This window comes from Ixodes scapularis, unplaced genomic scaffold, assembly GCF_016920785.2.
Source record: "Ixodes scapularis isolate PalLabHiFi unplaced genomic scaffold, ASM1692078v2 PGA_scaffold0__279_contigs__length_252992795, whole genome shotgun sequence".
Lineage (NCBI taxonomy): Eukaryota > Metazoa > Arthropoda > Arachnida > Ixodida > Ixodidae > Ixodes > Ixodes scapularis.
In genome coordinates this window covers 173077532-173149620 of record NW_024609835.1, presented here as the reverse complement: position 1 = coordinate 173149620, position 72089 = coordinate 173077532, and the positions used below count along the sequence as shown (strand labels likewise).

The 72089-nt window shown below is 44.9% G+C and overlaps 1 protein-coding gene across 1 annotated transcript; it reads right to left on the bottom strand.

Moving 5' to 3' along the window:
• Positions 1-43292: 43292 nt before the first annotated feature.
• On the bottom strand, positions 43293-62519 carry LOC120835995 (acetylcholinesterase-1-like). Its single transcript, XM_042293498.1, has 3 exons — positions 62313-62519; positions 52235-52482; positions 43293-44485 (listed from the first exon to the last, which is right to left on the bottom strand). Exons 1-3 carry the CDS (start codon positions 62369-62371, stop codon positions 43293-43295), a joined length of 1500 nt encoding a protein of 499 aa, XP_042149432.1. The 5' UTR covers positions 62372-62519.
• Between the last annotated feature and the right edge of the window lie 9570 nt (positions 62520-72089).

The following is a 72089-nucleotide window of genomic DNA, read 5'->3' as shown; positions in this document are numbered from 1 at the left end:
GCAGTGCAGTGAAGAAAAAGCGCGAAACGAAGGGAAAAAAAAACAAGCTTCATATTGCTAGTTTCGTTTTGATCGCTGTGACGTAGTTGTGACGTGGCCCATACTCTCGTCAAGCTTCGGGATGTTTGTCGCTGGGAGCGGGTCGGGGATCCACTAACGATGACGTCACCCACAGGCTTTGCCTTCTTGGCGGTATTGGCAAGGGTGTGCAGTCGAGAGCGGGAGCGTAAGAATGCGGTCATGGTGCGGTGAGCAATGAACCTGGATCGATGAATACGGTTGAGCCCTTGACCCTTGAAGTCGGGTAGCGGGTTGCGACACCTAGCCAAAGTTTCTCGAGTAACGCGCGCCGTCTGGGGAGTTTTCTGCGAACTACAAATCAAAGGGCAGTCCACCATGCTTCCGCCCGTCTGAACACATTGGCATCGTGCCAGTGTATTGGTTTTCGTTCTTCTATATGCCACGCACTGCGGATAAAGGAATCGTCAAGACGAAATGCGCGAAAATATAGCTTCTGACATAGCTGGTCGTGAGGGATGGCACAGTTCCATTTGAAAATGGCGGAAGTACGTGGGCTACAAGACCAGGGCCGGTTTGCTCATCTTGCGACCGCGGACGCCACTGCGGCCAAGAGCAATTTTTATGTCACGTGACCAGCTCCATGGGGACAAGGAAGTACCTAGCGTCCCTGCCTAATGGCGGGGAAATCCGTATCGCTTCAAGCACAAAAGCCCAATTTCGCTCGCAGAAACTGACTGCATGTTCTTTCAACAGAGTCTAATTGACCGCCCCTTTATACTGTTGGAGTGGCAGGTAAAGTTACGGCCAGGGACGGTAAATATGAGCCAAAAAAAACGCGAGGTAAAAGCGATGGCAGTATATTTATACACCCCGCCAGGATTACGAGACGGAATGTCCAACGAGCCTGAATGTCCAACGAGACGAAAGATCCAATATTGGATATTGAGGCACGTTGGACATTCAGGCTCGTTGGACATTCCGTCTCGGTTGGATCTTCCGTCTCGTTGGACATTCAGGCTCCTTGGACATTCCGTCTCGGTTGGATCTTTCGTCTCGATGGACATTCAGGCTCGTTGGACATTTCGTCTTGGTTGGATATTTCGTCTCGTTGGACATTCAGGCACGTTGGACACGGCATCAGGAGGTCAGCGAGGGGCTGACCTCCTGATGCCGTGGTCATATGTGCACTTGTAATGTACGCATATGAATAAATAGCGGTCGCACTGTCGCAGCGGCTCTGTGACAGAGTTAGAACCTGTTGAAATCCGATCGCAGCCTTGGTATGCTACCTGGGCGCGTATCGGTGCGATTGCTGCATGCCACGTGACCAGGAAAGGCAGAAACGACGGAAGCCAACCTTAAAAAAGTATTGTAACAATTATTAATATTACCTACTTGTTGCTTAATACATGATTCACTGCGACAGCAATCGCTTTGGTGGCCGAAGCATGCGAAACTAATCGTCGCGATAAGCGTCAACGCACAATCACCGGACAAAAGCTCACCGATTGAGGAGATTAGCTCCACAAAGGCTTAATGGAAGGAACCTTGTATTCTATCACTGATTTTGATATGAGGATCGAATTTTTGTTTCTGGGGACCGAGAAGTTCAATCAGAAATGTCTAAAACTTTCACGTTCGTTCTGTAAAAAAGAAGAAAAAAAAAACTGCAATTTAGAGTAATTACACATACTACACCGACTTCACCTAATAATATGTATACTATTAAAATTCAATCAGGCGCTTTTCTCCCATGCGAGGGACATCATCTTTACGGGACTAGGGACACGAATAAGAAAAATACAGCAACTCGTACAATACGGAAAAACGGTGGCTGAGGACGCTCGTGGGTCCCACATTTGTTTCCGCTCCAGAGGTACGACCCTCTAAGATCAAACGCGTGACAGGTTGTCCATGGTCAACGAGTTCGGCCTTTGATCTTGTAGCATGTGTGACCTTTTAAACATTTTTTTTTTTAATTATAGATATCATCTTTATATTTCGATATATAAGACGAACAATAAATTAATTGTTTTTGGGATTTTATGAAGTCTACAAATTATACGAGCATAATTTTAATTTCATTTTGGGGACTTCACAGAGGCAACGTCAGTGGGACAAACTCAGCGGCATACCAAAATAGCCGTGCATCAAAAATCCCGGTACTGAAAAGCCCGGTGCCGAAGCGACCACATACCGAAATGATCGCGTACCGATATCTCCGCACCGAAATGTCCGGTTCCCCATTTCATCGAATGCATTTTTCACCGCCGTAACTATCAGTAGTCCTACAATTCAACAAAGAAATGTCTTCTAAATTCTTTGCAAGGTTCATTTTATATCCGTTGGATATTCAGGCACGTTGGACATTCAGGCTCGTTGGACATTCCGTCTCGGTTGGATCTTTCGTCTCGTTGGATATTCAGGCACTTTGGATTTTCCGTCTCGATTGGACCTTTCGTCTCGTTGGACATTCAGACTCCATGGACATTCCGTCTCGATTGGATCTTTCGTCTCGTTGGACATTCCGTCTCGCCTGTCACGTGACCGATTGGATATTCAGGCTCGTTGGACATTCAGTCTCGTTGGACATTCAGGCCATAAGCGCCCCGCCAGCGCCGGCATACCGCGCCTTCTATTGTGGTCGAGAGGTTAGAGCGCCGGTACTTGTCGCCGCGGCGTGAAAGTTCCGGGTTCAAATCGCGCCAGACACTTTTTTTTTGTATTTGACTACACTCTTATTAAGAATGTAGACAAGGCGCTGTAGTTTTGACTCACCAGTTCGTTGCTCATGACCTCGGAAGAGCGCATACAATTCTCTGGCTTTCTTTATCAACTTCCGCCACGCCTCCTGCATCTGCCGTACACTCCACGGAAAGTTGACAATATCTTGCCATGCCCTTCTCCTCGTTCGCCAGGTAACTGCGCTGCTGAATTTCTCTAGAATTTGTTGTTTCCGTTTTCCAACTGTTCTAATTAATTCCATCTGTTGATCCAAAGTCATTTTAGGTGTTTGCGTTAGAGAGATGGTTTGCGATGTCGACGCCTGATTCATTTTTGCATTCGGTTGTGATCGTCTGCTATTCTAACTCGAATTCAACAAGCAATGTGATAATATCACAAAACGATTGCCACAGCAAAATGTAAAGAGTATAAATATACCTTTTATCACATTCCGGGCAAGTAAAAGTATGATCTCTTTTATTTCAGTTTTACGACTTTCTCAGGACGTTTGACTTGGTGCCTTGCCTGTAGGATTTCGCTCAATCAATGCATCTACAGATGCTAGTCTTTTTTTTTTTTTTTTTGCTCATTTTGTAAAAGCTTTTTTTTTTTAACTGCCACAACTGCAGTCTTTATTAGTACTAAATAGGCGCCTCCTGTTATTGAAAAGAGCCCTAGCAAGAGCGTTGTATATTTAAGAACACATAAAATTGTACTTGCTGGGGAAAGGATGCTTGCTTCGGCTCCGTTTGTGTGAAATTCATACCGATGCTGTTATCTTAGTTTCCTGGTAATGAACATTATGAAACGATTGTATTAGCGATCTAAATTGCCTTGGTCTTCTTTTTTTCGTGCCGGTGTTTCAATTGAACAGGTGGAACTAACAGTAAAAACCGTGTAAGGCGCAGTAGTGCAAGTGGATGATTCGTAAAAAGGAACACCGTCAAAAAGTGAAACACGCACAAAATACACACAAAAAAAAAGAAAGAAGGTCCTAGAATGCGATTTGAACCCGGAACTTTCACACCACGACGACAAGCCGTGGTGTGAAACCTCTCAACCACAACAGAAACTTTTTTCTCTTTATTGCATGGTAGTTACAGCAACATTCATGTCATTTTAACAGCACTGCACAGCTCTTTTGCACAGCGTATCAAAAATCACGCATTTCGAGGAGTGATTTTAAAATACTAGTCCACTCCGGTTCAGGTTCACAGTTCAAATACACACTCTGTACTTGTTTAACAAATTTGAAGAAATATATCCGCACTTCTTTTGCGTCGAGGTCAGCATGTCGAACAGAAATACGTGATCTCCAAATGCTGCACAAAGCTAACAACATAATCATGTCATAAGGAACTTCATTATCATTATCCACACTAAGGAAACGTATCCCTGTTGGGGTTACAGGTAATTCTTTCTTTAAAGTGCGTTGGAGGACATCCCAGAAAAATACCGCGCCCCAACAAAAAATAAACACATGTTCAATAGTCTCAGGTTTTTTACATAGAAGGCAATTTACCGACCATGGCACATAGATCCCTCTTTCTTTAAGCCAAACCTTAACTGGCAAGGTATTCGTGTGTAATTTATAAAAGAAAGTCTTAACAGCCACGGGAACACATATCCTTTTTACACGTCTAAGCACATCGTGGCCATGTTGGGACACACCTCGATACAAGGGCATGGGGAAAACACTCACAACTAAATCGCGATAGAGCGCCTTTTTACTGACATCACAAAGGTAATACAAAAAAAAACGTGCTGTCAGAAACCCCATCGTGTCAACAACTTCTTTCAAAAAACCAGTGATTCTTGTTGGCTCGCCGCCATGAGAAGAAACAAGAAAAGATGGCAAATGTGGTGACACTTTTGTTTGAATCAGTGTGCGAATGAACGGGTGCTCTTGGTCTCTCAAAAAAAAGAAGCGTGACACAAGCTGCTTGACAAAAAGGTGGGAAAGCCCCACGCCACCGTTACAAACTCGATGAAAAAGATTGTCTCGTCTCATCGGCTCATACTTCGAGTTCCAAATAAACGTAGCGAAAATTCGATGAAATTTTTGAACATTAGTTCGCGCACAATGGATGACCTGAAGAACATACCAGAGCTTCGCAATCAGAAAAACGTTACAAACAGTCGCTCGGGCAAAAATGGACAGCTCGCGTTGCTTCCAACGAGAAGCACGCCTGTCCAGGTCGATAGCGACACCCGACCAGTACGTTTGGCTATTCCGGAAACTTTGCAATGGCACCCCGAGGTACTTGCACGGCACTGTATCCCAGCATACACCCTCAAATTCTGAGGGTGTAGTGGCCCAAGCACCATGCCAGAAACCACGGCACTTTTCCCAGTTTATAACAGCACCAGTAGCGTGGCAAAACCTTTTAGCCAAGGTTATGACTTCGGTAACGCTTTCTTTGTCCCTAAAAAAACAGCAATGTCATCGGCGTAACTCATTATTTTTACTTCTGCATTATAAAATTGGAAACCTCGGACACGTTACTATTTTTTACGCTTAAGCAGAAAAGCTCTAAATACAAATCAAACAAAAGGGGAGACATAGGGCAACCTTGTCGTACCGACTCTCGTACGTTAATAACAGAACTGAGCTCTTTGTTCACTATAAGCCTTGTGGTACAGTCCTTATAGGCCATCTTTACACCTTTTAGGATGGCGTCACCAACAATGACATGACTCAAAACGTCAAAAAGTACATCATGGCTAACACGCTCGAGTGCCTTATCTAGATCTATCTGTAGCACTGCAACCTGCGTGGTGCTGTCACTGCAGGCCTCCAGGACGCTACGAGCCACATGCACATTTGTCAAGATAGTCCTCCCCTGTATCCCACACGTTTGATGCTCGCTTATTATCTCACATGCGACACCTTGAAGGCGACACGCCAGAATTTTCGCGAAGATATTGTAATCGGTATTGCATAGCGTTATTGGGCGATAACCGGTGACGCTGCGCAGTGTCACGGGGTCATCAGATTTCGGTATCAGGACAGTGTAGGCACGAGAAAACGAAAAGGGCAAACATTCTCTTTCATAGGCAGTATGAATGACGTTCAAAAAAACACTAGCTATTAGGCTCTTAAAGTTCTTGTAAAAGTCTGCGCCCAACCCATCCGGTCCCGGCGTCTTTGAGTTCGGCAGGTCGTCGATTGCGCGCTCCACTTCTTGGATCGTAATTTCTTGCTCAAGCTCTTCGCGTTCATCATTCGATAGCCTTGGCAGTTTTTCTAAAAGCTGGGCATAAATGTCCGTATGACACTCTTGCGCTTTGTTAGCAAAGAGCTGTGTGTAATGCTCGAGGAAGGCCTGTGCTATTTTCTCGGGATCCGTAGTAGTCATTTGCTTGAATTCAATTTCGGCTATTTCGTTCCGAAGTGCGTAACGCTTCTCGTCTGCCAAGGCACGCTTAGTGGGCTGCTCGCCCATTGTGTATTTTTCTGCACGGGCGCGCACTACTGCACCACGATAGCGCTCGCGGTGGAGCTGATCTAATTTTTCTCTGACATACTGCACGTCTTTTACCCCATTACCGGGTCTTTCGCACTCTGCTTTACATAGCTCTATCAAGTCCTTATTTAAACTGCGTTCCTCACACCGGGCGTTGTACGAAAGAATTGATGACCTCTCAATGGCGATTGCCTTAATTTCTTGTTTTGCCAGTTCCCATTTCTCGAAAATGTCCCCTCCCGGCTCTTTAAAAGCATCTTTCAAAAACCGTTTTGCGTTTTTTAGAAAGACGTTGTCTTTCAGAAGCTTTATGTTTAGTTTCCATAGGTTCCAATTAAACTTTTTCTTTTAAGGTGCTCTGTCGCCTATCGTCGCGATAACCAGACTGTGGTCTGAGAAAAAGACTGGAGTGACACGGTACTTTCCTAAATGTTCTGCTAGAGGGGCAGAAACATACACCCTGTCCAAACGCGCACTGGACGACGCTTGAAAATGGGTAAAGCGCATTTCCTTCTTCGCGTTTTTTACAGTGCCCACATCAATCAGGTCATAATCCTCCAACATTTCGCCCAAAAGTAGTTCACTCTTATCAGCGTTCCGTCTTATTGGCGATCTATCCAACTGTCGTACAACACAATTAAAGTCACCCACAAGGACTAGAGCTTTATCGCAATCAAGATATCGACGTAAACCGCCAAAAAATAAAACGCGGTCAGTGGTCACATTTGGGGCATAAATGCAAATAAGCCTGAATTGATTTGACGTTAGCACAAAATCACACATAATGAAACGTCCTTCAGTGTCCGTAGTAACGCATAACTGCGACAACGGTACCGATTTCTTCAGAAGCAGGAAACACCCTGCCGAATGACCAACTGCATGCGTCGCACAGATTTCGTAGTTAGGCATGAAAGGTCTGACTGCTTCCTCTACCTGTTCCGCCTCAGCCAATTTAGTTTCTTGCAACGCCAAGAAATCGGGCTGCTCTTTCGACAATAATCGCTGTATTTGGTACTGCTTTTTCCTAGTGCATAAACCACGAATATTCAGAGTTGCAACTGTAATGGCTGATTGGGACTCACAAATCATGCGCTGTGTTTCGGTGCAGACACTAAAAACCTAAGCAGTCAGGGTCGAAGTTGTCTTGATGCAGCGATCATAAACACCAGGAAACCAGGCAAAGAACACCTTACTTGCTTTCCCTGCGCCGACGTTCCTCTTTAGGATCGTTGGGCGCGGGCTGGTACGCCCCTTCTTCGTGCGTTCCATCCAGGGGTGTAGTTGGCGTGCTCCGTTTCCTGCTGCCGTATCGTCATCGAAGGCTCGCTTAGTTGACTCGCTGGTATCGTCCATATCTGAAGGTCCGTTGGTGCTTGCGTCGTTCGATTCCTTGTCTGCTCCGGCATCAGAGGGTTTCACGTCGGCACCGCTGGGAGGTGCGCCTTCCGGTTGACCTCCGTTCTCTCTTGCTGCCTCCAAGGAGCTGTTTCCTTCACTGTTGCGTTCTTTGGCAGGGGTTGAAACTTCTGGCGCCAAGCCCTGGATAGTACGCTCCGCTTCCTCGGCATCCATGGCGTGGTCATTGGTCTCGGCCGTCCCGGCCCCGCTGGCCACCCTGGCGTACGACCTCACACACTCGGTGCCATAATGCCCGAAGCGAAAACACTCCGAGCACTTCGGCGCCCTGCATTCTCGTCGAATATGACCTGTGCGCTTACAGCGTAAGCACAACGGCGCCCGCCCAGGGATCACAACAAGCATGTTACCACCTTGGATCCGAAGCTGGTGTGGCATGGTATCGGCCGTGCCACCTTCGTTCAGTGTCATCCGTGCACACCTGGTCGTTGATTCGATCTCTTGGAAGCCTTCAACATTCCACTTCTCTCGGCTCACTTCCAGGACCTTGCCATACGGCTCCAATTCCTTACGCACAACGTCGTCCGGCACATCATACGGGATCCAGTGGAGACGAAGCCGTACCTCCGTAATGCTGGGATCCACGACGAGGCACCGAAGACCCTTCACCTGCAGTTCTTTGGCGTCCACGAGTCGTCTCTTTGCTTCTGCCGTTCGGAGGGTAGCCATCCAAACATGATTCATTTGGTACGCACCAAGTGCTGCGATGTCGCCGAGTACGCCGCACCTGGCCATCTCTTGTCGAAAATCCTGGATACGGTAGGGGCGCCCTTTCAAATCGCAATGCAGAAGCACCGATGTTTCACTCGTAATTCCTGTAGGCATCTGTGGTAAAACAATTTTATAGTCATCGTTCGTCGATTCACCGGAGTGATTAGAACCGCGGCCAGCAAGGGCCGTTGCAGACGCTTCCACGGAGCTCATGTTTCGAACGTCTTGCACGTTCGGCACGCGCGCTCCAACCACAACAGAAGCCGCGAGCCACCGGCGCTGACGGAGGTATATAAATATATTGCCACCGCTTTTATCTCGCGTGGTTGTCTCTTTATTTTGACTCCTGCTTACCCTCCCCGTCCGTAACTTTACCTGTCGATTCTACGGTATAAAGGGGCGGTCAATTGGACTCCAGTTGAACGCTCTTGCAGTCAGTTTCTGCCAGCGAAATTAGGCTTTTGTGCTTGAAGAGATACGGATTTCTCCGCCATTAGGCAGGGACGCTAGGTACTTCCTTGTCCCCGTGGAGCTGGTCACGTGACATAAAAATCCCTTTTGGCCGCAGCCGCGTCGGCGGCCGCAAGATGAGCAAACCGGCCCAGGGGAGAGGGCGTACGCATGCACAGAAACTTACAGGAAATCGGTCCATTCGGTCACCGCTATCTAATGAAAGATAATACTCTGCTTTTTATACTGAATCCCGGGATCACTCTCGCCCATTGGGAAAAGCGAGTGATAGTCGCACCCCTTTTAACCCATCATATTGTCACAGATGATGAGTGACCAAATGATAAAGAACTGAGGGAACTAAACATTTAATGCGGCGAATTTGTGCCAAAATTAAATGTGCGATAGTGGGCATCGAGTATGCAATGTCTGCGTGGCATCGATATAGAGCCCTAGCGGAAGTCTGACTGGATGCTGCATGCTACAGTTTCTTTATACACGGTCTGTATTCATTGTGGTACCTACCCAGAACATACTATAAACAATGAAACTGCACTGGAACTTTTTTTTAACCATCATTCGCTCTCACTAACAGCAAACCGAGGCGCTTCCACTTCCCTACCTAGTACAGTAAAGGGGAACTCCGCCGATTTTTTAAGCCACCTAATCCAAAGGCATCACCTGAATGCGGACTGCTTCCTGATTCCGAGATGCTATTTCGTTCGTACAGATTCACTCTGGATAAGAACAAAAGTAATCTTTTGTTCGCTGCCGATACCAATACATCGTTATCCCCATTTTCTCCTCAGTTCCCTAGATGTCCGAAAGTGACGTCACTTGTGTGCAGCGAGGCGCGCGGCCGGCAATCGGGTACGCTCGCGCCCGCCTCTCTCACGTGAGTCACAAAGGAAACAAGGGCGTTCGTGCTATCTGAAGTTGACTATAATCCCTAGTTGCACAAAGTATGACATTGGCCTACGTGCTGAGCTACGAGAAAGTAAAATGAACACGAAAGCAATCGAGTATTTAAGGAAACAGAGTTTGCAACTTGGTACGGTCAAGCCGCTGCTTGCTAGTTTCGTGAAATCGTTAGTAGAAGGTGACAGTTACGCTAGCAAAGTAAGGTAAAAAAATTCACTTAATACTCTTTTTGACAAATTACCAAAGCACTACGTAGAATGCTCAGAAAGTGGGCGCCGGTGTCCCAAACGTTCTTGTTGCCAGAAGGAACGTGCCATTTGTTTTAGATTTTCTTCAGAAAAGTAAATCTTACAGACGCCTGCACGGGTAACTGTTCTTGTAACATGCATAGGCTCCCTGCTGCTTAAGTAATTAAGCAAAAGATCTATAGACCATTCCAGAAAACATATTCTGGTCCGTGTCATTTTCAGCGTTCGTGCGCGTACTTTGCTCGCCTTCCAAAGCGGCGAACATGTGCGTGCTGGGCTGTGACCTAACAGATGTAAAGTGCGATTCTCGTAAATAATTAAATATATAAGATGGAATAAACTGCATTCGTGAAGGCCAGATGACGGGTTACTGCATGAAGGTCCTCCAATGAAATGCGCCTAAGATACAAAAATAAGCTATTTATCTTTAAATAAAAAATATTTGTTTGAAGATGCAATAGTGTGCAAGGTACAGATATGCAGCATACATATTTTAATTCAAACTATCTAAACAAAAGTTACTCAAAGGAAAATTTGTATCTGAACTTCACTTTCATTTTTACTTTCGGAGTAGAATGCAGCACATCCAAGCAATAATCCTCGAGTGCACATGAGAAGGGGGTAATTCTGTGTGAAAGTTTGTTTAATTAAGTTATGGCTTTTCACAGTTTCCGTAAGCTGCAAATTTACATGCCTCCCTTTAACCACATTAATATTTTCATTGTTTCAAAAGCTTCTCAGGGCTATATAACATTTCTCCGCAATATAATAAAATAAAGGCGCTTTCACCTTCTGCGAGAGTATATTACACGCCAACCATTTGAGAAACCAGGCAAGGCTATGTCGTTCATTAAGCGAGCTCAACACCTAACCCGAAAATAGCAATGTATCCGAAGTCATGCCTAAACTCAGATTTGAAATTTGTTGAGACGTTTCACTTCTCGTCTTCAACGGATCGGCCGTGTGAGTTGAACTCCGAGAGCAGCCCGAGCTCGATTCGATTTCCAAAACTGATATAGTGTGTATGAAAATAAAAATAAAATAACTGCAGTTCTGGACAACAAATGTGACTGCGACTAATGTCGACTATAGTGCTAGAATGTGCACTATATTTCTCGATGTTATTAGCGCTCCTCTTTGGACGGATGTCGTAGTGGTCGTAGCCGGCCTGAGTCTGCGCTTTCCGCTCTTGAAGCTGTTTCAGCGGCAGAAGGACACTCGACAAGCAGCACGCGGCTATGAAGTACTCCGAGCGTATGTAAAAATGTTTCCCGCGAAACTATTCTCTCCGCACAGAGCCCAATCAAAAAAGAACCTTGACGTGGCTGGCCTCAATCGCTGCCGGGAAGCGCTTTTTTTTTTTTTTTCTCCCATGAAAATTAGGGGAAAAATTTAATTCGGTTATCCTAATGGCGAATTCGCGTGGTTCTTTCTGCGCGAAATCGGGTGGTTGAAACTTGAAAGAGATTGCTGTGGCCTGATCGGCTGGTTCATTCCGAGGGCGCCTCTCTTTCTCAGAGCGCTGTCTGTAGCCGTCGAAATGCGGAGCGGCGCAGGCGTCACGAGGTACTTAGATGGGGATCACGTGGTTTTGTTGACGATGGCCGGCAGTGGTAGGCGGTGGTGTGCGGGGTACGGCCTGACGGCGATTGATATGTGGTTCTGCAAAGTGCTTGTGCATTCGACGGTGCGAGGATTACAACGGACGGGACGACATTCGTTTGCGACCGTAACAGGAAAAGTCGACGTGTGAAGTATTCCCAGTGCTTTCACGAGATCGTTCATCCCACGGCGGTGAATCCGCTAAGCCTAACCGACGAAAAAACAGCTCGCAGAGCTCGCCGCTGTTTTACCGGGTTATGTGGCCGCTTCAAGAAATTTTCAGGTTTGGGAAAAGTGCGTTCAAAGGTTTGTGTTGTAAAATAAAGGGAGAGCCGAATATAATGCACTGTGATTTGTGTCACATGGCGGTGCTCGCACGATATTTCGCCGTGAGAAAAATGCGGTTTATTAACCATTTTATATTTGCCTGCTCTGTCCTACGCATGACCGCTATCGCAGCGCGTTCACTGTCGAAAACGGGATGAGTTGACAACTCCTTCCATGCATCGGCTTTCGTTCCGTTCTGCGAAAATCAATTCGCACACTGCTGTTTTCCTTTTTTTTTTTACATGCCGATGCGTAAAACAATTTACGTCGCAACCGTTATTTCATCACGTCCCCAGCGTAAATTTTGCTCAATCGTCCACCGTACGCTGTAAGATCGTGTTGTTTCTAATGCATTACCACTGTCAAGAGATTTTAATTCCGTGACTGGTCTGAGAATGTCAGAGCGCTCTGAACCCAGCAGTTGTGATCGGCTGAAAAGGATCTCGAGTAGCTCTGGCGGCGAGAAGGGGGCGCTCTGTTGAATTGAGGTCAGAGAAAGACGACCACCTGAATTCACCATAAGTAACAAAGACACTTAAAACTGCACTAAACAAAAAACGATTGGTTTTAAGGGACTAACGGCAGCATTTGGTCCCCTGAACTCCCAGTTGCTCTTCGAAAGGACAACCTGGGTCAAACTAGATACCGTGCGCAAAAGCTGGGGACTAATACCCGTGCCACACGGGCAACTCGAATGCCATTTACAACGAATGACATTTGAACGATCGGCCAATCCGCGCGCGACACTCCGAGCGTGGGGCGTTCCACGCGCGACAGATCGCGACCCGATTCGTCGGTCACACGAATGTCATTCGTTGTAAATGGCATTCGAGTTGCCCGTGTGGCACGGGTATAACTGCGCTCGACTGGGACTAACCGACAGGCGTGCGCAGCAAAAGCAGTCATTAGTCCTCGTCAGACAGGGTGCATCTGTATGATTTAGTCCCCGAAGGCAAACGGTATGTTCGCCAGGAGGACAGCTGACATTTCGTTTGTCTTGGGGTCGGCGCCACTCAGCCCAGCACCGCTGAAAGTGTTGACTGAACTCGGACAAAACTGTCGAATTTTTTTAATATGCCCCGATCGTTCAGACATGATACGGTTGAGCTTCGCGCGTTGTGTGAATACGAGTTGACAAATGTGCTGACTCAACTTCACCCTACACTGTTAGCAAGTCCCGTTTATTTGGCGAATATTTGGGGTGAAAAACACGCTATTTACACAAATTACCATAAATTTACACGATGAGTAACGGATAATTCGTTCAGAAATCATGCGAGGTTGTAAAAAACGTGTTTTGGTTCGGTCATACACGCATGACCGTGTAGCCGACCTCGATAACACGCATCGCCCCCGGCGACGACCGCGGCATTGCCGGCTATTGAAGCACCGGAATGCTTGGGGACACACTTGGAAAGGACCGTCGAGACGAATGCCGCGGAAAGAAACATGTCTCGGAGACAGATATGCACCAAAAGCAATTGCGCCATGTCGCAGGACGTTGGCGAAACCCACGCTTACGACGCTTACGACGCTTATCGTGCTCGCCACCATCTTCTGGTCGATGGCAATGCGGCTTCCCTCATGTCGCCCATGTTTGTATTTAGTTTAGGGGTCCTGATAACAGTTTCTTAGACACCACAAATAAAGTTATGGGTCCAATTATTCGTTCCAAACAGTTAAAATGGATATAAAAAGCGTGTCCTCGATGTGAACACGTGACATTGCAGTTGGTTTCGTTTTTGCTTTAACCTTCAACTGCAAGCAATCTGGCCACGGCGCAAGCGCAACGCCGATGCACGCTGGAAGCAAGCGCCGGTTGGCTTTCGTTGTTTTTGTTTGACCGGAGAAAATCTGGCAAGTACGCATGGCGCCGCTACTGTTTTGGTTTGACGGGACGCGAGAAGCTTCGCATAGAGCTTCGGAGTTTGCGAGCACATAGTGAAGACGTGACCGGAGAAGTGCCCCTGTGATGTTCCTGGAAGACGGAAAGTCGCATTCGTAATCGGCGTGTGTGCTTTCAAAGCGAAGGGAGTCACAGGGTTCACGAGTTCGCGACCACAAGCCAAGGTTCACGACAGCGCGGCGTTGACTTCGGCGATCTCGTTCTGTTTGGTGCGACCCGGCGATGCGAAAAAGAGCTGAAACATTCGTCGTGTGTGGTGCGGTGCTTTGTATTCCGGGTCTGTTTGAACCTCGCTTTTAACACGGAGCGCAAATTGTTTGTTGCGTGGTGGAGGTTCAACGGGTACAGTCCCGTCGTCGTCAGCTGATCCGGTCCAGCTGGTCCGGGAGGACGCAGCGAGCGTTTTTAAAAGTAAATCTTCCTTCGTTCCGTTTCAAACTGTGGAAGTATCCCGACACATACCGTGAGTAAGAAGCAGCGGGCGTTTTCAACAAAATTACGTTGTTTTAATTGAATAATGGACTCCGGATTGTTGTCTTAAATCTGCCGTTTTTTATGCTTCGTGTTGGACTGCGTTTGCATAGCGACGCACACCGCTCGAGTAGATGATTCGGTCCTGCAACGAGTTTGTTGCGCCAATCATGCGGCGTGAATAAATTAGGGCAAGGTTTCCTACCTGCCCACAGATGCATGTACTGAGACCATTTTTTATGTTGTGAACGTAGTGCTCTTTCTTTATTTTGGAAGACGCGTTGGTGCATTTATTATGGTACTATCACTTGAGAGTTGAGAAATTGGAGAGCGAGCAAGCTTTCTCAACTTTGTCTCTTTCTCTCTGGCACTGCCCTGTTTCAATTTCAGTAGGCATATATACTAGCAGGTACAAACTGCTCTAAAGCAGGTAAAAAACGGAAAGCTTAGGACGGTGCGGACTCCGTGTTTCGCGCTTTTCGCAAGGTGACAGGGTAAATGCTTTTGTGAGATATGCGGAATATGCAAGCGATTTTGTTATGCCCGTCGTTTGCGTCTCTCCAGCAAAACAAATAAGATGATCTACTACAAAGGGGTAATCACAAGCCAAGATTTAAGATAGCAGTCGTTTGCTTCGGTGATCCGTGTAGCTGTATTTTACCCTGCTCTCTGCAACACCGTGTCTTGACGAAGAGCTGGAACGGTCACGGTTTGTGCTGGCCTCCCGGTTGACAGAAACCCGCGTCGCCCGCATCGGCACCGAGTGCGCTTGGGCTGTTGATGCTCAAGCCTTTCATCCGCGGCTTGTCGCCAGCTCATCATGCTGCTCAACGGTGAGGAAGCGGCGAGAGTAACCTCGGAAGTGAATGTAAATCCTCGTTCATTCAGTTATCCGGTGTCAAAGTGTGGAAGATGTCCAACGTGTACTGAGGGCGGGAACTACGAGCGTTTTGCCTTGCTTTTATAACCGAAACCAGACCAACGAGATAACTAACTGCCTTGCGTACTCTAAAATGACGGAAGCAATAAGTTTCAACAGGTCGAGTACGTCACCGGGGATGTAGGCGAGACGGTGCACACTGTTTAAACGCTTGCAGTATCCACAAGTGGTACCAGGAAAGCGACGTCAACAGAGAAGGAGCTCGCGATTCAGCATAATGCACTGCTACGGGCCCGTGTATCTTCAAAGTTCGGGGTGGTGGCAGTATAAAAAAAAAAAAGACGCATCAGCGCCCCACACCAGTGTTCACGAATAACACCGGTCACAAACTCCCAAGCCCCACCGCTCTTCTCGACACCGGCACGACATACGACAACAAACTGCATCAAAACGCCCCAAAAGTGAAGGCATCTGCTCCCGTACTGCAACTGCTGCAACTAGCGGAAGTGAAGTGTTGGGCGGATGTCCGGATGTCGTTCACAAAAATATATAAAAAAAGCTTTGCGAAAGTATCATTTTCATTTATTATTGTATACGCAATGACAAAATCCCAATAATTTGTTTTCCTATCTGATTCAAGCTAGTCGGACTGCTCATAACACTGGTCAAGCAAGAAAATAACAAAAATTTGAACTTTTTCATGACCGGTTTAAGATTTATTGTTAACATATCGTTATTTATTGCAACGGACTAACATTATAGATTTTGCCTCCATACTTTTTAAATGCAAACAGTTCTAACACACGGCTGCCCATTGCACCGTGTTTTGTGTATTCTTCTATAAATCTGTAATGGTCAGCGACCAAAGAGCTTACCCGCACATGTCAAGCTTATATGCGCCGCGGGGAGAAGCGGATATCGAGTAGGAAGCGTCGGGCGTAGTGTCGGTTGTTGTGTTTGTGGACATTTCGGTGCTGTGTAGCTGTGTGCTGTGTTGCCTGCGTTGTATGTAGGGTTGCTGTGTAGTCGTGGTCGTTAGCAGTGTTAACAGACTCGTCTTCTTTTTTTTAAACAGGCCGCTAGAAATCTCGATAGGTGGCGCAAGTTACCGCCCGATTCTAAATAGTTTGCTCAAGTTATTTATCCATGTAAGTTCGGCATTCTTTTTTTTTTTTTTGTCTAGCGGCTTGTTGAAGCTATTGACGCCGCCGACCGCCGACAACGCACGTACGTACTTTTGCAAGAAGCTACGTCCGCCGCTTGGAGACTTTACTGTGTATAAAAGACATCGAACGAGAACTAACGCGCCCTGTGTGCTTTCAATTCGGCTGAATTGAAAGCACACAGGGCGCCTGTTCTCTCGCCTGTTCTCGGCCGCTGGCCGCCATGTTTCATAAGGAACACGCTCGAAACGGTTTTGCGGAAGGCAGACACGGTGTAGCGTGTTAAGTTTACACAGCACCTCATGTGTAGACGAAAAACACAGATGGCCTCGTGTAAAACGAACACGTTTCGACGTGTCCGCTATGGGACAACGGTTTACACGTCTGGGCGTGTTATTTTTGCTAACAGTGTACTATCTCGTCAACAATGATATGTTGACAATTGACAAGTCCCATTCACGTAATTTGACCTCGCTTTAAAAATGAACATTTATCCAAAGGCGACACTTCCAAATACTAACACGATTTTTTTTTCTCAAATGCAATTTAAGAGTTTGAAGGAGACGTGCTTTTAACACCGGAGTCTCGCAGTCAGAGTAAATGGCCACCTCAATCGCTAAAACTGAGTTACTGAAAACAAGTCGAGACTCGTCTGTGCGTCCCCCCTGACTAACCTTACTGCGTTGTTCTATGTCGAACTCAAAATCCACAAGACACACTTGATGTACTGCACGTTCCACTCAAAAACCACATTAAGGGGCGATATCCAGACGCCTTCATGCAATCTTGGTCGCTGTTTCAGATAACATTCCAGATGAATAACGAAGAACGAACCGCGCCCTGAACGTCATCCATGCTTTCCTGATACAAAACGTATGCGAACCTATAAAAAAATATAAAAAAAGCATTCGAGAATATTGAAAAATGTTAAAAAAGAAAACAACCAAAAAAGAAAAACAAAACGCGTTTGCTCGTACGTCACTCGACAGGCGTGTTTAAAATGGAGACCTCCTCCCGTCCTTGGGGCAATGCTGTGTCCGTGTGTACTGTCTAGTGCGAAGAGGAAAAGGGCTTTTTTCGTGCATGTTCTTCTCCCTTCCCTGCCCTCCACCCGACCCCCCTCCCCCTATTCTTCCTTGTGCGTTGTGCAGATAGGTGGCGTCGGAAAAATGGGAAGGGGTCTCTTGTTCGTAAAGAGCCCTTTTTAGTAAGTTGAAATACAGCCTTCGCCAGAAGGAGGCTCCCAGCGCAAGACTTCGCTCCACGCTCCAACGCGTCTCAATTCGGAGCGTGGAGCGAAAGCTTGCGCTGCGAGCCTCCTGGGTTGATCCCCACCGCCCCCGCCCGTTTCGAACTGGATGAGTTTCGTACCGGTACGCCTTCGTGTAATCGCTGCTGGGTGATGCACGTTAAGGAATCCAGGTTAGCGGTTGTACTGCACTGGCTAAATTTCTCATCTACAGCTAAGCGACCAGTCACCCGTTGAGGCGTACTAATATGAAGGCTGTATAAACATATAAAGCAAGCCAACTTTTTGGCCGCCGTTTTTTCTCCCTGTGTCGTGTCCGATCATTGGGGGATCTGGTTTAAATTCGCGGTGCTGCAAGGCTGCAGTTAATCTGTTATGAAGTCGCAAGTCAAAATAAATCAATTAAGGTATGTCGAAGTACTTCTGTTCATGGTGTATCCATTAACTGCGGCTTTAGAAAGTGCTTTTAGTTTGAGTGCGTTCTCGAGCTTGCAAAGCGCGCGCCATGTTATATTCTTCTTGGCACCATGGTTGCTGATTTTGTTATGCAGCAAAGAGACCTGATGTTTAATAATATCGAGCGAGACGCCAATTTAACTGATGGCTTATTTTTTTGTGTTTTGCAGACCCTGGCAGGGGCCACTTGACCATAAAGGCCTGTTCATGCATGAAGCGGAGCGCTACAAGCACAGCACTGACCTCGCGGTAAGCGCGTGCTGACGGGAGCGTTCACCAGCTTTCTATTGCAGTGTCAAAATTGTTGCTCATGGCAGACGATAGTAGCTGACGACACGTGAGCAGCGCTACATCAGGCTTCGCTGCATGTGGAAATCGGCCTTTAAGAGACATTTACTCGATCGTACGCTAGACTCTCGCGTGCTCATGCCGTCACTTTGAAGCATAGATTGAGCACGCGCATGCTGGGTCTGTAATTCGCAGCCGACGGTCTATACTATAATCTAATATTGCGCTGTTCTGCTGCAAACAGATCGCATGTTACATGTGAACCATAGCAGCAATTACGCAGCCTATTCGGTATTTTATAATTCGTGAGTTATATCTCATACGTTTGTCACGTGATCGGGTATTTCACGCTGCCACTGTTGCTAATGGTGTATTCCCACGAAGGACTTCGTCCGCGGACAAGTTCCTACGAAAGGCGTGACGTCACCTTTTCCGGGGTATAAAATCGGCCATTCTTCTTGCGAAAACAGCAGGCAAAACCAAGGGACATGTCCACGGACCTGAAAAACGTGTCCTCGGACCTGATATATCTTGCGTATCACGTGGGTGAACGTCACAGAATATGTCCGCGGACCTGCCGGACCATGATTATAGGAGTATTGAAAGCGATCCAATTCTGCCTTTTTTCGAGTCCGCTGTGGACCTCGGACAAGCCCAGGAACCGATTGCGTGAAAGTGCTCGTGGTACACTTCGTTGCACGAGCGGGTTTCTTTTTCCTTTTTTTTTTTTTATATGACTCTCACGGTTCTCGTGCACGGATAGGCCTTTGCTCATTTTCCAGTACGATTAGTACGCACGAGCTACAGCTGTGGAAGAGGCTCGAGGATTCCTGCGCTTAGTGAAAAGAGGAGCCGAAAAGGAAAAGAAAGAAAACGACGGGAAATTGTTTTCGATTTGAACATGGAGGCCAACAAGGCTTCACGAGTTGTTGTGGCCTCATGATGGCGGATGAGGAAGTCGCGGAAGCACCTAATACCGACGCAGAAAAACCATGGGTTAAAACATGGATGTCCGAGAAGGAACTCGGTATACAGAATCTACTCTATCAAGAACTTCTGGAGACCGACCCCGTGGAGTACCGCCGCTTGCTGCGCGTTGACTCCAACCAGTTTCCTGACATTCTCTCGTCAATTGCATCGTGCATCCAAAAACTCGACACTGAAATGCGTCCAGCCATTTCAGCCAAAGACAAACTTCAACTGACGTTGCGGTTTCTTGCTTCAGGTGAGTGGTTATTCTTCCGACTTTTGTCCTTGTTTCAGCATATTTGAGAGCTACGCTCGACTTAGCCGTGTTTCTTGTTTTCTTGCGAATTTTCAGGCGAAAGTCGACATTCCTTAAGCAGGCAGTTCCGGATTAGCCACAGCGCCGTCAACGGGTTCCTCGTTGAAACTTGTGACGCCATTTACAAAATGCTGGGACCAAAATAACTGATGTCCCCGCGGACGAAAGATGAGTGGCTTGCAGTAATGAAGAACCTTTACGAAAGATGGCAGTTTCCGCAATGCATTGGAGCGCTGGACGGAAAACATGTCACAATTATCAAACCTCCGAACTCTGGATCTGTTTATTTTAATTACAAGAAGACCTTCAGTATCGTGCTTTTTGCTCTTGTGGACGCAGACAGCAGGTTTTTGTAGGTTGATGTTGGCGCACCTGGGTTTGATGGAGATGGAGACATTTGGAGGACGACACCACTGCAGAATGCCATCGAGAACGGAACAGCCGGGCTGCCGATCTCAGGACCTGGACCGGTTGGCGTCCCACCCGTCATCGTGGGAGACGACGCCTTCCCCTTGTCTGTAAACTTAATGAAGCCGTACACTGGTACAAATTTGGATAGAGAAAAGGTTATATTTAACTACAGGTGTGTTGCCTACATCATGGCATTTCTAAACACCGTATTTCTTATCGTTTTATTTTTTTTTTTTTTCAGATTAAGCCGAGCCAGACGGGTAGCAGAAAATACGTTTGGCATTCTGGCAAACCGTTTTAGGTTTTTGCACACGACTATCGATGCCGAACCAGGAAGGGTCACCTCATTCATCAAGGCGGCGTGTGTGCTGCACAACTATTTGCGAGCTGCTCCTGTGCTTTTTAAAGCGTCGAGGGAGGACCACCAGCGAAAAAGGGCAATCTACTTCGGGCTACGAAGTTGCAAAGGGCGCTCCGGGGCAAGAGCTCTAGATGTGCGTGAGCGTCTACGGAGATACTTTAATGACGACGGCGCCGTCGCGTGGCAGAGGGAACAGGCGGGCCTGAATCTGCGGATAAATAACAAAATGTAACCTTATCTGCATGTTCAGACAAGTGCAGTAGCAAATATACCATTTCATGAGCTGTATATTGCTACTTCCTTTACTTAACAACCGTTCATGCATGTGCTGGCACTTTGACCACCAAAAACGTTTTGTGTTATGCTCTAATTGTTCAATTTCATGTAAATAAACTTGAAAGAATCTTTAATGTTTTCTTATTTTTTATTTCATCATGCTATAATATTGGTTCGCAATCTAACACACCCGCCCCAGTCCAACAAAACCAGCCATCAGGTCCGAATGGAATAAGTACAAAAGGCAAAGGATACAAGCATTTGTTTGTTTTCAAGTATTCCCTTCACTGATAAATGCGAAATGCTAATTTTGGATTAACATTTTTTAGTTTAAATTGGGTTCGTTGAATTACATTTATTCTTGCTGTCGGTCTAGGTAACGCTTGACTAGTTCCATACCTCTATCTGACACCCAATAAAATTGGTTCCGTTTAGGTTTCTCATGTGGCCCGCCACTGCTCTTCCGAAATTATCACCGTTGTCGCAACTTTTTTCAGTTGCAAAACTTTCCGCAGTTTAAGTGAAAGCAACCGTGCGCTCTTTCCACCCAGAGATGGAGCAGTCATCTGTTTCTTTTTTTTTTTTTTTTCTTTTTCGTCATCGCACTTTGAGCGCTTCACAGGAGTGCCAGACGCTTCCACACTGGGACTTGTTGTTCCGCGCGGTGTATGTGTGGAAGGTGTGCCAAGGACAGGTTCCTTCATCTCGGACATAACAGACGCCAATTCTGTCTCACTGTCCATCTGGAAAGGTAAAAGAAATACGAATGCATTACTGTAGAAGAACTGTATGTAAAGCCCCCGCTTGCACGGCAGAATATCGCAAGTGTCTGCCATTTACTGTTCAGAGAAATGAGGGAGAGATAAAAAGAGAGAGAGATGGAGAGAGAGAAAGAGAGATAGTTTTGGTAGTGAAGAGAGGACGGCGATGGGTTACGTGACCAAGAGTAGATGTCACAACCGTAGTATTGTGGGAGAGGCGAGAGTTGTTTTTTTATAAAAACGCAGCAGGTTGGACCCATCGAAGGCTCACTGGCGGTTGGCAATTTCACTTGCAAAATTTAATTAAAAAAAAGTTTACTCAATAAATTTGAATGAAACTGCATTGATGCCAGGAGCCGGCCCGCGGGCCGCCGGTTGTCAAATCCTAAGATAGTGTCTCGCAGCTTCATCCAGAGACTACCAGCACTTCAAGAAGCCGTGATTAACACGAGTGAACGAAACAAAATGCTGAAGCCCGAACAAAACAAATTGCTGAAGCGTGTAGAGCAAAGCCAGAACTCGAACGTCAGCCAAGCTAATAGGATACAGTGACCTCCATCAACGAACGCTCGCCAACGTTTCGCTCGATACGTATAAATAATCAAGTTAAACGAATGGGTCAACCCGCCAAACGTTACTCACTCCACTGGGATCCTTGTGTTGGTAACATTCGTTGCACTCCCGGGAAAGGACAGGTTTGCTCCGATCCAAGAACAGGAGACTGCGGTAGAACCTCCATCTACCGTTGTAGGTGTACTCCGCAGCTTGGCCGCTCTTCGTCTTCGTAATTTTTTCCTTCTCCCGTCTGAAGATGCGTCGCTTATTTTTTTTTTAAAAAAGCCCCTCACTCTTTTTAAAGTATTAGAAAACAATAAGCGGTCAAATACAACACGGAATCGACACTAATTAGTCCGCCTTCAATGACCCCACTCTCCGTGTAAGGCCCATACTGGGAGTAACGCCGTTCCATTTCATTGACAATTTGTTTCTAGAGCTCTGATTTTATACCGTTGTTGCGGTACTGGTCGTTTTGAAGGCACCAAAGCTGTGGAAACTCTTCTACGAGTGCGATTAAGCACAGCGTCGCTTCATCGCTGAGATCCTTCATCGTTGTCGTCTTCAATGCCAGGTTCATCAGACGCTGGCGGGATTGGAATCGACCGTCACGTGCGTTGCGTGGCCGTTTTCTTGTAGCTTTGACCGCAGCGAAGCACCACCAAGGCTCTCGGCGCGAGGTGAGAGCGTTGGGAAATACCAATCCTGAACAGATATCTCGTGCAGCGAAGGCAGCGAGAAAGGTACGAGCTCGGACTAGCAGTTCTCGCCTTGGTTTACGCCAACCATGCAGTATTAATTCGTACGTCCTTGGACTTGCCCAAGTCCCTGGACTTGTCCGTTGTGACGTCGAAGCCACGTGATACCCATATTTAACAGGTCCGCGGACACCGTTCCCGAAATTTGTCCGCCGTGTGAATACACCTTAATAATCCAAATTCCTCGCGAACAGGCAAGAAGCTGCCGGTGCCCCAATAAACGGTGCTTGGACCACGACGTGTTTGGACAGGCGTCCCAGTGTCCAAACCATCGTCGACGCAAATGTACTCTTCAAAATTCGGCCCTATCGTGGATTCTACCACTCAGGAACTTCCATTTCAGTCATCCTTGAACGTGGCAATGAAGCACCGCTTAACCTGAACTGCGCAATATCGTTCCTGAGGTTGAAGTGCACTATAATCCATTGCAACTCAAGAAGGTACAGCGAGGGTAAGACGGGCCGGGGAGGAGAAAACAGACGGAACGCTAAAGAGAGAAGGATGTTTCCCCCTCTCTTCTCCAGCGTTCCGTCTGCTTCCTCCTCTATAACCCGTCTTACCCTCGCCCTGCATTCTTAAGTTGCAACGGACTATATGCAAAAAGTAGATTTGCGCAAAGCTTGTTTTTTTAACTTCTGCGCAACATTGAGTTGAAGGGGACCAACAGCAAGGGTTCAAACTTTTGTGGCTAAGGACCAAATGTAAAGGATTATCTTTTTTTGGTCCCAAGGGTCTAAATGCAAGGGGGCAACGTTTAGACCCACGGGTCTAAGTGCAAGGGCCTAGCAGTTGGTCCTCGGGGTTCATTTGAAACGGTGTAAGAGTTAGTCCCAGGGGTCCAAGTGCAAGGACCTAACAGTTGGTCCTCGGGGTTCAATTGAAACGGTGTAACAGCTGGTCCCAGGGGTCCAAGTGCAAGAACCTAACAGTTGGTCCTCGGGGTTCAATTGAAACGGTGTAACAGTTGGTCCCAGGGGTCCAAGTGCAAGGGCCTAACAGTTGGTCTTCGGGGTTCAATTTAAACGGTGTAATAGTTAGTCCCAACGGTGCGTGTGCGAGGGACTAACGGACGGGGCGCAACAGTTGCTCCTGTTACCGTTGCTCCCCTAGGGAAATAATGAAACGTGGCAGCGTATTTGCTCCCCGGAGGGAGCAAGTCACGCTCTTTTTTTCTCTTAGGGTGTGCTTACGTGTAGGAAGGCGAAAGCATTCGTACATGCAGCGCATTCCTTCCAGATGCAGGTCACGTCTTCCTATAGCACATGGCGCTCACGCGGTGACATCACGGTCCCCCACTGCACAGGCGTGGCGAACCCCGCCGGCATCACGACGGCTTCCCTGAAAAAGTATCTACGTTGGTGTGCTTTCCTTTGCGTTTTATTTCTGAGGGGCGCCTTTGATGACGTATTTTTATGACCCTATTTCGGGGACTACGCAGCAGCTTTTTTGCGTAATGGAGCAAGTAAAACTTTCGCCTTGAAAGGAACCTTTCCTGGCACTGTTCCTACAATCTACCGCGGAGCACAGGTTGCTACCCATTCAAAAAGAACTTTCAACCTTGAAGCTGTGACAAAATAATCTTAATCGCTGGCGCCTGGAAAGCCATTTTGCGGCTGCCCGGGCCGCTCGTCCACCTGCCCGTCGGTGGCGTACGCGAATAGGGAAAAGCAGGGATTTTTCCTTTTTGCCAGTAGACGGTCTACTCCTAGAACCTTAAAAAAAAAAACCTAAACCTTCACAGAAAATGTTTATTTTTATAGAATGTTTTAATTATCAGTTGAAAAAGGGGTATTACTGCGGTGTGCCGATTTTCAACCAAATCGAAGACTACCAAAAAATCGGCGGAGTTCCCCTTTAACGACTTCCTTATGGGCTGCGGACAAACTGGTCATACCATATCAGGATTTTTATGTGACCCTCTCTTCAGTGCGCAGCTGCAAACAACCTCCACCAAACAATGCAGTGGACGACGACACTGAAGTGGGTAAAGCTAAAAAAGTCGCATGAAGATGCCGCACTCTAAACCTCCCACTAAAACAAAGGGACAGAGTGATGTGCAGGCAAAAGAAGCAAAAACAAAAATACTAGATGGGGTTGGTAAGCCAAGGGACCTTCAAAAGATGACACGTACGAAATGGCTGGATGAGTGTACGGTTGAGATGAGGAAGGGGCGAACCTAGAGCTACTGTGCATCTGACAAACCCTATTTAGCATCGAGATAACAAACTTGTAGGACAGATCAACTGCAAGCTCGGTGGCCTCGGTCTCGGCCTTATTTAGATATAGTTTATCTTTCGAAGTATTGGTAGCAAACGATTGATTCCAAAGACCCGGTACATCTTTCCCTGTTTGTGATTCGTTTACTCCTTGGTAAGTATTGAGCCTGGGATGATAGGAACGTAGATACGAATTACAATAATGCTGCTTTTTCAACATTACGCGATGAGAAGGACTTAAGTATACAAAATGAGCCTTTCTTAACAGCCTAATTCTGCACATTTGCTCGCATAGTGTTCTGAATATCATATTCCTTAATACATATTTCGCCCAATTACCCAAGCACCAACAAGTATAGACCAATCTCACCAGCTTGTTTCAGTAAGCCACCGCTGTCGCCATGCATCGTGGGTTAACTGTCGTCTTCCTGCACCCGCGACAACCCCGCTGAAGGTCTGCGCCAGCAGAGCACGAGACAGGACGAGCTATCTCCTGCACGGGCGCCTACGTATAATAAACTACAGTTATTCCAGCGTCAGGCATGCGTAGGATCATAGCCTCCTATATACTGACAAAGCCTGGCAGATCTCCACGAGAAGCTGCCGCCGAAATGGAAATGTGGAGCGGCAGACAACGGATGAGAGAAGAGCCTAGACCCCCTCTGTCTTGGAAAAAGTGGCGCCATTCATTGTTGTAGAAATGCTCGAGACACGTGCCGCTCGCCACTTTTGGGAAAAACGTCCGTCCGAACTCTAGCTCACTTCTGCGCTGTGCCGCCATGACCTTCCCAAGGGCTGCACGTCGCGCGTGCCTCTTGCATCGACGCACCTTGCGCTACTTTTGAAACATGAAGGGCCTTTAGGAGAGCCACGTGACTGGCGCATCGCTGCGGCGAGACGCCGGAACACACTTCTCCCGAGCGAACAAGTGTGTTCCGGGTCCTCGCCGCTACAAAAGCTGTGCGCTGACGTCCAGGTTTCCCGAGAAATGGCTCTTTGATGCTCTGTGCTACCATATCCTCGCGCTGAAGATCTGCGTCCGGGCACTCCACACTCTTAGAAAAAAGGGTCAGTATAGTCCTCCCTAAATTGAGGAACGCTTTTGACACATATGTTCCTTCAGAAAGGGAGAAAGTTTCGTTCCTAAAGCAGGGGAGCAAAAGTTCCACCGTCGCCTGCATCTCATTATGGCGGCCACGAATCGAGCAAATAGAGCTCAATAAGGCTTAACGAGAACACTAAGTCTATTGTACGGAGCAAGAGGAGCAGCAAATAAAAACGTAGCACGAGCTTTCCGCGAACTGTATTTATTTCCGAAGCCGGCTTCCCCCTGCAGCTAAAGAAACTTACGCTTGGAAAGCATGCAGTCACTCAGTCTTCTCATCGCCAGCCCTGCGATGTTAAACCGAGACCACCGGTACCCAGTTCGCGCACTTTATGTCTTACCTGTGCTATTCCTCGAGCCACAATTCCTTCGTTAACCGTTGCGTCAACCGCACATCACGGAGGAGTGGTCAACCATTCGCCCGCAAAACCAAAAGCCGCTTTCAAAAAAAGCAAATCCGAAGCAGCCTCTTGGCTCATTTCAGCACGGTAACACGGAATTTTGGCCTAGCCGCGTAGAGTAAAAGGAGGTTAAATCGCTTGCCACCAGATGGTAGGGTTAAGCAGAGTAGTCGCAAGTACCTAGGCTAGGTGGCGCTAGTTACCGCCCAATTCATGTTCCACCAGAAAATTATTTTATTTTCTCTCACCACCCTTTCCTTTCGGGATCCTTTATCATACAACACATGTAGACACATACATTCTACAAGGATCAGGTGAATATTTATACACATCATACATGGGTAAATTACTTCCAAAAGGTAATTTAATTACAATACAATTACTTTGCTTCAAAAGTAGTTTAACTAGAATTACAATTACTGCTATGGGAAAAGTAAATTAATTACGATTACAAATTACTTTCCAAAAGTAATGCAATTACTTTACAATTACTTATTTCTGAGAGCCACCCAACTTGGGCCATATAACTTTGAACAAGTTGTATAGAATGCTACATATTTATTTGTTCAATCCTTGCACCAACAATGTTTGAAGAGGACTAAGCATCGCTGCATAAATGCCACGTATTGTAGTTCCCTTTCATGAATTTTGTTAAATTCATGATAGAACTTGACAGTTTGGGGCAATGAAGTACTATATTCTTTTTTTAAGAAATAAATAATAATAAATTAGTTGATATGCTGGAAGACGCCATATCGCTAAAGAAAAAAATTGAGCTGAAAGAATTTCGTTAGCCAGAAAAATAAAAACGCAACAATTAGTGATTTATGAAAATTTTACAAGTATTAATATAAAACTAAAATCCACACGCGTTAATACGACCGGATTCAAATACAAACATCATGGTACTGTAGGTTCTTCACATCGAGTTGAAATTATAATGGCCCAGAAATATATAAGAACCGAATCGGGGCTGCCGAATGATTGGTGACAATATTCCCAGGTGTGAGGTCAGTCTCGAAAATGCCTATGCAAATAATATCCGAAGTAAAACCAACATGAAAGAAACTTGAAAATAATACAAAGATACAAATATATGTTATTGTACTGGAAGAGGGACGCAATAAACTAGCAGAAGAGAAATAAATAAATCTTCATAGACAAATAAAATTCCCAACCTCGTCGGAAAGCTGAAGCTCAATTTTCTTCTTTCAATATTTTGGCATGTTTACGCTATTGCTTGCTGCTCGCACCGCGGAAAGGACTACCCGGGGCAGCTGAGGTAGACTCCAAGAAGGATTGTCTCTCAGCCCGCAATGTAAGCAACAAAACAACAAACAATACGACACTGTTTATGTTGTGCGTGTCTGTGTGCGAGTGTTTCACCGAAAACTAGGACGCTTGTGCGGGCACTGGGGCTTTCAGACACGTTCCGTCGATGCCGCGAAGTTTTGCAAAAGTAATTGTAACTGTGGCTAAAATTTTGCATTTACTATCGCTAGAAAGTAATTAAATTACAATTGCAATTCCTTTCAGCCGAAAGTAATTCATTGCAATTACAAATTACCAAGAAAAGTAATTAAATTGCCGTAATTCAATAACAGTAATTCAATTACTGTAATTAAATGACTACCCAAGTATGATACACATGCATCGTACATACAATCAATACAACAGCACACTAACCGGATCACTACTTCCGAGCTCTGCGTTTCCGTCTTTTATACTGGTCATTTTGAACGTACGGAATTTCTCGGTGACTCCCTAAGCAATAAAAATATTCCCAGCATGTTGATTTATTTTCACCAATGGAAATCATTACTGGAATATATCTGAGAGTATTTATAATGGCTCAGGGGATGAATCTCTTATTAAAAATAAAACGCTCGATCATGCCGTAATTATTTGGAAGCCAATAAATCGAGCCGCTCCAGTGCGGTTCCAAGCCATCAGTTTGTTTCCCCGCACGGTACTTCGTGGCCAGTATTTCTATTGTAGTGTTTTTTTTTGTTTTGTTTTTTTGTTCTATTTGTGCTTTTCGCGCACGGCTGCAATTGCCGTCTTGAATTAATCTCTGTAGAGCGGATATTCACTCAGCTGGAAGTGATGCTTGACGGGCTGAGAAATCGCTTTTCAATCAACTTGAATGCAGTCAAAGCCGGGACTTGTGGCAGGTGTTAAGTGTACGGAGCTACGCCGTGGCGAGCTCGAAAACATTATTGCGCTCATCCCAGCGCGCCACTTGGAGAGCAGTTTCTCCAGGAACCGTAGTATATTTAAACAGCAAAATAAAGGATAGCTTTTTTTCGATTTTACCTTTTGTTTTAATGCTAAAATTCAACTGTACATATACATACTTTGCGTCATAATTTCGTACTGTTCAGTCTTTTCCCCAGAGCGCAATCGCTCTTGGGGACCGACAGTCACACTGGCCAGTGGCCACTGTACGATAGGAGCTTACCGTTCGGACCAGCCTTCCAACATGACTATCCGCACGTCGATCGACTGCACTTAATTCCTCAAGTGGTCTTAAACTCTTTAATATAAAGGGGAATGTCAACCTGCGACACCCGCCTCCCCCGATCACGGCCCGACCAGCGGCATCAATGCCCGACAGTTTACGTAATCTCATCTTGTTGTTACACCACTGATACGCGAACACACGGTCACATCGGCAATAATTCCAGTCTTCTGTTCACTACGCACAACACTGCCATCACGATGTTGCTGCTATGTTGCTAACACGCAGAAATACAGAACCACGTTGAACGCCGGTTGGCGCTCGGCACGGGAAAACAGAACCGAACTCAGCACGGAAGGCACCCAGGCAGTCGGCAGGAAACCCTGCCTGCCTTGGACGCAGTTCCTGCGATTTTCATAACGTCAAAAACGTCGACACAGTTCCGCGTGGCTCCGCTACTGTGGTTCCGCTACTGTGGCTACTGTATGTTCCGCGTGTGTCCCGCCGCAATCTAGAAACGGCCATCTTACCCAGTGTACGTAGCGCTACTGGCATTGCTCCGGAACTTCGCTGTTTCTAGCGGCTTCGTTTGCTCGTTTGATAAAATTAATGGTAAAAACGTCAAGGCAACCGAAATGTTCTGCACGTTTGGACTAGAAGACGGAATTATATGCGGCCTTCGCTGCCGCTGAAGCTCAATCAATTCAATAATATTTATTAAACAACGTGCTCGACATGCTCGAAAAACGAAACCGAAAGAAGATTATTCGGGAGGGCGAAAGCTTTCTCCCGTCTGCCTGGAGAAGGAGGAAAACGTATCGTTCCTCCCTTCCTCTCGTGTCCGCTTGGAGGCGCGTCAGTAGAAGAAAGGAAGGAGCGCCGTTGCTACCTTTTTCCTCCATTTTTTCTTAGAGTGTATGGCTCCGTCGTCAAAAAGCCGGGCTTTGAGAGTGTAGAGGACGCTATGCTAGAACGCTTAGTGAGATTGGTGTATTCTAGAAAAGCACGTGCTCGCGATGCACGCGCTCGACTTGATTGTATAAAGGTTACATGTATAGAAGCAAAATGATTCGTCGAAGACGACTCACTAGGTTTAGACTTTCGCTTTAGCATGCATGGTTTCTTCTGCAGACGACCACACATGCAAGGTACGCAACTACACTCGTGACAGGCTTCTCGGTGCTTGAGTTATTTGGCAAATGATCGATTACAATATTGTTCACCACTTTGACGCGATGGAGTTGAGCCCTGGTAGACTGTAGGTGTAAAACGAATAAACACCATTTACTTTGAGAAAACTAAATGACAATTTATTACGTCCATTCATTGGGGAAAAAGTACCTTGCAAAGCCAGAACCTCTACCAGTACTGTACTTCAAGTGCTCAAGATTTAAAAAACAGCCAAGTTGAAAATTTTTCATCGTCCTTCACTGCCGCTATTCGTTTTTTGTTCTCTAGATATCGGCACTTCTTAGACACGTCCAGCGTGCAATCGCTCACACTATGCGTATCTCAAACTTCCTCCCGGCGAAAGATAAATTTGTTTTCTTTGCTCATTCCAGTTCTTCGGAAAACGTAATTTGAAAATTCAATGTTTGAGCACTTCGGACATTTCCTCACAGCTGAGTGCGGTATTGGCTCCAAAGCGCAAATTACTTATATCGCCTTTGCGAAGGAAGACAAAAAAGCAGCGCGGTATGTTCGTATACCCTCCTCTTCTTTTGCCTTTACCGAACGCGACGGAACCCGTATATCAATCAAACCCGGTATATTCCTAGTCAATCCGTCTTAGGCACCGCACGGGTGAAGTCTCCGAGGAATACGCCACGGAAACTCAACGAACTCCGTCAAACCTAAAACAAAAACAAATACCAAGCTACAAAAGGTGAACCTCGTTGGAAACTTTGCCGGAAAAAAAGTGTCAGAGGCGTCAGCATAACCGCTCTCACGCCTCAGCTGATCGGGCAGCGCCTGCAAAAGTCCGAGAAGGACGAAGAGTGGTAAACGAGAAACGCCCGCGGGGCCTAAAGCGCAGCAAAAGCCCAATATATATTTTCGGGAGGCAATCGGCAGCTTCCCAACGTCGGCGAGAATGAAAGTTTTGGGCGACCCGCACGGGCGCCACGCGCGCTGCGCATCTATCATCCCGGCCGATGATCGATTGCAGGGCCAAAAAGCCGAGATCCCAATTCAAGACGCCCGCTTCGCCACCTTCCCAGGGACCTATGGGTGCAACAACACTGGAACAAAGAAAACAGGGAAGCCCCTGCTCTGAGGAGGCTAGACTCCGTCGACTCGAACCATTACCCTTGGTGCATAACGCCAGCATCATTGCGTGTGAACGTGAGGTGGCGGCAACACGCCCAAAGGGTTAAAATTAGTTACCCTTCTCAGAAAAAAAGAAAAAATGCCGAAATGCGTCTTTTTCGCGCGCCTAATTTTTTTTTCTTTCTTTGCTTTAACGTTTAGCAGATTTGTTTTATCTTTTGGGTTCCTAGTTTTTTTTTTTTTGGTGTGCGCGGGAATCAAAAGTAAAAAAATTTAAATCAATCGTCAACGATAAGCATTTCTCAGTGTTGCAATTCCCTTGAACACGAAGCGTTCGATAATTACAAATATTTTCGAGCGGGATCCTGTTTTCCTTTAAGGCGAACGCTTAATGGACGATCGCGAACAGGGCATTCGGCGGTCTCCATGTTCCTCCTCGCGTGAGCAAGCACGTGAAATTGCAGGCCTGCGAATACTATCTTCACGCGCATGCTGCACGTGCTTTGCACGCACGGGGCACCGGTCGGGAGTCCATGCTTGCACACGTCTGTAAAGGACGCCACCTACTCCCAAAAATGTTTTCGTTCGTGAGCTTTTGCATACGCCGTGGCGGAGCACCTCAGCACAACCGGTGACGTCGCGTGATGCTAGATAACGTCACGTCACGGTGTCGCTTGACGTGACATCACGTAATACCAGGACCTTACGACATGAAGTCACGTGACCACGTTGCATGACATTATGGCGTGAAGTCGTTGTGTTACGTGGTACCATCATGTCATGTCTCAAAAGTGACCTGACCTCAAGGTGAAAAAGAAGATCACGATATTTTTAATAAAATAATTAAGTTTTTTTTTTTTTTATCTAAATCAGATTCATTTGACTTAAATCGGATTTATTCGATTTAAAACAGATTTGTTTGATCTAAATCAGATTAATTTTATTTAAATCACTGTAGTCATAAGATACTCCTTTTAATCGTGAGATATATTTTTAAACATGACAGATTGATTTATCAATCCGTTTGATTTCAAAACAACGCTCGAGAAAAAAATTACTGTAAAATTAAAATACATTTCAATTAACAATCATTTTGTGATTTAATTAATGACCATAGGAGAAAGAAACAGCTTCCTATTTTTAGGTTAGTGAAAAAAGCTTTATTCGCTCTTGCGTTTGTGTTCTTTGTTACTTGCAATAGGACGCTACGTAGCTGACAAACGAAGCCAATGGTAAAAAGAAAACTCAACGTTCCGATTGGCTCAGAAGACCACTGCTTTGTGCTCGTGTTCCACTTACTATAAAGCTGTCTTGCTTTAATAGTGCTCGATTTAAATTCAATACAAACGCACATAAAGAGCATGAAATAGCAGACAATTTTTGAATAAATATGTATTTTGGGGATAATTTTGAGAGAAAAAAAAGTGATTTTGAATCATATAATAAAACCGGTCTGATTTAAATTATGATTTTATTTTGAATGAAATCACGTTTTAAATAATCTAAATTTGTATTCTCCTCCCTGCTATCGTGACCCTGTTTGATTACGTGTATGACGAAATTCAAATTAGCCTATGTTTCTGATGCCGAGCGCTCTGATTTTTTATTAGTTCTATATTTAAATGATAATGCTTACATATGTAGACCATAGCACGTATGGGAACATTAATAAAAATAGTTTGTTATAGCATGCCATATTACAATCACGAGCACAATCTTACGACACAAATAATCACGGCTGCAAAAGGTCAGAATTCCATTTGACCATTCGTTGATTACCAGGGGGAAAAAGATTACTTGAAAACATCGTGGTCAAATTTCAATTGTATATTACCTCTATATTATGATTTAACCTTGACAAGCCGATTGTTGAAAATTTTATAAAATTTTTACTGTTAATAATAAATATTTCATTTACGAAAGAATATGGTGCACTAGTCTATCTTCGCTCTTAACTGTCTGTGACGCAAGACCATTAGCTTCTAAATTCAAACTTAATACAGAAGAGCTAAATCTGAAATCTTTACATATAAATAGCGCAACAAGGTTTTGCACACTATTCCGTTTGTTAATTCCTACGTCCGTGTGCGGATACCATACGGTATTCGCACATTCCAGAACAGGCCTTATTATGGTATACAGTTTTTGTTTGTTTGTTTGTTTGTTTTTTACTAAAAGCAATCTTTAACGTTTGCTGAAGTATAAAACTTTTCACCTTGTCCTCTTAACGATGTCGCCAATATGCTGGTTCCAGCTAGGTTTGTTTGTAATGTTCACACCGAAGCGCTTACCTGGACACCCGTTTTAGGGACAAACTGGGAGAACGCATGCAGTTTTGTCTCGTTATTATGGACAACTCAGATTATGGACGATCTCAAAAGTAGACAAACGTTCAAAAAGTTCGATGTTGCCAGCGTTTATCCGGGAGTGAACGAATTCCGCGTAGCAAAGCCTTCAAGCCTTTCGTCTGCTAAACCCAACTCATCGAAACCGCCACAGATTCCGCGGCTACTCTATAGGTGACTCTTGTATCATTGAGCTGCACTACATCTTTCGCCCAGCGGAGTCACTCTCCCCCGCAAAACATTAATTTATAAAAACTGTGAGGGCTGTCAGTTTTAATGTTTGTGAACAAGCTATCTGGCTGGCTTCCTGAACAGCAGCTAAAACATTTCAGTGCCGACAACAGCTTAGAAACGGGGGAAACGCCACTTTTTCTCGTTTTCCCCATAGAGCCGTATGCATTAGTGGGTGTCACGTGATTGCTTTCGGTGGCGCCACTCGACCATAGAAGGGCCTGTCATGGCTGAATTTCGATGCGACCGGCGCTCCCCAAAGAATTTTCGATGCGCACGCGCAGTCAGAGGCGTTCTCATACCGGTGCCATTCTCGGCGTTCGAGAGAACGGCGCCTGGTACGCTCGCTTTCCAAAGCCGCGCTTTCACGACCCGTTTTAGACGACGCTCCTGGTGCGGTTTCTAGAGCGTTCGCCAGGCGCCGACTTGCTGCTGGGCAGAAAAGTGTCGGCCTCAGAATTTCATTTTTAGATGCCGATTCAATAGACGCCACCTTGTAAATATGAGGCAAATAACCGCGCTGCCATGGCAATGCCTTGGCAAAGCGGTTGTTCGCCCTATATTTACCTGACGGCGACCATTAACTGAGTTTCTTATAGGTCGAGAGGCCAATAGGAAACTCAAGCGAATGGCGAGAACAGAGAACTCGAAGCACTCTTAACTTCCGATCAATAAAGTGATCTGCGATGGTATTTGTGCATGCCGCAAAGCTCACAAACAAATTTTTATTTTGGGGTCAGAAACTTTACTTAGACTCGATAGTAACTTGTCACTATTTTATTGTCTAAAACAAATTGGATGCGTAGGTCGTCTGACAAAAACTCAGGTATGCATTTATTCTATATCTTTCCAAGTTTCCAAAATAATACACTCGTATTTCAACACACCACTTCGCTGAAAAAGTAATGTATGTTCTGGCGAGAAGTAACGTCTATATTTCGGGCAAACAAACGCCTTTTTATCCAGGCAGCTGGCCAAACAATGTCGATGATGATAATTTTCGGAGCCTGTACCTAGAGCCACCGCGAACGGAAGCAGCCCTTTCTTTCTTCCTCTATTTCAGTCCCTCTGGACGAATAAAATTACAGGAAGAGAGCTTTTAGCGCCAAGAATCTCGGAGGCCATGATTCCGTAGAATCAAGGACGCAATAATGGGCAGGGTGTGGCGTCCGTATTATTGACATATAAAGCAAAGTGTAACAACGTGTAACAGGCGTGACCACAACAGTTTTTTTTTTTTTTGTGTGTTTTGGTTATTAGGAAACTCAAATAATGGCCGCCGCTATCCAAATATCGGGTAAACCAACGATTGGTGCCGCGGTGCCCGATAGCACCGTGCCGTTGGGCTTCTCATGTCGTTACAAGTTTGCCCCTCCAGCTCCCTGAAGCGCGCCTTCAGTTTTTCCCACCGCAGAACAAACACACGCTGATGCTCCATCTATTTTAGTATTTGGGACTTGATGTTCGCCTAGTATGGTGTATTGTTTAGCAGAAAACCTAACAAAAAAAAGAAAACTTTCAGCCTTCCTACTCTGGTGAAGAAGGAAGACCAGCGAAGCTGTATACGCTCGTCCCATGTGTTTCTTCTTCGTCCTCGCCTGTTTTTCACGCTGTTTCCTACGATGAATTATCACCAACTCGCCCAACTATCCATTCTTCGACGATAGCTGGAAAGTTTGCCGCCATCTATCAGCGACGGCGGAAACCAGACTGGTTGTCCGGTTGCCGCCGTCGCTCATAGATGGCGGTAGCTGACCAGAGTTTGTGTAGATTGTATCAACATTTGTTTGGTACCGGACACGAAACTGGGGAAACTAGCCCTTAACAGCTCCGCTGTAAAAATAAATAATAGCTCTCTAGCCTTATGCCGAAGTAAGCTAAGAGTTTGCGACCCCGCGCTAACAAAGAAGTCATATATATAGACAGGGTGTTTCTTCTAAGCTTGACATAATTTTAAAAAAAAACGTGAAAGCTAGAGTAATGCGGTCTGCGCAGGTGAATTATAGTGCCTGGCGGACATTATATTCAAGGAACCATAAAACTGTAAAATGATTATTTAACTCAAATTGACTAATTAACTTTTTAATTAGGGGCTTTAGGGCGCATGTTTATATTAAAGAAATGGTGGCAGTCAACGTTCAAAGCGAGCTCAGCTTTTAAAAATTGCGAATTGAGCACGTGGTTCGAGATATTCACCTCTTAAATTCGCCGTAGAAATCGGCCAATACCGAAACCAAAGTGGCGTGAGGAGCGCCGGAAGCACAACCCCCTTCCTACGTCAGCGGGAACGCCCAGTGACGAAATTCGCGTCATGGTTTTGATTGACAGCGGCTCGCAGATGTTCGCGGTTTCCATTTGGCTGCTGGGAAGATAATGGACGAGTCATCTGACGGACCTGCACGAGGCGCCACGCCGGACGTGCGATATCAATTACGAGTCATTGAGTCACGGTCGCAAGGAAGCGTTATGATAAATTAAAGAAACAAGCTTAGTACTGATAGCTTGATAAATAATTAGTTCTGTGATCGCGGCTGCCCGGTGCTTATTTGTCTACCGTTCGGGAGTACATGACACGTGCCGACTACTTCACACGTGGCTAATGGCAAAGAAAACGAAAGTAATCCCCAATGTGGCCACCACTGCAGTGTGCATGCGGTACTGACGACCAATTCAGCTGTGAGCGGCCTCTAGGGTTAGAAGGGTGATCTGTTATTGTCCAGCTCATAACAGTAACAAAGTGTTGCCGCTGTATTCATAGGTGTGCTTCGATAGAACCATATTTGTCCTGAAATTTTCCCGTCACAATTGTTACCTAGAGTTTACAGAAATACGAGTAGTATGTTTTCCTCGTTTGATTCCGTTCTGTTTTGTGAAGTGAAATAATGTCTGCAATCTATTAGGCCTTCTTTAGAACTACGGCTGGAAACCATGATAGCTCAACTACATGACTGAACGGTGTGGCTTGCTCGCATATTTTGATACCGGTCGGCTTCTGCAGTGATAAAGTCAAGAATGAATGGTTAGCATTACAAGAGTAATTTAATTCGTCACCTAGGCACGATAATGGATACAATTAGTATACCTTCCCTGAACATAACTAGACGAAAAGCAACATTTAAATAAAATGCTCAATGTGCATGCCCTCCGCTGCGATGCACAGCATGATCCTTTTTTTAGCAGAGCTCACAGCGCTGCGAATTGTATCTGGTGGAATGCTGCACACGCAGAGACTATCCTTCGCTTGAGGTCAGCCAAATTAAGGGGTTCTGTAGCGTAAACCTGGTCTTTAACGCACCCCCAGAGAAAAAAGTCCAGTGGTGTTAAGTCGGGGGATCTCGGAGGCCAGAACATAGGTTTCGAGCGTCCGATCCACTGACCTGGGAAGTTCTCGTCTAGCCACGTTCTAGCGCGAGCCACAAAGTGGGGAGGTGCGCCGTAGTGCCGGAACCATGTTTTCTGAAGGACGGCGAGCGGCAGGTCACAGGCAAAGTTGTCCACGACTCCGTCCAAGATATTTGTCGTGTAGTCCTTGCCGTTAAGGTTTCCCTCAAAGAAATAGGGTCCAATCAGTCTCACCCTAAGTGCCACACCACACGTTGACGGACCACTTGACTTGGTGATTATGCTGCCTTAGCCAATGGGGGTTCTCGTTCGACCAGTAATGGGCATTGTGCAAGTTGACGTTACTGTCCCGGCAGAACTTCGCCTCATCGGTCCAGATTATCTTGTGAAGGAAGTCCTCGTCGCATCCCGTCTGGATTAAGACCCAGTTGCAGACGTTCAGCCGCTTTTGACAGTCAAACTCCGTAAGGTCTTGATGGAGGGACACATGGAGGGATGGAAGTGGTGCTTCTTCAGCAACCTCTATACAAAGCTTACGCGTTTTCCCGAGCTTCGAGCAATTTGTCGGGTGCTGGCTTCAGGGTTGGCTCTCACAGACGCAAGAATGTCTATTTTGCGACCTTGATTTAAAATCACGTTTTTCTTGCACCATTGCTGACACACGGAACCAGTTTCAAGAAACTTTTTAAAAACGCTCATGATCGTAATAGGGGTGGGAACCGACCGTCCTGGGTGGCGAGATGCATACAACCTCGCGGCTAGCCTATAATTGCCGTTCATTTCGGCGCACGCCCGCACCATATCCACGCTTTCCTCGATGGAGTACCTTGACCCTGGCAGGGGAATTCATCTCATCCCTGAGTTATAGCTTAATCAACACGAAGAACCGAGCCGCATGCTCGTCAAGTTAGCCGCGATCACAGAACCTATTACTCATTATCAGTACTAAACTTATTTCTTTATTTTATCATCGCCGATCGAGTTTCAAGTTTCCGTCGTGAAACTTGGAACTTCTGAATAATTCTTCTATACATAACTGCATTTTATCATCACGCTTCCTTGCAACCGTGACTCAATGACGTCCAGCGAGGCGCCTCGTGTGGGTCCGTCAGATGACTCGTCCATTATCTTCCCAGCAGCCAAATGGAAACCGCGAACATCTGCGAGCCGCTGTCAATCACAACCATGACACGAATTTCGTCACTGGGCGTTCCCGCCGACATAGGACGGGGGTTGTGCTTCCGGCGCTCCTCACGCCACTTTGGTTTCGGTATCGGCCGATTTCTATGGCAAATTTAAGAGGTGAGTATCTCGAACCACGTGCTCGATTCGCAATTTTGAAGAGCTGAGCTCGCTTTGAACATTGACTGCCACCATTTCTCTAATATAAACATGTGCCCTAAAGCCCCTAATTAGAAAGTTATTTAGTCAATTTCAGTTAAATAATCATTTTACAGTTGTATGGTTCCTTGAATATACTCTAGCTTTCACGTTTTTTTTTTTGTTTTTTTTTAATTCTGTGAAGCTTAAAAAAACACCCTGCATAATATATATATATATATGGACCGGGAAAAAGTTAATAAATCAAAGATTTCGGAGTTACTAATTCGAAATTTATTACGACATTTCGAGCGGGCACCCCTCGAAACGTCGACATATGTTTGGTGAAGTGTCTGATGAAGAGCAGCCCCTGCTCGAAACGTCGTAATAAACTTCGAATTAGTAAGTCCGAAGGTACGCATCTTTGACTTATATATATATATATATTTATTTACGCTTATTTATTTATTATGCAGTTGCCTTCACGTTGCTGCTATTTACTAAGGAAACATGGCGCCGGCGGCGCCAGTCACGCTAATTTCAAATTAAGCTGGCGCCGCAACCTGCAGAAGTAGGTGCGGTTCTTTTTTCATACGCCAGGCCGTTTCCCAAAATGCGGTGACCAACATGTAATTTTGTGTTTTTTTTTTTATGTTTGATATGTTTGATACTGATTTAGTTTTTTTCTTCCGGTACTGTCAAAAATAACGACGATAGTACCTTCGCGGTTCGGGTGAGGGTTTATTTTGGCATCGTATTTCATGCGCTCTAGATAGCCGAATTGAAAAACTGGTTATATGGTTCATTGAAAATATTGGAATCAGAAATGCGGTGTCAGGGCAAAAACAAAGATGTTGGATTTAGGCTTAACGAGTCTTCCAGTGAACGAATAAATCAAAGTAATCCTGCAACCAACGCTGGTTACATCACCATTAAACTATGAAACGAGAACCCAAAACTGCCTAGATCAGCCCGACTCCTTGAAACACGCTGCAGCGCGATGCAAGATCAATAGTCACAAGTCGTGTTTCGTTCTTGGTGATTTGAAGTGCCTTTCTTGACTCCAGAGAAAACTTGGGCCAATCCAAGTCTAAGATGATACCAGGATTGCTGAAAATAAACCAATATTTGACAATTTATCATTTGATTATTTTCATTCGTGTTTTTCTCGTCAACTTATAGATAAACGTAGCTGAAACACGGAAATCTGCGAACGTTACACATACATTTCGCGCACCACCGTTATAGACCCTTGGCTGTTGGTCGGCACATTACAATAATATATATTAGCTGATTCCACCCATTGAAGGGGGTCCACTTGCAAACGGCTCCATTTGTGAGTAGTTCCACCTGCAAATGGTACCATGTAGTACAAGTAGTCGCATTTGTATTTTGTATGTGTTCCCCTTAACTAGTGGTTTTACTTTTATATGCCTCTATTTACGAGCAGTCACACTTAAAAGTCATCTACAGGGTGTCAGAAAAGAAAATTTACACGGTCTTTTTTAGCGCAAAAATAAACTAGGCATCGCCGAACGCTCATTCTCCACCCAAAGGTAGAGCTAGAGGTCACAACCAGATGCCAAAGTTTCAGCCCGAACCGATAACTTAATCAAAATTTATAAGTGACCTTCTGAAAAGTTCAATGGGAAAATGGAGCCCATTTTTGCCCGTTTTCAGTTTCTGGTGACATGGAGCCCCATGTGTTTGAAAACTCCGTCGGCCGCCATTTTCCCATTGAAATTTTCAGAAAATCATTTATAACTTTTGATTAAGTTATCGGATCGGGCTGAAACTTTGGCATCCGGCAAAAATAAACGAGGCATCGCCGAACGCTCATTCTCCGCCCAAAGATAGCGCTAGAGGTCACCTCTAGCGCTACCTTTGGGCGGAGAATGAGCATTCGGCGACGCCTCGTTTATTTTTGCGGTAAAAAAGACCGTGTAAATTCTCTTTTGTGACAGCCTGTACATTAGTAACTGGTGCCATCTCCTAACGGTCTCACTTTAAATGTGTGTACCAAAACTCACTTAAAAGGGAATTTATTTTGCAGTTTTGCTTAGGTTTGCGTCCTTTACACTTGACTAAAACGGTCCCAAGAAAAAGATATTAGACAATTGTCTTTCGCGAGGTCAATGCGCTGAGTTCTTAGAGAAAAAAAGTGAAAGCCGTTTACAACTCCCTGTAGCGCCAAATTGGAGCCGAATTGGGCCACGTGACATCAGGGTCACGTGGGGGTCACCTTGGGGGGCCACGTGACCTTGAGGTTACCTTGGGAGGGTCACGTGACCTTGGGGTGACCTTGGTTACGCCGACGCCGACGCCGCTCAAGCCGGAAACGGGCGCCTAAGAGCTGCGCTCTAAAAGCAAGGAAAATACAAATAGGAATTCCAAACTTATAACGTTGCATCATTCTTAGCCTTCACAATGCAAGAAAGAGTCGCTATATAAATAAATTCTAGCATGGTAGGGAAGGTAGCAATGCCAGCGTTCTATTAAAATGTGAAACAGTATTGCACACATTTTAAAATAAGTGTTTTATTGTCCCGAGAAAGTGCAGCCATAATTTGAAAAGCTATATTTAATATATAGATGGCATCATCACACCCTAATGATATTTACCTGTTCCTGCGGAGAAAAAACAAATTTGATGCCGCGAAACATATGCGGAGGGCAAGTTCGTCTGCTTCTCGCGCAGGGGGTAGCGGTGACGTCAGAACGCCGAGCCCTGATTGGCTGATCGCGACCCCCTATCTGAGCGTCGTCTGCTCCTTCGCAACGTCGTCTGCTCGCAACGTCGTCTGCGTCTGTCTTACCTTTCCTGCGACTTTCGGAAGTGCAGAGGCCAGATTCACGAAACGATCTTACGCCAAAATGTGCGTAAGACAAAACTTAAGAACAAATTCGTATTCACGAAACGAAATTTTCGTAAGTTTTGCGCAGGTTACGACAAAATCCTACGAAAGCTCCGAAGCTGTCTTACGCACTTCTTACGATCAAATCAGCATGGCCGACAACTTCGCGGCCGCGACGACCCACGGACGTTTATTTTTTTACGTGCGGTTCTGACGCGTCCCGACTTCAAGCAGCAAGAAAAAAGTAAAAAGTACTTGAAACAGACCACGACGAACAAGAACGCTGGATCCACAAACACCCGGGAAAAGCTCCCACGGCCACGATCCCACCGAACGCGACCAAACGAGCTGGGCAGTTAGGCCTAGCGGGCATTCCGCGACTCGGCGACCGTCTGCCCACGACCGGCTGGCGTGCTGAGTGGAATATGCCCGCGTGACCCTTGTGAACCCTTCCCGTATAATGTTTTGATTGCTGACCTCAATTTTAGATTAAGGTGTCAATTTCTTCCTCTTGTTATCTCCTTGTTTCCCGAGGCAACGGTGACTCTTGCCGATGAAAAAGCGGTGAATCTCCGACAGACGCAGCAAAGGTAAAGCAGCCATCGCTTTGACCGCTTTGACTAGCAGACGTAAAGCAGACGACGTTAACTGCGCCGACCCGCCGACGCCGTTAAAGAGTGAGGGGTCTCGCCGCACACGAATGGAGGGAAAAAGTATTTGGGAGGAAACTTGCCTCGGTTCTAAGCAAAAAAACCTCGGCGCCCCGCGACACCTCGCCAGGGAGTCCTTTGACTTCCCTCCTTGATGCACGTCTGCTAGTTGTTAGACAAAAACAACGTACCGCTCGAGTTATTTCGTCTGCCCTCTCTTAAAGGCGAGGTCGAGTTCGCTCCGAAAGTCGCAGGAAAGGTAAGACAGACGCAGACGACGTTGCGAGCAGACGACGTTGCAAAGGAGCAGACGACGCTGAGATAGGGGGTCGCGATCAGCCAATCAGAGTTCGGCGTTCTGACGTCACCGCTACTTCCTTTCTTATGCGCAGAAGACGAAAATGAGCCCACTTGCGAGGCGTATACTGTAGAAAGTACATTTGGCAGTAAGTCCGTCAAAATGACCGCCGATGAGACCTTGATGCAAGCCATGCATTTGGTAATATCAGGCCCGCAGTTAAGGAACACACCGATCAACGTATATGATATTATGGTTTTCTTTTTTTCGCTTCTAAATTCCAAGAAATTTTAATTCTTAACAATCACACAGTTGACGAGGATAGCAGCGTGTACGAGATAATGCGCAAAAAAAAAAAGCAAAATACAATGTATATTCAAACGCCGCCCAGCATCTGATGAATAATTGTCAGCCTGGGTGCTGAATCTGATATCAAATGAGTTATAACAAAACATTACTGCTGACATCACGCAAAGAAAAACGATTATGATATTATTTATGCCGAAGTTGTTTACAGCTGCTAACTTTAAAACTTTAAAACAACTTAAGAAAGATGTTTGGATCTTACTGTTGGCAACTTAGTTGGTATGCATGAGTAGGTGAAGCACCAAAATTAACAGTCCTCATCACCATAATAATGTGAGTAGTGAAGCCGCGATCGGTCATTTTAAATTACACACAACAAACGGCACCGAATCATGCGCTAATGTCACAAAACCAGACCGTTTTTGCCACTAATTGAGTTTCTTATTTGGTTAACTCCTCGACGTAGCTTTTCTTCGGTTTGCTAAAGCTCAGCAAGCCCAAGTTTATTAACTTTTTAGCCGAAATACAACGTTCCCAACTATATAACGAGTATATCTTCGCTTACGCTTGTCATAATATAGGCATAGTATAATATAATTATTTTATAATTAAACTACCACTGGAAATTAAGGTACTAAATTTTATAGCAAAAAACGTGTTTAATTTTATTCTATTTTAAAACTGAAGACACATATACCGCAAAAAATAAGTGTTCGCATTACTTTAGTCGGTGTTAAGAAGTATCAAAACGACAGTGGCCTGATATTTGTGAGCATTTTTGTAGTGCTCACCTTTTCTTCGCAAAACCGCTCCATATACGCATGATTGTGCGGCTGATGTCGCTGTCGGGAGCGCAACCGCCCTCTTCAAACGAAGTTCCGAAAACGTAGGGTATATCATCCGTGTGCGCTGTCTTCAACCAGGCTTCTCTCTCTATGCATTGGGGCACTTGACTGATCCTGTAGTAGTAGACACCCGCACCCGCGCTCTTCAATGCCGTCGCATTCGCCAACTTTAACGCAGTCCGCACGGTACTACAAACAACATGACCGTCTCCTCGTGCATCCACCAATGCTTGCTTCAATGCATCGTAATCAAAGTCCCTCAGATGCCCCATGTACTCATCCTGTACTTTCCTCAGCGAAGTAAGATTCAACGAGGGAAACGTCTTACCGAAGAAGTACGTCATTTCGACCTTATTTATTTTCCTCGAGGACTGTGACGCAGAAAATGTATCTCGAAAGTATTGAGAGATGTAAGAGGCACCCTCGCTCTCGACCTGCCCAATGAGAACGTCCTTGTCGCCTGGGAACGTCGCCAGTCGTGGTTCCACCGGCATAAATGCGTCGCCGAATATTGGCTGGAAAAAAGTATTCTTGCCGTCGATTAACAACCTTTCTGTAACGCTTAGTTCACTGGCATTAATTGCCCTAATGCAGTTAACCGTTTCAGCGCTTAACGCCCAAGTTGAATTGGCACCGCCGGAGCAGCCAAGGAATTTGGCAAGCTTATGAGCTCTGCCAAGCATATCCGAGCCCTTCCCCACTAGGTCTCTCCGATCGACTCCTCCGCTTTGAACGATGGCCCTGTGTATCATAGACTGGGTCATGGGTGACAGCAGATGGAACACGACGCTCCAGGCTCCTGAACTTTCTCCAAACAGTGTGATCGAGTCTGGATTCCCATTGAAGCGATCGACGTTGTCTGTGACCCACGTGAGCGCCAGTGCTTGGTCGTAGAGCCCCTGGTTGCCGGGTACGTCTTCACTTCCACCGTATAAAAATCCGAAGGCGCCGAGCCTGTAGTTAATCGTGACGACGACGACACCTCCGTAAGCAGACAAGACTGCGCCGTCGGGCGCTGAACCAGTGAGAAGAGTTCCTCCAAATAGATAGACCATGACATTTAGCTTTTCCGACAAGTCCCGTCTTGGTGTCCAGATGTTGAGGAAAAGGCAGTCTTCGCTAATTCCAGAAGTTGCTAAAGAAAAAAAAAATAACTGTAACCAACGTGAGCAGAGCAATAGTTTGCTGCAGTTCAATAAATGCAGTTCAAGCTGTTTCCGCAATATCCTTCGCTATTAGCACTTCGGCAGAGCGAACGTCAGAGTTTAGGCGAGTAGACAGGAGGACACCATCAGTCATGGCGAACAGAGAACATTGTGGGAGAGGTTTCTCCTGCTTTTCTTAACTTGACACAAACAATACATTTAAAACTATGCTCTTTTTACCTCACTTTGCATGTTCACTTTATTACGTCATTCCCTAACGAGGTACTCAGTATAAATTTCTACTATCCGGATTGTGCAACTAGAAACCTATCTGGAATTATTTCTGGAAACCTGAAATCCAGATAGAGTCCAAAACAATATCCAGTTCCAGGTTGTTGTTGGTGTTGCTGTTGTTTGCTGTTGTTGGTGTTGTTTTTGTTTGCTGTTGTTGGTGTTGTTGTTGTTTGCTGTTGTTGGTGTTGCTGTTGTTGGTGTTGTTGGTGTGGTTTGCTGTTGTTGGTGTTGTTTGGCTGTTTTTGGTGTTGTTGGTGTTGTTTGCTGTTGCTGGCGTTATTTGCTGTTGTTGGTGTTGCTGCTGTTGTTGGTGTTGTTTGCTGTTGTTGGTGTTTGCTGTTGTTTGCTGTGGTTGTTGCTGTGGCTGTTGTTGTTGTTGTTGACAAAGAGAGAGAGAGAGAGGTGTTAGCGTTGACGTTTGGCCAAGTCGGCTGCCACGTACTCGGGTTAAGGGAAGGGGAAAATAAAGTTATTGTGATGACATAGCACAGTGAAACTATTGTTATGGTGATTAGAGACGCGATGTCAGTGCATTAGACTAAATCTAAAACAATAACTTTTCAGTTTTTAAAAGAACTCTGTTTTTCGTTCGCTCCTTTGTCGTGTGGAATCGAAACCACGAAGGGCAATAAAAAGTGCATAGTATTTTAGTCCGACCACCTCATTGAGTAATTTGCAATTTTTCAAATTTTATGTCTCTTTTAAAGATTAAAAGGTACAATTTATCATAGCAGGGCTGGGCAGAGATACTCCAAAATGTATTCGGGAACACAAATACTGAGATGCATGTGTTTTAAAGGGATACTGAAGCGAAACTTGAAATACACCTATTATGGTCAGAAATAGGTTCAATATGGTCAATGATATTCATAAATCATAATCGCGCGTTTGTATTTTGAACGGATGGCTATATTTTTCACCCTGATGGGCCCGATTGGGCGCGCGCTCAAAAATCGGCCATCGGAGAGCGCGATGCGTCTTGGGATATTGGGCGCATTCGTGACGTCACTTGTGCCGGTCGGGAAAGGCTACGGCGTGAATGTTGTGGTTACGAGCGTTGCCACTTGGTGGCGCGTCGACGATTTACGACCTGTGACAACGTGGCCGTTTGAGATGTGCAAGGGCTGCACGCACGCTGCACCACGGGACCACGGCAAGTCGGCAACCATGGCAGCACTGACAAAACCAGCTCTGAGGCCGGATTCTCAAAGCGAATTCACGACGAAAAAAGTGCGTACGACAAATTTGAGAGAAAACCCGTGCTCTCGAAACGAAATTGTCGTAATCTTTGCGCAGGTTACGACAGAATCCTACGACAGCTCCGAAGCTGACTTACGCACTTTTTACGATCAAATCAACAAGGCCGACAGCGTCGCTCAGTTACTTGGTATCGGCCACCAACGGACATTTATTTTTCTTCGTGCTCTTCTCGTGCGTCCCGACTTCAACCAGCAAGAAAAAAGGAAGGAGTACTTAAAACAGACCACGATCAAGAACGCAGGATCCACAAACACACGAGAAGAGCTACAACAGCCACGATTCTGCCGACCGAGCGAGCTCGGCAGAATATAGTAGGCCTAGCAGCAACATCGACTCGGCGCACCGTTGCTCCGGCGGTCCTTGGCCAAGACCGTCTGTCCATGACCGGCTGGCCTGCTGAATGGAATATGCCCGCGCGACCCTTGTGGACCCCTACCGGATGAGTAGTTTGATCCCTGAACTAAATTTCAGAGGTCAATATTTTCCCCTTGTCATCTCGATCTCCTTGTTTTCCGAGACAGCGGTGACGAACGCTGTCGTCGAAAAGGGACTCTCATTGATTCTATCTCCTTGTTTTGTGTGATATAGAGCTCAAATAAACGCCATACGGATTACCTTGGCAACTCGGTATGTACACTCTGTTATTAGTATGCCATTTTTATTCTGACTCGACGCTACGTCAGTGTCGAGCTATAGCAGTTCGTGGGAGCTACGCGATGTCGGTCTAACCTTTCTTTGCCGAGTGTCATGTCAGTATCGAGTTGCAATCGTAAAAGATCGGTCCAGAAGCGCTTACCGAAACGCGGTCTAACAGAGCGAATCCAGCACTTCGATCAAACGCGCGTGTCCGCTCCGAGTGTGAACAGGTATTTGGCATTTGCGTGGCTCTTGCTGACACCCTCGTAGTTCAAACATATCCTTTTTAACGTCGGCTTGGAGCTCGCGACTCGCAGCAACTAATACCGGCCGTGCCAGAAGCATGCTCGGGCCGTGTCGTGCAAAGAGCCGCAACGAGAACGAGCTCACTGTGCCCAACTACGCTTTGGCTTTCTCCGCCAAGGCTTTGCGAACGCGTTCAGGCCTAGGCGAATTCTGCCGGCACGCCGTATTGCCGCAGAACGGCGCTGCTATTTTGGCACAAGTGATGTCACGAGAACTTCCCCCCATCCACCAGATGAGAATTTGAAATCGTTTAATTATGTTTAAAATTAGTTCTCCTGTGTTTTACAGCGCAATATTTATATTTCCGAGGTGGTGCCTGTCCCTAGCCCATATTTATGCAACAAGATCAGCGCTAAAATTTCGTTTCACTACCCCTTTAAGGGCCAAATAAAGATACTGGGATACATTTCCCTACCGAAAAATCCGGTATAACTTTTCACTATCCGGATTATGGAACCGGAAATTTGTTTCTGAAACCCGGAATCCAGATTGCAGACAAAAGAATAATTTCTAAAAACCTAAATTCCAGATAGAATCCGGATAAAATCCAGATAGATTTCCGGTTCCATAATCCAGATAGCGAAAAGTTATACCGGATTTTTCGGTAGGGTTGTCTTTTATGCAACGGGATATCTCTGAGATACTTCTGAAAAACGTCGAAAAAGTTTTCTGGATTACAGATGCAGATACTTTTAGAAACACGCTTGTTGTAGAACGGTGCTACGTTAAGAGGGTGTAGTTCGTAGCGAATGCGAATGATAGTTTTTGCTTGCTCTGCTCGAGTGGTGCCATTTTATGCACTACCCCCTACCAGAAGCTCTCTATTTATCATTAACGCCGCTAAAAACATGTCCCCTCCGTTGAATCACACAGTTACAGAACGGTAAAGACTGTGCACCATGCTTGACAAAAGGCGTCTGCCCAATTTGAACCCTGTTTTATTTTTTTTTATTTTTTTATTTGTTTGGCGGGTTTCTCCGCCCAGGGGCAGAGATGAAGGCGTGAAGCCTGACAGTCTCTGCCCCCCCCCCCCCCCCCAACAGTTCAAAAGTAAACAGTGCGATGAATATAATCAGCAATTGGTATACTCAGTAAAAATTTAGAAAAGAAGGCACAATAAAACAGCTACTTCAGCATTCAACATTGTGAATTTTAAAATAAAATAAAAGAGCACAATAAAACAACTAGCAAAATCACATGTTACACAACAAGCATGATTCGAAGCGTATAACAAATGTAACGTCATATGACACAGAAGCTTCATATAACCAATATAAACATTAAAAAAAAGGTTTTACACGAAAAAGAAGAAAAAATTGAGAAGAAGGTCATGGCATAAAATAGGGCTGATGGCCGCCATTTAGTTTAGCAATGAAAAATGATCAAATATATGTCAAGAGCCACATTTGTAGTCAAATATAAATACGTAATTAAAATAACAACTTGGCCTACATGTTACACAACTAAGAAGCTAATACCACTGCCCACGAGAAAGCTTCGGCACTGTTTCTTGAAGGCATAAAACGCTTTATTATAATCTTTAGTCATGTCTGTTCTGTTTAGCATCTTGGTTAACTGATATGACAAAGCAGTGCGGCCATAATTGGTTCTTGTTGAAGGCATCCTTCGCTTTGGGTCTCGTAGTTGGTACGGACCTAAACTCGCTTTTGGTGTGGAGTATAGTCTGTGTTTGTGAATACATTGTAAGAGCTTAAAATAGTGTATTTGGTCTGCCTGAAGCGTATTATATTTGATGAATAGTGGTTGGGTTCTCATGTTTCTAATATATCCTTTATAATTTTTGCTCATATGAAGAATCCTCTTCTGCAAGGTGATAAGTTTGACATCGTTTAAATTGATCGTCGTCCCCCAACTAAGATGCCGTAACTGATTTTAAAGTAGAACAAAGAATAGTACAACGTCTGTTTTAACCAAGTGGGCAGCAAGTTTCCTATTTTATATATACTTCCCTTAACACGAGATAATTAACCTGTTGCACCCTGCCGGGAGGGCGCATCTCAAACTGTCGTCTTATATACTTTGGAGACACCCATCGTGTCAGGGGATTCAACAGGACCGTCTACCTTTCATCCACTCAACTCCTTTACCACGTTCGCTATACTACAGGTTTTCCCGCTCATTTTAATCCAAGTGACGACCAATTTAATCCCGGGGTCACTCAATTTAATCCCAGGGTCAGTCAATTTAATCCACAATATATTTATGCACTTATTGTGTTCAGTGGTCATGTTTCGCTTTAACATTTAGTAACTTAGAACAATTGTTTATACAATTAGATTTGTTGGGGGCAATTGATAATTTGATCACTAATATGATACTTTGAGTTACTAGTCCCACTGTTGACGAGGCTTGATTGATATGTTGGTTACTCTTTTTAGAGCGCAGCTCTTAGGTACCCGTTTCCGACCTGAGCGGCGTCGGCGTCGCCGTCGCCGTCGGCGTAAACACGCGGTGCATTATGGGTGAATTCCCCTACTAATTTTTGGAGAAAAATTTCCCCGCTAAATTTAGCGGAAAATCTTACCAGCTAGATGAATCGGGAAATTTACCCCGATAAGTCTAGCGGAAAATAAACCCCGCTAAATCTAGCGAAAAATCTTCCCAGCCAGATTTAGCGGAAAATTTCACCCACTAAATCTAGAATAAAATATTTCCTGCTATATTTAGCGCAAAATTTTCCCAGCTAGATTTAGCGAAACATTTTTCCGCTATATTTAGCGGAAAATTTTCCGCGCTAAACATAGCGAAACATTTTCCTAGCTAGATTTAGAGGGGAAAATTTTCCGCTTAATCTATCCGGGAAAATTTTTCGCTAGATTTAGCGGGTAAAATACTCGGCTAGATTTAGAGGGGAAATTTTTCTACTAGACTAAGCGGGGCAAATTTTCCGATAAAATTAACCTAGCTGTGAAAATTTTCCGCTAGATTTAGCGGGCCAAACTTTCCGCTAAATCTATCTGGAAAATTTTTCCCTAGATTTAGCGGGGAAAATTTTACGCTAAATTTAGTAGGGAAAATTTTGCGCTTGATTTAGCGGGGAAATTTTTCTGCTTAATCTAGCTGGAAAAATTTTCCGCTAGATTTAGTGGGGAAAATTTTTCGCTAAATCTAACTGCGAAAATGTTCCGCTGGATTTAGCGGGGAAAATTTTTCTCTAAATTGAGCGAGAAAATTTCCCGCTAGATTTAGCGGGGAAAATTTTTCCGCTAGACATAGCGGGGCACATTTTCCCCTAAATCTAGCTGGAAAACATTTCCGCTAGATTTAGTGGGGAATTTCCCGCTAAATATAGCGGAAAATTTTCCGCTAGATTTAGCGGGAAAATTTTTCCGCTATTTTCCGCTAGATATAGCAGGGAAAGTTTTCCGTTAAATAAAGCGGGTGTAATTTTCCACTAGATTTAGCTGGGAAAACTTTCCGCTAGATATAGACGCTTTACACACGCGCCAAATTACAGCCGCCATTACTGACCTTCTCTTGTCTTACCGAGATGCCAAGCAACTGAAACGGTAGTTGCCAATCCTCTACAAAGGCCGATGCTTTAGAAAAAGACACAGTTGAATCTACTATGGCAATAACCTGGCCTGCTGTGGTAATGATGAAGTGAAATAAACGAAATAAGAGGAAACGAAAACTGAAGGTCAGTTATGGCGGCGTCCATGCACAGCTGCTGCAAAGCGTCTATAGTGGAGAAACCTTTTCGCTCGATTTAGCGGGGAACTCTTTCCGCTAGATGTAGCGGGGACATTTTTCCGCTACATTTAGCGGGGGAATTTATCTATCATGCACCGCGTGGTTACGCCGACGGCGACGGCGACGCCGACGCCGTTCAAGCCGGAAACGGGAGCTTAAAAGCTGCGCTCTATAAAGAATGACCAACACATTAATTAAGCCTCGTCAATAGAGGGACTAGTAACTCAAAGTAATCACATTAGTAATCAAATTATCAATTTCCCTCCAAACATCTAATTGTATAAACAATTGTTCTAAATTACCAAATGTTTAAGGGAAACACGACCACTGAACACAATAAGTGCACATATATTGTGGATTAAATTGACCGACCCCAGGATTAATTTTTTTGGCGCTTGGATTAAATTGAATGGCGCTTGAATTAAATTGAGTGACCCCGGGATTAAATTGGTCGTCGCTTGGATTAAAATGAGCGGGAAAACCTGTAGATTGGAAAGAGTAAAGGCCTTTGTGAGAGGAGCTGATTTTGTTATTCTTGCAAGTAACCTTCTTTAAACCACAATTTTTTTTTTTTTTTTTTTTTTTTTTTTGCTGTTGGTGGTTGAGATGGATTATCTTATAGGGCAGGTTCATATTATAAATTCGGAAGCAGCTTGCACTAAACCGATGCTTTTATCCTTTAAATATATATCTTGAGAAAGGCAACAAATAGAACGATATACCTAAGCCTGGCAAAGTATCGCTATACAACCGATACATTGTAAATGTTTCTCACTACTGAGATACAAATACATTTTTTTAGTGTATCACAATACAGAGACACAGATATTTAAAAGTATCACTAAAATACTATCGCGATAGTGCACAGCCCTATAATAGGTTAATTCATCTCAGAACAGTTCATACGGGGCACTTCATGCCAATGGACCTTTTCCGAGAAGCGTTCAGCGCACGCGCGAGCGTCCGATGCCAAGCGGCGGACGTCGGAACGAAAAATCGAGGAAATTCGGAAGGAGGCTCAGGATAAGCAAGTAGTACACGTAATTGCTGCATATATATATAATTGTGTTACACAAAAAAAGAAAGTGAACGGAAAAAAAAACACAACGTTTGGGTGGACGCCACGGATACCCATCTTTAAAGTCGCGTTGGGCACGCGCGGCTGCTCAGTGAGCGAAGAAACTGGTAGCGTAGCTCCCATTATCGATTGGTAGCGCAGGTAGGTCACTTCCGCGATTTTTAGTTCGTGCGGCCACCGCCTGGTGCCGTCGGTATGTGGAAAAGGTCCATTCCTTTTATTTTAAGATGCATTTCGAGAACGCTTTCCTAATGTCTGGATCCATTTATGCTTGCACCGCATTTAAGAGCTCGGCATGCACGCATAATTTATCACTGACTCCAAGTAACACCCAAAGTTGAAGAATGGCACAAGTTTCAAACCCATACTCATTAGTTTTTAACAGAGTTGCCCTATATAAATGCACCTTTAGGATTACTCGTGTTAGGCTACTTTCGCATCTCCCACGTACCAGACTTTGGATCTTGAAATGGCAGCTTCCTCGCGTCAATGGCAGCAGTCTGCATGCAGGCCGGGGCCAGCCGCGTGGCGTCGAGTGTATTGTTCCAGGATTTCGCGGGCTCTGGCCTCCGAAACCGCCGCTGGCCCACGGGCGCCCTGCCGTACGGGATTCCCGTGAAGCAGTCCACGCCTCTGTCCCCCAGGAGGACCCGTCGACAGCCGCGAACGTCCCCCGTCGTCGTCGACACGATGGGTCCGCTAAAACAAACGGCGAGGGCCGACCATGGGACGGTCAGGAGTAAAGCAAGAATAATCCTCCAGAGCATCATTCCGATCGGAAGCTTTCAACCACAGCGTATGATGTTGCTGCGAGCTGGTAGAAATATTTGTTTTTGCTTTCACAGCTGGCAGAAACAGGGGCCTTTGAAACCGCAATGCTATGCTATAGCTAAGAGCTAAACGGCGTAGCAAAACGAAAACATTTCGATCGAGGACATCGTTAGGGATACGGAGTCCCATTTCTATGTGACGCGCATGTGCGAGGTCAAAAGCACCGCAGCTGCGCGAAAAAAAAAAAACAAAAAAAAAAACGCGGTATACAGATGAACGTACCTCGCACATGCCTTACATTGAGTTCGGGTAACAATTTCTCGGATTGTGGATGTATCGCCTGGAGGGATTCATAATTTAAGCGCCACTGCGCACAGGTAAATACTATTACGCAATAACGTGAGGGGTGTCAGAATGATGCCGTCACCCTCAAGGCAACACCTTGCTTCAAATGAGGGTGTCGCGCCTCACCCAAACCGGTACCCAAACCGAAAACCGGATCAAAACTGTTATTTTTGACCAAACGAATCCGACCGAAACCGAAATGAAATACTGGATATTGAACCTGAACCGGAACAAAGCCACAATCTCATGAGGTGGTTACCTGTTCACTGGGAAACGTTTCCACTTAATAAAACCTTAGCCGAATTTTAGTTTCCGAGAGGGGCCGCGAGGTCAATATTAACATTAGGGGCGCTAGCGTCAGCGCCGCAGTGTTACCTAACTAAACGGCAGCAACTTGGAAACATCTGAATAAAGTGAAACCTAAAAAAAAAAAAAAAAAAAAAAAAAAAAAAAAACGTCACGTCGGTGAGCAGTCTGATTTGGTGTCGACGCCAGGGCGTACACCAAGAGGCTAAAGTGACATTTTTTATGTTTTGTTTTGTTGCTGCTGAACAATACACATCAAGGGAAAACAGACGAATATCAAAAATTAACCGCGAACTTTTTCTCCAAATGCTAAAAATGCATGAAATGCAATATTTAAGACGTGATTGTTTAAATTTTTATAGAATACAGGAAAGGCCTAATTGCAAAAGCATTATCTGTCGGATTTTATTGGCATCTTTTATATTCCTGAACCACATTTCGCTGTAGCCGTATTGCAGCGAAATATTGCATCCTCCTTTTAAAACCGGGATTAAATATCGCATTTTGGGGCTCTCTCAAACACCACGCGAAATCCTGAGGCAGCATGAGCAACAAAACGTCACGGTAGCCATATAAAAAGCTTAAACAAATATTTTATTTTATTCAATCTAAAAGTAGTATATTGGAGTGATGAAAACATTCAGTTATTTATTCGCATTTTTGTTTTAGTTGGACGCCACTGCATTATGTTTGCGATACAGTTTCGGTTTCAAACATATTCGTGTCTTCTCTCGTTTGGTAACCATCGTAACCATGCCCCTGGTCCCGCTTTGTATCGCATACGTTGTGAAATGGGGTTTTGGAACCTGGTTCTAGATTAGAATTATAATAAAGCATAAAGTGAAGTATTAAAGAATTACAATTCCCCACCTAGAAATTATATCCCGAAATAATAGCCTCTCAGTTTGGCAAACACAGAGCTCCAGAACACCTACGAAATTCTTCTTTCCTGTGAGCTTTTCTTAATATTTCTTCCGAGTTCGTAAACATGTGTCACCTCATATCTCACCACGCTGCGGGCTCGACGCCGCATGCGCGCAAATCTTTCGCCATTGAAGGCGCCTTGTCAAATTTGGGAGCTCGTAGACCTTCGCCTCTTCTGAGCACTTCCCAATCCCCGCTCAAGCACAACCCCCCCCCCCCCCCCTCCTCTTCTGATGATGGCCTTTAAGCGCCGCAATACTCCCTTCTGCCTCTGTTTTGTCCGTGGGCCAGAAGCACCATCTTCCGGGCTTCTTGCGTCACGGGAGAAGCAGACAAACGCTCGCCGACGTCGTGTTGTCCGGCTTCATTCATCTCTCTGTCCCCTCTTTGCTCGCACTAAACTTGTCGTCAGTCAGGCTCATGAGCTCATCCATGTCATAATTTTTCTGGTTTTGACGAATTTTTATTTTCATTTAGTTTATTTCGGCTCAGGAGAGACGGGTGTACGTCAGATAGGCCGAAGGCCCATTTCAGGTCCTGCAAACACCCGAACTAAAAAAAAAAAAAGAAAGAGGGGGAGGTGTTTGGCAGCTTGGTCCCCACGACAGAAGGGCCAAGCTGCATCGAGACATGGTGTGTGAGCTAGGTCTGCACGCCTGACTTACATATTTTTGGAACTGTACAAAGCTGGCCCATCTGGCACCAGACAGGGGTGAAAAAGGGGCCCAAATACAGAGGACAGTAACTGTTAATGTGTCCTTGGCACGCGGTGAATTAGGGGCCCTTGGCACGCAATGAATAAAGGTTCCTTGGCACAGTGGTGAATAAGGGGCCCAAATACAGAGGAGAGTAATTGTTTAAGTATGCGGCCTTCGCCATCAACGGGCAACATAACGAATGCTCAAAAGATGTGCAATGAGAAGGCAGCCAAGCAAGCGCTGTCATCGGTTGAGATCGTAAGGAAACAAAAACATGTGGGTGTATTTGGATGGTAGAAAAATGCGCGACGTGCGCAAAGAGCAGATGAACTTACACGCTACATACAAAACATTTTTGCTTCAGTGACAGCAGCCGACATTGCGCGTGAAAAAGTATCTGAAGAAACATTAGCACAACCTTACCTTTCGCCAGATGATCATCTTTCCCTGGAGCTAGAAATATAAACACTACCTCAACAAGCCCTTTTTTCCAACCTTTGTAATGTTCATTGGTGCTTGTGAGGCCACGTTCTTTTAGATTCCTACTTCAGAATGCTTCCGCTCCTCCTGCATGTCCTTGCCTTGGCCCTTGAGCAGCCGAGTCGTCCTCAAAGTTCAAATATTTGCATTAACTATTAGATAGAGATATTAAAAAACAGTGCAAAAAAGACGGGACACAAAGTAGAAGAAGGACACAGGACATACGCGGACTAACAACCAAAGCTTTAATAGAACTTCGACAGAGATAAGTGCTAATAAACAACGCGTTCTCTGTGGGCGTTGAAGAACTGTTTTACTTTGCACCCCATGATGAACTTTTAGTCCCCGTCAAAGAACTGTTTGAAGCATCGGGTACCGTTGCCTTCCACAACACGTGTGGAATACAGACTGACCCCTTTCTGGAGGTGCTTTTTTGCTCCCTAAACTCCACCCTCGACTGCTCTAAAGACAAAGGTTCATTAGCAGATACGTGGTATTTGTATCGGGTCCAGTGTTGCACTTGTATTGTGCGAAATCTGCCTCGCGAAGTTCGACCACACCGTTTCACAGGTATTGACTGACGTACCTGTTGTTAAGATCTGTAGATATGTGAATGACTTTGTCGTATTCGTTAGCGTACACCAACAAACTCGCCTGGACTCAGCCACTCAGCCTGTCCGACAAGTTTTTGAGCAATGCTCGAGGCACTTACGTTCCACGCTCGAGTTGCCGGCGGTCAAGCATTGAAGTTCTTGGGCTTACGTTTGCCCTTCAATGGCTCCGACCACACCCGTTAGATGTATTCGCCGGAAACCAAAAAGGCTATTTTATAATTTGAGTCGGCGCACTCTAAATCAGTAAAATGGGGTATCGCCAATTTATGCCTCCTCTCGGCTTTACAAAAATCCTGTGCCCTAGCCGTACGTGAAAGCTTCGTTTGCCAGCTACATCACCGGGAACTTTCGGGTTTCCCTCCTTTTCTGGTGAGACGAGAGGCTGAACCCCCGCTTGTTTGGCCTTTTCTTAGTTGCCGTGTCAGAATTTTTCATCTTCTTAAGAAGATGAAAAATTCTGACACCGCAACTAAGAAAAGGCCAAACAAGTTCGAAGTGCTGCCCTATGTTCACAGGATCACGCACAATTTGAAACGTGTAGTAGCAAACTTCAACGTCGACGTTGTCTTCAAGGCCCCCTGCGAACTCTCCAAACTGTGTGCGATGTCAAGCAGGACCAAACCTAGGAACGGCCCTTGTGATACGAGGCATGCCAAGCAGTTTGTGCATTGTTTCAAGGAAGTCGTCTACGAGATCCCTCTAAGCTACGAAAGAGTCTACTTGGGACAGACTGGTCGTTGTTTGAACAATAGGTTCCGTGAGCACGCAGCCTCGCTCGGCAGTGGCCCCGGCAGTGTCTTTCTCCAACTTCGTGTCCCGTCCTTCTTGCGCCGTTTTTTTAATATTTCGTTCAACCAACCAGCCCAGCGAGCCATCCTGTTAGCTAACGTAAGTAGTCCATGCCTTCTTAGATGAATCTGACATTTTTTTAGGGAGTTTTATTCTGGAAAAGGGCTGTAAAACACAACGCTTATCTCGCATTCTTTGAAAATTTTCGACCAATGAATACATGATGGAACATGTAGAAAGGAACCACAGGTTGTCTAAAAAACACTTGCGCTACCCGTAAGGTGAAACACCGCGACAGCTGAGGTGTGACGTCGGAGCCGCTACGGTGTCATTTCGGAGCAGATGGACTGAGTGAAGAGTAAAGGTGCGAGCGCGCACCATAAAGTCCACATAGGCAATTCGTATTAAACCAAGTAACATACCGGAAGAAGATTCCATAGCGTTTTCAAACCAATGAGGGTGTAATAAGGATAAAGCATGTCGTGAAACAGTTAAAAAAGTTTATTGAACACAAACTAGGACTGCCTTATGGTAAGTGAAGAACACTTCGAAAATGGCGCTTCCAAGTTTGAATTTAGGAAACGACGAAACTGCATGGGTATGCATGAACCATTCCCTATCATTGGTCTGGCTGCCTGGACGTCCTATGCAATGTTATTGGACACCAACTGCTATCGCCTTGTGGTCATTAAAGAACACTTCCGAAATCGCGCACTCAAGTTTCAAGTGGGGAGCTCCATCCAATTTCATGCCCGTGGTTTCGCCGGGTTAACACCCACCCAGCTTTATTCCTTGTATGGCCCGAGAACTTTTCTGGCATAATCAGCAAAAATGCTTTGTTTTCATTGCTTCCATTATCAGTAATCTCATTTTTTATGTTTCTATGTGCTGTCATGGAGACATGTGACGTCACAGTGTCACATGACGTCATGGCATCACGTGACTCATGTTGTCGCCTGACGTCGTTACATCGCACGGCGTCACTGTGCAACGTCGCTTGACATGACAGTGTCACGTCTGGTGCCACCTAACACCAAGTAACAGGTGACGTGATGTGCGGCGAGACGTCAAAGTTTTGTCGAGCGATGTGACGTCAACGTGAAATCTTTTAGCGCAGTGTCGAAAATGGCCCGCGTCGGTATAGAGACGGTAGACAGCGCGAAACCAGCGAAGTGTTCCACTAAATGTTTCGCAGTAAAAAATGACCAGCTCAAGTGTTGCAGGCAGCTCACTGTCGAGGGTATATGCTAGAACACACGTCGGAGTTGCCCTAGCAGTACCCGCCATATAGACCTTAAAATGTCCACAAGTGACATTGGTTCTAATAGTCACACCGTTGGACGTTGCAACCTGCTACATTGCTCACACCAAGACACAGTACGCAAGCTAATCCAACTGTTTGAGGTACACCCCACAGCATGTGTAGTAATCAAGTACTTAGAAAACAATAGATTGTTATGTCAAAACCAACACAGCTACCTTAAATCCTTGTGAAACACAGCTGTTGCGTTTTGCCCAGAATATTCTTTACTACCTTGATAAATAATCTTACAACTTACACCATGTTTCTAGACTTCTCAAAATCATTTTTAGGGTCCCTCGTCAGCGACACATTGCAATACTAACCCATCTTGGAATTCATCCATCCATAATCAATTTGATCACAGAATTCCTGAAAATTCGCTCCCACTACGCTCTTATTAACAATATGTTGTGTAAGTCCCCTGTAACCTCAGGTGTACTGGAGGGAACTGTATTACCCTAGGCCCATTAATGATTCAGGGAAATGTATTACCCTAGGCCCATTATTATTTTCAGCATACATTTATTTATTTATATATTCAAAATACTACTAAAGGCCCTCTGTATGAGGGTATTACATAGGGGAGAAGCAAGCAAATATATAGTACACAGATAAAACACAAATTATACAAAAGACAATATGAGAACAAGGAATTGAAAAAAAAAACCTTAAGCATTAGTATAACTACGCACGAGCTCTTGAAAGTTAGACATATCTAGTTCAGTTGCAATGTGAGCCGGTAGGTTGTTCTAGTCGATTATGGTTCGTGGTATGAATGATCGTGCGTAACTAGATGAGTGGCATGTGATGCGCGCTGCTTTGAATGAATGATCACGACCTGGAAAAATAGTGGGTGGTGTTTTAAAAAAGTCGTCGTAAAGCGATGCATGGTGATAGAGCTTGTGAAATAGTAACAGACGGGCATGTTTACAGCGGCGTGATAGGTCATGCCACTCATTTTGATTTTTTAATGCGGTGACACTGGAAAATGGAGAGTAGTCAGAGAAAATGAAACCCGCGAGCACGGTTTTGCAGCGACTCGATGTTACTTATAATGTAGACTTGATCAGGATCCTATATGGCAGAAGCATATTCAATTTTGGGGCGGATTAGAGCGATATAAGCAAGTTTACGTAAGTGAGCGGGTGCTTGTTTAAGATCGTGCTTTATGAATCCAAGGGAACGGTTAGCAGAAGCAAGGGTGACATCAATGTGGTAGTGACAGGACAAATCAGACTGAAAGCGGAAACCCAGGTACTTATAGGTAAAAGTGAGTTCAACAGTATTGTTATTCAGAAGGTAAGAAGTTGGAGTCTGAGAGGAGCATTTGTTAAACGACATATGTTTTGTTTTGTTGTGGTTGAGGGTCATTAGCCACGAAGAACACCACGTGGTTAACTGGTCCAGGTCTGATTGGAGAGCTTGGCGATCGGTGTTAGAAGAGGCGTTACGGTAGATGACACAGTCGTCAGCAGAAAGGCGGACATGAGATGAAACGAAGTGGGTAGGTCATTAATGTATATGAGGAAAAGTAATGGACCCAGCACGCTACCCTGGGGAACTCCAGATGTCACTTGGGCAAAAGAGGAGTTAGAGTTGTTAAGGAAAATGAACTGAAGTCTATTTGAGAGAAAGTCTTTTATCCATGAGAGAGCATTAGAATTAATGTTGAGCTGTGCAAGTTTTAAGGGAAGTGAACTGAGGTCTATTTGAGAGAAAGTCTTTTATCCATGAGAGAGCATTAGAATTAATGTTGAGCTCTGCAAGTTTTAGTAGAAACCTGTGATGAGGAACGAGGTCAAAAGCCTTCGAGAAGTCGAGAAAAATTGCATCAACTTGTGAACCAGCATCAAGAGATGTATGTAGGTCGAGAGCGAAACTGGCAAGTTGGGTGTAACATGAGTGACCCCTGCGAAAACCGTGCTGATACTTGAAAATAATGTTATGGTCCTCTAATAGCACATGACTTGAGACTGTATGATGTACTCCTGAAGTTTACAAATAGTGCTGGTTAGTCAGATAGGTCGATAGTTCAGTGGGGAGGATCGATCACCAGATTTGAAGATGGGGATTACCACCTATACGCCAGTCTTCAGGAATTAGACCTGTAGAAAATGACTGCGAGAAAATGGCTGTCAAGATGCCAGAAATGCCTTGCGCAGTATATTTAAGTATCTTGTTATTTATACCGATGTAATCAGAGGCAGATGATAATTTAAGCTTATTTAGTAGAGACAAAATACCGGCCTCTTCAATGACTATTTAGGACATCGACATATCATTCAGCGTGTTTAACGTAGGAGATGAAGTACTGTCCCCACAAGTAAACATCAATGAAAATAATTCATTAAGGAGGTCAGCACAATCTGACTGTGGAACTGAAACGCCATTGTTGTTGATGAAAAAAATGACGGCGGGTGGATTTAAGAAGCGACTGGTAATCACTGTCACACCTTTTGTAACGGAGCCAAGAAACTGATAGCTTGTTCTTATCTGCTAGTCTGAACAAGCGCTTTTTTTGTTGTTGTTTAGTCGTCGAAGCTGCAGACTAAACCAAGGGGCACTGTTCTTGCACGTTATTGATATTGTAAGAATAAACTTATCAATTAGATTAGTAAACGTATTTTTAAACAAGACCCAGTTTTCTTCGACATTTTGCGACATAAATTGATGCAGGAATAGTTCTGAGAAAAGAGATAGGTCGGAGTTAAGCCCATCAAAATTGGCTCTGTCGTAACATCTGATCTGCTTATCGGTGGTACTTTTGTTAGGCGAACGAACAATGCTACCGGTAATAACATCATGATCAGAAAACCTGTCTAGTTGAAGTATGTCGGAACAGATGTCGGGATCATTGGTTAGAATTAAATCAAGAACGTTCGCAGAAGTGTTAGAGCGCCGCGTGGAAAGTGTAATGAGTTGAGATAATGAGAAGTCCAGACAAGAGTGGAGGAAAGCATGGGCCTCAGTTTCGGTAGCCGCAACAGATAGAGTCGACCAGTTTATGACAGGTAAATTGAATTCTCCAAAAACTATTAACACACATTTAGGAAATCTAATACAAACTTGACTCAAAATCCGATGAAATTCCCACGAGAATGCCTCTTTCATATCAGGAAGGCGGTAGAAAACACCAACAATTATTGTAGCGAAACCACGCTGCAAAGAGACAAATACGAATTCCAGGAAAGACCTAATGTGAATTAGGACCGCAAGGAACTCCTTCCTCAACGCAATAAGGACACCACCACCTCTCCGATTCTGCCTATCACAGCGAAAAAAGTTGTAAACGGACCCACTGACAAAAATGTTATCGTGAACGGTGTCGTTGAGCCACGTTTTAGTCAGCGCAATCAGTGATGCTGAGCATGAATCGACGAGTGAAGAAAGGGCGACACTTTTGGGGAGGATGCTTCTTATATTGGTGTACAAAAACCAAACACTATGAGGGGAACAACGCTTTGATCGCGGCAACAAGGAAGATACTTGTGTCTGGAGGGCGGGGGGCGTGTATCATGCTGTAGTAGGCCGAGGAACAAGTACTGCGGCATTGGTAGGCCGAGGAACATGCACAGCGGCATTGATATCAATGTCCCACATGTTCAGGTGATTGTTCACAAAAAGTTTGTTAAAAGCAACGCGAACACGGTCATCATCTTCCTTTAGTTTGAGGCCTTGACCTAACAGAAATTCCACATCTTTATCATTGTAAAATGTGGCAATGATTAGCGGGCGAGAAACCACCCAGACGGTGAGCCCTGGCGACAGATGAAACCGTGATGCCAAGCCGGTTTGAGCAAAACTCGGTAAGAAGGCGTTCCGAACACTCCCACGTCTCCGACTCATCCGTGTCCGTTACCCCGAAGAAAAGATCATTTGATCGGCGGGAGCGATTTTCAAAGTCATCGATCTTGTCCTGCAATTTGGAAATATTATCATTGACGTTTACGGAAGCCTGAGGTGGAGGAGCCATCTCCGCCTTAGTTTCCAGCTCTTGGACTCTTTTCGTTAATGATTCTAAGTTATCCTTTAGGATGATATAATTCTGTAAAAGCTCATTGATGCAATCAAGGACACTTGCATTGCTAATCTACGGTCGTTTCACCACATTAGTCACAAGGTCAAGCTTAGCCTCCTGTTCCTTATTGGCCCAGGATTTGCCTCTATATCACCACTAAGCAAAAGGAGACGCCAAAGATAAAGCACAGCCGCGCGAACACGTTTCAAGAAATGGGATGGCCACGACACCGCTAGTAAACAAACATCCTCACGGTAACTGTGGGTATCGTAGTAACTAACCTGTGGAAACATGACGGGTGAGCGAGGCATCGAAACTGCGGTGCCGTGGTTCGAAGCATCGGTGAAAAGGGCGTGCTTTTGTGCGGTTGAATCAGCTGACGTGGACCCTTGTTGCTGGACGACGAACGGCGAAGTGTCCAAACGTGGCGGTGAACTCGGAAGATGTGACGAACACAAAGGCAAACTGAGTTCCGCAGGCGCACGATCCGTGCGGCTAGACACGGTTACACTCCATTCATTCACAGCCGTTCCGAAGGGACAGCCGATAACACGTCCAAGGTAATCAGCAACAGCACCTGTAGAAACATGACGGGTGAGCGAGGCATCGAAACTGCGTTGCCGTAGCCCGCAGTTTCGTAAATATAAATGACTTAACAAAGTGACTATCATCCCCTGTGAATTTCTTTGCAGATGAATGCATCATTTACAGATATATAAAAAATCCCACATGATTATGTAGTACTACAAAGCAACCTAAACATAATCACAAGTGTAGTGATGACCTGGAGATGAGCCTCAACATGGAAAAATGGAAGTTACTAAAATTCACACAAAGTACCTCCTCCTCTGGTTTCCCTTACTACCTCAGTAGCATTAGCATTGGTCACTGCGCATCATATAAGTATATAGGACTTTACCTCACCAGCGACTTCTCATTAGAACAGTCGCATTAAAGAAATTGCACACTTGGGTATCTAAGACGTAACCTCAAACTCGCTTGACCAGAAATAGAAATGTTGGCCTACACAGCCCTGATATGATCACAAATTGAATATGCATCATCAATACGGTCATCATTTGAAAGTTATCTCACTAAGAAGATGGAGAGCATCCAAAACAGTAGTAAAGGCCAACCAACAAGCAGAAAGAAAAATACTCTTCTTCAGTTTCTCCTTTCCATTCTAGGTAGAGGAAGACCCTCCTTCTTTCTGCGTAGAGTAGCCCAGAGATTCACTCCTATGGGGAGGGAAGGAGAGTGTGAGTGAACGGCGAGAAGCAAAATGCGAACCGGTTTTCTGCACGGCAGGAGACGATTTTATACGTCGGCCTTGAAGGTATGTTTTTTGGACTATTCGTCATATACCACTTTCATACAACACTTTTGTTGTGATGTACACTTTCGAAACTACTACTTCTTCATTAGATGTACTATCACAACATGCAGATGAAAGCGACCCTTTTCCACACCCTCGAACAAGTTTCCACCAGATTTGACAATGTGTGCAAAACCAATTCATTCATGCTTCACCTTTTTTTTTTTCAAACTCAATACTACCCTTACAATTGTGGAATTGGATATCTCACCAAATAATATTGTTACAGAAACTATTTCCCCGCTGAATTTCAAGAAATGATCACTGTCTTTATTAATCCTAGTAATTGTCTTAAAAATGTAATAAGTGTAGTTTTGTTATTGTATTAATCGTATGCCGGTAGAACTTTCTTTCTTAGTGTTTTATTATGTTTTTAGAGAATATTGGGACTGTATTTTTACCCTTTCTTTAATGATATGCAGAATCAGGTATTTTATGTATATAACTAAATAAATAAAATAAACAGATGCCAGACTGCAGTTAAATGCTACAGCAACTGAACATGCATGTCGAAAAAAGAGATGTGTTGCATACACCTTCACACTTTGTCAAAGGATCTTTTTCTCCAAGATAAACAAAACTAACAGTAATGCACACTCTTTTCTAACCTTGGGGTGACGTTAATTGCTGCTTGCAAGGCCCACCACCCCTTCACCTCCAAATACAAAATATTTCAACTACTTCTGTACGCTGCCCTTCCATTGGATCGTGGGAACTTCAGTTTCCTAAAATTAGTATCGAAGACTTAGATAATCATCATGGCCGACTATATAAAACATATTCAACAAAAGAAAACTCCTCGGTGTATTATTGGGTGCAATCAGTGCACACGGCTTAAAAGTTCATTTGCATTCATTTATTTTCCATTAAAGTACCCATACATTACACTTAGGGGTGATGATACAGAAAATCAGATTTACTTAAAAAATGCAAGCAACACATTCAAAGGTGCACAAGTACGTATACTCAGTATCATATACGAGATGATGGCCCCTGCACCAAATAAAACGAGTTAAAACTCTTGGTTAGTCCAGTAGAAAGTGTAAAAGGTAGTGCACAATGAATCTGCGTGGATAATTTCTAACAGTTAAGAAAAGGAGTAAGCTGAAGCTGCGCCAGATGACGGAGTGACTAAAATGTTGTCACGGTTAGTGTGGAAGAGTAGGGTGGCCTCCTATTGGGGAGGAGGACAGACCGCGACGCCCCAAGCGGTTAACTTTACAACTACACGGATGGTGACAACAAATACAATGACTCAGCGCTCAGCCGACATAACCGAACGCGGCGTCAGCGTTCGGCTGGAGTTCGTGTTCTCCGGTGAGGGGGAGGAGGGGCTCTTTTGTTTGATTACGAGACGAAATGTCCTACGAGCCTGAATGTCCAACGAGACGGAAGATCCAATAATGGATATTCAGGCACGTTGGATATTCAGGCTCGTTGGACATTCCGTCTCGGTTGGATCTTCCGTCTCGTTGGACATTTAGGCTCGTTGGACATTCCGTCTCGGTTGGATATTTCGTCTCGATGGACATTCAGGCTCGTTGTACATTCCGTCTCGGTTGGATCTTTCGTCTCGTTGGACATTCAGGCACGTTGGACATTCCGTCTCGCCTGTCACGTGCTAGAATAATTTGCCTTTCTAAATGTACAGACTTTGTATATTTAGTCCGCGTTCCTGAAGGCATTGCCGTAGTTACATCATACTAAAATGTCGTGCCACGAAAGCCGACGTTGACGGACCGACAAAGAAACAGAGCAGACATAAATATTATAATTTCATCTATAGCAGGGATGGGCAAAATACATGCAAATATGTATCGAAACACAAATACAAAATACTTCGTCAAAAATGTATTTAATTACACATCCAATTAGATTTCCTAAAATGCATTTAAGTATACAAAATACAAATACAACCAAATGTATTTGGTTTCCTCCAAATACTTTTTCAAATACATTCCTCAAAATTTACGTCAGCGACTTCTCGGTATGCGCTCCGGCCGGCGCACGGCACTACCCGCCATGTATTTTCAGGTGAGTAGCAATGTCTCGTACTCCTGCAAGCGAAGTGACGATATTTTTTTTGCAACGGGTTTCTGGGTATCTCATTTTAATTTTGCATCGCACACTTGGGAGTTAGTGTGCGAGGCTCTAGTAACGTAATAGAAATATAATCACTAAAAAATGTAATCAGCTTGGACGTAATGGGTGAAAAAAGTACAGAGCTTCAAGCAGCTTTTTTTGTCGATTACATTTTGGTATGGACCAACAAAGAACCGAGAGGACCAAAACGCGCGGCACTAGCTAGAGAACTTTTATGTTTGAATCTCGCACCAGTTACAAAAATCTGGACGACCCGCGCATTTAGAATGTTCCAGGCAAAATTATAAATGGAAATTAGGCTGGAAAGCATCACAGGTTGTCACAGGCACTTATTTAGACAGTTTGCCTGTGAACGTTGATTTCGTCACTATTCTTGCCCTGGACTAGCATCGTAATCACAAAGTCACTAAACGCATGTGCTTGATTGAGAGACACTGCATTCGGTGCAGAACGTAGTTTTCTTCCTGCTCTGGACAGTGACAATAAATTTGAGGGATGTATTTTCGCCCACAAAACTGTATTTAATTACAATTGTATTTGAAATACCCCCGTTTTAGTATTTAAATACACACGTCAAATACATTACCCAATTTGTAATTAAATACAAATGCAAAATACACAAAGTATTTGAAATACGTATTTTAAATACTTGTATTTGAAATGCTGCCCATCCCTGATCTATAGGAAGGCTTGATGGTTGTTAGCTGAGTGCCGATGCGCACCTATGTACCAATCGGTTAAAGGTGTCGATTGTACGATGCCAAACGCTCCTTTGATATTAACAGTTCAAATGTTTGGAATGTTTCGATGACATAGGTCAGCCAATTTGAAATATATAATAGGGATGCAATGTACGGGTATTCTAGTGGATCGCAATTGGGTGACGTCTATAAAAGCCGCGCTTCAGATCCCAGGAATTTCTAGTTCAGTCCTCATCCCTGCCCATTTCGATTTATATAGATGAGCTACATGCGGAGATCCGCATTGCCAACACATGACCGCCCGCCAGCGCCACTGACTATGCGCAGAGTCAATATTTATTTTTTTAAAAGGAGCTTTGGGAGCCGTGGGTGCGAGGCGTCAAGGGTTTGCACAAGCGTAATTTCCCACTAATAAAGAAAATATATATATATCTTTTTTTTTAAAATACAATCTACACATAACGCGCCTGTAAATGCGCGTTATGTTATGTAATGCGCGTAAATGGCTGGTGTGACCCGACAATTCCTGAGTAAATGCGGAACAATTGTGTGAATTTGAGAAATTTTTATTTTTGTTCATTTATCTTTGGAACAGACAACTACTCACTGTACACTTCAGTCATCAGTAGTTTACATACGCAACCATTCCCGCCCAATAGGTTTGTATGTCAGTGAGTAGAGCGATAATACTAGTATCACACGTACGCAACTTTTTTTTTTCTGCATGTGACATGCATAGTGGTTTTCAGAAGCCCATGTAATTTAACTGGCTTCTGGAAGCACTCCAAAGCTTGCCATTCTGTCGAGGTAGTTCATGACGTATTGGTAGGTGGGAGCTTGACTGCTGATAAAGGAAGCGAACGCATCTATCTCGGTGTGCAGCAGAAGGTTCACACCCGGATGTACTAATAGCCTGCATCATGTGTGAATATAACAATAGATGGTTCCACGTGGCTTTCTATTCGTGTGGGGTAAGCGTATTGCACCACGAATCCGGTCACTTCGTCGAAATTCCATTGGTCTCTGGACAACTGGAAGAAGGACAATTCGTCCTGATTCGCAGAATGAAGAATGGGGCGAAAGTCCCCGTTTGTCGAACTGTCGAAAAGAGTTGATTAGGATTGGGTTGTAGATTGCCGGTGACAGAGGGGGTCAACAGTGAGACCTTCTTTTCAGAAATAGAGAGGATGACGAATGCAGCTCTCAGAATTGGCAAGGGTCCGATAGTGAATCGTACCCGGGTTATTCAAAATGATAAAAGTCGGGTTCTTCGTGAGTATGTTCACTCGCAACTCTAGCATTATGGAATTTGGGAAGACCGAGCGAGGGGCTGACTTCCTGATGCCGTGGTCATATGAGCACTTGTAATGTACCCATATGAATAAATAACGGTCGCACTGTCGCAGCGGCTCTGTGACAGAGTTAGAACCAGTTGAAATCCGATCGCAGCCTTGGTATGCTACCTGGGCGCGTATCGGTGCGATTGCTGCATGCCACGTGACCAGGAAAGGCAGAAACGACAGAAGCTAACCCTAAAAAAGTATTGTAATAATTATTAATATTACCTACTTGTTGCTTAATACATGGTTCACTGCGACAGCAATCCCTTTGGTGGCCGAAGCATGCGGAACCAATCGTCGCGATAAGCGTCAATGTGCCGAATCCTCCGCACAATCACCGGACAAAAGCTCACCAATTGAGGAGATTAGCTGCACAAAGGCCTAATGGAAGGAACGTTGTATTCTATCGCTGATTTTGATATGAGAATTGAATTTTTGTTTCTGGTGACCGAGAAGTCCAATCAGAAATGTCTAAAACTTCCAGGTTTGTTCTATAAAAAAGAAGAAAACAAAAACTACAATTTAGAGTAATTACACGAACTACACAGACTTCACCTAATAATAATTATAATACTGAAAATTCAATCAGGCGCTTTTCTCCCATGCAAGGGACATCATCTTTGAGGGACTAGGGACAGGAATAAGAAAAATACAACTCGTACAATACGGAAAAACGGTGGCTGAGGACGCTCGTGGGTCCCACATTTGTTTCCGCTCCAGTGGTACGACCTTCTAAAATCAAACGCGTGACAGGCTGTCAATGGTCAACGAGTTCAGTCTTTGATCTTGTAGCATGTGTGACCTTTTAAACGTCTTTTTTTTAATTATGGAAATCATCTTTATATCTAGATATATAAAACAAACAATAAATGAATTGTTTTGGGGATTTTACGAACTCTACAAAATATGCGAGCATAATTTTAATTTCATTTTGGGGACTTCACAGAGGCAACGTCAGTGGGACAAGCTCAGCGGCATACTAAAATAGCCGTGCATTAAAAATCCCGGTGCTGAAAAGCCCGGTGCCGAAGCGACCACATACCGAAATGATTGCGTACCGATATCTCCGCACCGAAATGTCACGTTCCCCATTTCATCGAACGCATTTTTCACCGCCGTAACTATCAGTAATCCTACAATTCAACAAAAAAAATGTCTTCTAAATTATTTGCAAGGTTCATTCTATATCCGTTGGATATTCAGACTCGTTGGACATTCAGGCTCGTTGGACATTCCGTCTCGGTTGGATCTTTCGTCTCGTTGGACATTCAGGCACGTTGGACATTCCGTCTCGATTGGACCTTTCGTCTCGTTGGACATTCAGGCTCGTTGGACATTCCGTCTCGATTGGACCTTTCGTCTCGTTGTACATTCCGTCTCGCCTGTCACGTGACCGATTGGACATTCAGGCTCGTTGGACATTCAGTCTCGTTGGACATTCAGGCCATCAGCGCTTTTGTTTCCACTACCACCTGCATGAACAATGCAGCATCCACGGTCCCAGCTCAGCACAAAAGCCGAAGTGGGTCAAGCTCGCATTCTCTGAGGATAGACCCGGCACTTAACGTCGCTTCGTCGATTGTTAGTATTTTTTACATTAAACTGTGCCCGCGCTCTATTGTAGAAAATGACATGGACATGCCCATAAGGCCTGTCGGCAGGTGCACAGGCCTTGTGTTGAGTAAACACCGAGCGTGGGGAAAACAAACGAGTGAGGGTTTTACTGAAAGAGGGCGAGAGAGAAAAGGGGAAAGGGCTACCGGCGCTTTCCCCCTTTCTGATTGTGTAGAAAGAGTGAAAGTCCCGGATGAGAGGCTTCGCCGGTTTTGGGTGTCTGCTGTGCGCGAACTTCGTTCGCGCTTTCTTTTCTGTTTTAAACTCGCAAACTTAATTAGAGCAAGAGGCTTCGATGGCAACAGTCCCCCGGTCATCGGAACACCATTGCTGAGTCATAGGGTGTACGAATAAAAATAGAAAGCATGGAATACTGTCAGAGGACATATGTAGCTTGCAAGGAATCCAGCAAGGCGAGAACGGCTGCAATGTCTTTGAGCTTTATCGCTTTCCACATGACCCCTGTCTCCGGGGGAAGTGGATTGCGACCGTAAACCGAAAAGGCGTTTCCTCAACGCCATCCTCTCAACTTCGCTCGGAACATTTCGTGAATGGAGCGCGCACCGAACGCTGTACCGCCGATGAACATGGGGTACGCTCGCAATGTGCGTTCGAGTTTTCTCGTGATAACTGCTGTTTCAGCTTGTAAAATTTCGTAACTGAATTTATCTTAATAGTGATAATTTGCAGTGGTGACTGCATCGATTTTATCATCTACAACACTTAGTTGAAGGCTTATTTCTGCCGCCGGGTGAGGCTGGAAATTGTTGAAAACGTAGTTCTATTGGTTTTATTATTTTTTTTTATCGCGATTTTTTGCGCGATACCAGAGAGCCGGCAAAAGCGCTCCTTGGAGTGCCGCTGGTGGGTTGTTTCCGTTGACTAAGGCGCTTTGAGGCGCTTGATAGTCGCTGCAGGGAACGTCTCGTGTGTTGCGATCTGTGTTTTCGAGCGCAGTGTGCACGTTTCTTTGTTTGAGTCATGGCATCCGCCTGTGTGGCGACGGGGGGAACAGCGGCAGCGAACGTGCCAGCTATAGAAATTGGAGGTGAGTACCCAAAATATTGCATGAAATAGTAAAATAATTCGTGGCTGCTTCGAGGCTTTCTGCGGTTCGATAAAAGTACATCTAGAGCGTCTTCGTCGTTCATTCACAAGGAAATATAAGAACAGGGACACAAATATAAAAACAGCACAGCAAGACGATATGTAGCAGCTCCGGGCGTTTACAAAGTTAATTAAGGTTCCCGTTTCGTGTATCGCTTGTTGATTACAACTAAAAGCGGCTACATTGAAATAGGCCCATTGCAAGCAAAAATGTATAAATGGTTCATCATTTCCAGTCATGCGGAAAGCAATGGAGCTTAAAAACATTCCAGCCGTACTTGCCTTGCCGGATTCCATGCAAACTACATATAAACCCTCGGACAGTATTCGACGCTTTCTGTCGTTATTCGTGCACCCTATCACCCAGCAATGGTGCCCCGATGACAGGGGGACTGTCGCCATCAAAGACCATGGCTCTAATCAAGTTTGGGAGTTTGAAACGTAGAAGAAAGCGCGAACGGAGTTGGGGCACTGCAGACGCCCAACACCGGCCATGCCTCTCATCCGGGACTTCCACTCTTTCTACACAATCAGAAAGGGGGAAAGCGCCGGTAGCCCTTTCCCCTTTTCTCTCTCGCTCTTAAAATGGCGCTACCCACGATAAAACGGTCTACAGTTCGATCTCCTGCCCAATAGTCCGTTGCAACTCAAGAAGGTAGAGCAAGGGTGAGACCGGCCGGTGAGGAGGAAGCAGACGGAACGCTAAAGAGAGGAGGAGGTGTCCACCTCTCTTCTCCAGCGTTCCGCCTGCTTCTTCCTCCCCGGTACGTCCTACCCTCGCCCTACGTTCTTGAGTTGCAACGGACATAGTAGTTTTCTTGTGGTTAGTGAGGGTAAACAGTGCAGAATGGTGATATGTATGCCCATACTAGAAACGAGAGAGCTGAAATTTACCCTCAAAAACCAATAAAATGTAAAATTCAAAAAAAAAAAAAAAAAAAATATATATATATATATATATATATATAATATGTTCCTGTGGCCTCTAGAAGTGTGAGTGGAAAAATATCTAAGTGTTAAAGGATATGAAATGGAACCAAAATATGACAACAATGCTCGCATGGTGCAGGGTAGTGACATACACGGTGCAGCTGATAATGAATAGCATGTGTAAAAAGGGAATAGAACTGGAGATTCTGTCATGTATAGCACTTGTCAATTTATTATTTTCATGTCCTTTTTCTGAATTGGTGCTGTGTCCAGTTCTTTCCTCCGTCGCATGGCACTGCCACCTTGGAATCACGTGACACGGCTTCCATTAAGTATCTTCAACTCATCGCTCTGCTCTTCCTTCCGTGCTCTGGCGAAGGCGTTGTATTTGTTTTTTTCGGCGCATTTTACGGTGCTTTTTCGCTTTATGTTGTAAAGTGTCGTCCAATGCTTATATATGATGTATATATAAGCATTGGACGAAGCTTTACAAAATAAAGCGAAAAACGCCGAAAAAAAACAAATAGAACGCCTTCGCCAATGCACCGAGGGGAGAGCAGAGCGATGGGTTGAAGCTACAGTGATAGCATAACTTCAATATGTGCACAACATGTGCAGTCAATTTTGTAACACAATTTGGCTAATTTGATTGACGGCAATATCTAAGGAGGGAGGAGGCACAGGAATCAGCGTTAGCCCTGGTGCACACTGAAGCATTTACTTATGACAACTGAAGTTTGCCCTGTGGTAGTGGTAAAACAACCAAAATAAGTGGCCAATGTATAGTTACAATCGTGCATTTAGGATATCAAGGAAGGTGAAAAATAATGAGCAAAAAGAACAACTTTGCGTGTTTTCTGCAAGCAGTGTGCCTTTCCTTCATAACAA

Coding starts and splice junctions, on each gene's coding strand:
- LOC120835995 (XM_042293498.1), bottom strand. CDS start 62,371: ATGCTTCGAACCACGGCACCGCAGTTTCGATGCCTCGCTCACCCGTCA. Junction 52,483..62,312: donor CACCCGTCATGTTTCCACAG/GTTAGTTACTAC, acceptor CGTTTGTTTTAG/CGGACCCATCGTGTCGACGA. Junction 44,486..52,234: donor ATTTCAAGATCCAAAGTCTG/GTACGTGGGAGA, acceptor TTTTTTCTTTAG/CAACTTCTGGAATTAGCGAA.